This window comes from Schistocerca americana, chromosome 3 (assembly GCF_021461395.2).
Source record: "Schistocerca americana isolate TAMUIC-IGC-003095 chromosome 3, iqSchAmer2.1, whole genome shotgun sequence".
Lineage (NCBI taxonomy): Eukaryota > Metazoa > Arthropoda > Insecta > Orthoptera > Acrididae > Schistocerca > Schistocerca americana.
The window spans coordinates 55,418,963-55,490,464 of NC_060121.1; positions in this window are offsets into that span (position 1 = coordinate 55,418,963).

The window sequence follows — 71,502 nt, forward strand, 5'->3', positions numbered from 1 at the left end:
GTGAGTGTTGGTAATGGTGCTTTATGAGGCTCCTTACATTTCTTGTTCATCAGGGGTAGAAAGTAAGGGAGACATGGTCAGATGTGCGCTAACTGTGTCTACAGATAGTGAATGTTGGAAATGGTGCTGTCTGAGGCTCCTGAAAGTTCTTGTTCATCAAGGGTAGATAGTAAGGGAGACATGGTCAGATGTGCGCTAACTGTGTTTACAGATGGTGAATGTTGGAAATGGTGCTTTCTGAGGCTCCTTACAGTTCTTGTTCATCAAGGGTAGAAAGTAAGGGAGACATGGTCAGATGTGCGCTAACTATGTCTACAGATGGTGAATGTTGGAAATGGTGCCTTCTGAGCTCCTTACTGTTCTCCTTCACCTAGGGTAGTGAGTAAGGTAGACGTGTACAGCTGTACGCTAACTATGTCTACAGATGGTGAATGTTGGAAATGGTGCTTTCTGAGGCTCCTTACAGTTCTTGTTCATCAAGGGTAGAAAGTAAGGGAGACATGGTCAGATGTGCGCTAACTGTGTCTACAGATGGTGAATGTTGGAAATGGTGCCTTCTGAGCTCCTTACTGTTCTCCTTCACCTAGGGTAGTGAGTAAGGTAGACGTGTACAGCTGTACGCTATGTCTACAGATGGTGAATGTTGGAAATGGTGCTCTCTGAGGCTCCTTACAGTTCTTGTTCATCAAGGGTAGAAAGTAAGGGAGACATGGTCAGATGTGCGCGAACTGTGTCTACAGATAGTGAATGTTGGAAATGGTGCTTTCTGAGGCTCCTTACAGTTCTTGTTCATCAAAGGTAGAAAGTAAGGGAGACATGGTCAGATGTGCGCTAACTGTGTCTACAGATGGTGAATGTTGGAAATGGTGCTTTCTGAGGCTCCTTACAGTTCTTGTTCATCAAGGGTAGAAAGTAAGGGAGACATGGTCAGATGTGCGCTAACTGTGTCTACAGATGGTGAATGTTGGAAATGGTGCTTTCTGAGGCTTTTTACAGTTCTTGTTCATCAAGGGTAGAAAGTAAGGGAGACATGGTCAGATGTGCGCTAACTGTGTCTACAGATAGTGAATATTGGAAATGGTGCTCTCTGAGGCTCCTTACAGTTCTTGTTCATCAAGGGTAGAAAGTAAGGGAGTCATGGTCAGATGTGCGCTAACTGTGTCTACAGATGGTGAATGTTGGAAATGGTGCCTTCTGAGATCCTTACTGTTCTCCTTCACCTAGGGTAGTGAGTAAGGTAGACGTGTACAGCTGTACGCTAACTATGTCTACAGATGGTGAATGTTGGAAATGGTGCTTTCTAAGGCTCCTTACAGTTATTGTTCATCAAGGGTAGAAAGTAAGGGAGACATGGTCAGATGTGCGCTAACTGTGTCTACAGATGGTGAATGTTGGAAAAGGTGCTTTCTGAGGCTCCTTACAGTTCTTGTTCATCAAGGGTAGAAAGTAAGGGAGACATGGTCAGATGTGCGCTAACAGTGTCTACAGATGGTGAATGTTGGAAATGGTGCTTCCTGAGGCTCATTACAGTTCTTGTTCATCAAGGGTAGAAAGTAAGGGAGACATGGTCAGATGTGCGCTAACTGTGTCTACAGATGGTGAATGTTGGAAATGGTGCCTTCTGAGCTCCTTACTGTTCTCCCTCACCTAGGGTAGTGAGTAAGGTAGACGTGTACAGCTGTACGCTAACTATGTCTACAGATGGTGAATGTTGGAAATGGTGCTTTCTGAGGCTCCTTACAGTTCCTGTTCATCAAGGGTAGAAAGTAAGGGAGACATGGTCAGATGTGCGCTAACTGTGTCTACAGATGGTGAATGTTGGAAATGGTGCTTTCTGAGGCTCCTTACAGTTCTTGTTCATCAAGGGTAGAAAGTAAGGGAGACATGGTCAGATGTGCGCTAACTGTGTCTACAGATGGTGAATGTTGGAAATGGTGCTTTCTGAGGCTCATTACAGTTTTTGTTCATCAAGGGTAGAAAGTAAGGGAGACATGGTCAGATGTGCGCTAACTGTGTCTACAGATGGTGAATGTTGGAAATGGTGCCTTCTGAGCTCCTTACTGTTCTCCTTCACCTAGGGTAGTGAGTAAGGTAGACGTGTACAGCTGTACGCAAACTATGTCTACAGATGGTGAATGTTGGAAATGGTGCTTTCTGAGGCTCCTTACAGTTCTTGTTCATCAAGGGTAGAAAGTAAGGGAGACATGGTCAGATGTGCGCTAACTGTGTCTACAGATATTGAATGTTGGAAATGGTGCTTTCTGAGGCTCCTTACAGTTCTTGTTCATCAAGGGTAGAAAGTAAGGGAGTCATGGTCAGATGTGCGCTAACTGTGTCTACAGATGGTGAATGTTGGAAATGGTGCTTTCTGAGGCTCCTTACAGTTCTTGTTCATCAAGGGTAGAAAGTAAGGGACACATGGTCAGATGTGAGCGAACTGTGTCTACAGATGGTGAATGTTGGAAATGGTGCCTTCTGAGCTCCTTACTGTTGTCCTTCACCTAGGGTAGTGAGTAAGGTAGACGTGTACAGCTGTACGCTAACTATGTCTACAGATGGTGAATGTTGGAAATGGTGCTTTCTGAGGCTCCTTACAGTTCTTGTTCATCAAGGGTAGACAGTAAGCGAGACATGGTCAGATGTGCGCTAACTGTGTCTACAGATGGTGAATGTTGGAAATGGTGCTTTCTGAGGCTCCTTACAGTTCTTGTTCATCAAGGGCAGAAAGTAAGGGAGACATAGTCAGATGTGCGCTAACTGCGTCTACAGATGGTGAATGTTGGAAATGGTGCTTTCTGACGCTCCTTACAGTTCTTGTTCATCAAGGGTAGAAAGTAAGGGAGACATGGTCAGATGTGCGCTAACTGTGTCTACAGATGGTGAATGTTGGAAATGGTGCTTTCTGAGGCTCCTTACAGTTCTTGTTCATCAAGGGTAGAAAGTAAGGTAGACATGGCCAGATGTGCGCTAACTGTGTCTACACATGGTGAATGTTGGAAATGGTGCTTTCTGAGGCTCCTTACAGTTCTTGTTCATCAAGGGTAGAAAGTAAGGGAGACATGGTCAGATGTGTGCTAACTGTGTCTACAGATGGTGAATGTTGGAAATGGTGCTTTCTGAGGCTCCTTACAGTTCTTGTTCATCAAGGGTAGAAAGTAAGGGAGACATGGTCAGATGTGCGCTAACTGTGTCTACAGATGGTGAATGTCTGAAATGGTGCTTTCTGAGGCTCCTTACAGTTTTTGTTCATCAAGGGTAGAAAGTAAGGGGTGACATGGTCAGATGTGCGCTAACTGTGTCTACAGATGGTGAATGTTGGAAACGGTGCTTTCTGAGGCTCCTTACAGTTCTTGTTCATCAAGGGTAGAAAGTAAGGGAGACATGGTCAGATGTGCGCTAACTGTGTCTACAGATGGTGAATGTTGGAAATAGTGCCTTCTGAGCTCCTCACTGTTCTCCTTCACCTAGGGTAGTGAGTAAGGTAGACGTGTACTGCTGTACGCTAACTATGTCTACAGATGGTGAATGTTGGAAATGGTGCTTTCTGAGGCTCCTTACAGTTCTTGTTCATCAAGGGTAGAAAGTAAGGGAGACGTGGTCAGATGTGCGCTAACTGTGTCTACAGATAGTGAATGTTGGAAATGGTGCTTTCTGAGGCTCCTTACAGTTCTTGTTCATCAAGGGTAGAAAGTAAGGGACACATGGTCAGATGTGTGCTAACTGTGTCTACAGATGGTGAATGTTGGAAATGGTGCTTTCTGAGGCTCCTTACAGTTCTTTTTCATCAAAGGTAGAAAGTAAGGGAGACATGGTCAGATGTGCGCTAACTGTGTCTACAGATGGTGAATGTTGGAAATGGTGCTTTCTGAGGCTCCTTACAGTTCTTGTTCATCAAGGGTAGAAAGTAAGGGAGACATGGTCAGATGTGCGCTAACTGTGTCTACAGATGGTGAATGTTGGAAATGGTACTTTCTGAGGCTCCATACAGTTCTTGTTCATCAAGGGTAGAAAGTAAGGGAGACATGGTCAGATGTGCGCTAACTGTGTCTACATATGGTGAATGTTGGAAATGGTGTCTTCTGAGCTCCTTACTGTTCTCCTTCACCTAGGGTAGTGAGTAAGGTAGACGTGTACAGCTGTACGCTAACTATGTCTACAGATGGTGAATGTTGGAAATGGTGCTTTCTGAGGCTCCTTACAGTTCTTGTTCATCAAGGGTAGAAAGTAAGGGAGACATGGTCAGATGTGCGCTAACTGTGTCTACAGATAGTGAATGTTGGAAATGGTGCTTTCTGAGGCTCCTTACAGTTCTTGTTCATCAAGGGTAGAAAGTAAGGGAGACATGGTCAGAGATGCGCTAACTGTGTCTACAGATGGTGAATGTTGGAAATGGTGCCTTCTGAGCTCCTTACTGTTGTACTTCACCTAGGGTAGTGAGTAAGGTAGACGTGTACAGCTGTACGCTAACTATGTCTACAGATGGTGAATGTTGGTAATGGTGCTTTATGAGGCTCCTTACAGTTCTTGTTCATCAAGGGTAGAAAGTAAGGGAGACATGGTCAGATGTGCGCTAACTGTGTCTACAGATAGTGAATGTTGGAAATGGTGCTGTCTGAGGCTCCTGAAAGTTCTTGTTCATCAAGGGTAGATAGTAAGGGAGACATGGTCAGATGTGCGCTAACTGTGTTTACAGATGGTGAATGTTGGAAATGGTGCTTTCTGAGGCTCCTTACAGTTCTTGTTCATCAAGGGTAGAAAGTAAGGGAGACATGGTCAGATGTGCGCTAACTATGTCTACAGATGGTGAATGTTGGAAATGGTGCCTTCTGAGCTCCTTACTGTTCTCCTTCACCTAGGGTAGTGATTAAGGTAGACGTGTACAGCTGTACGCTAACTATGTCTACAGATGGTGAATGTTGGAAATGGTGCTTTCTGAGGCTCCTTACAGTTCTTGTTCATCAAGGGTAGAAAGTAAGGGAGACATGGTCAGATGTGCGCTAACTGTGTCTACAGATGGTGAATGTTGGAAATGGTGCCTTCTGAGCTCCTTACTGTTCTCCTTCACCTAGGGTAGTGAGTAAGGTAGACGTGTACAGCTGTACGCTAACTATGTCTACAGATGGTGAATGTTGGAAATGGTGCTTTCTGAGGCTCCTTACAGTTCTTGTTCATCAAGGGTAGAAAGTAAGGGAGACATGGTCAGATGTGCGCTAACTGTGTCTACAGATGGTGAATGTTGGAAATGGTGCTTTCTGAGGCTCCTTACAGTTCTTGTTCATCAAAGGTAGAAAGTAAGGGAGACATGGTCAGATGTGCGCTAACTGTGTCTACAGATGGTGAATGTTGGAAATGGTGCTTTCTGAGGCTCCTTACAGTTCTTGTTCATCAAGGGTAGAAAGTAAGGGAGGCATGGTCAGATGTGCGCTAACTGTGTCTACAGATGGTGAATGTTGGAAATGGTGCTTTCTGTGGCTCCTTACAGTTCTTGTTCATCAAGGGTAGAAAGTAAGGGAGACATGGTCAGATGTGCGCTAACTGTGTCTACAGATGGTGAATGTTGGAAATGGTTCCTTCTGAGCTCCTTACTGTTCTCCTTCACCTAGGGTATTGAGTGAGGTAGCTATGTACAGCTGTACACTAACTATGTCTACAGATGGTGAATGTTGGAAATGGTGCTTTCTGAGGCTCCTTACAGTTCTTGTTCATCAAGGGTAGAAAGTAAGGGAGACATGGTCAGATGTGCGCTAACTGTGTCTACAGATAGTGAATGTTGGAAATGGTGCTTTCTGAGGCTCCTTACAGTTCTTGTTCATCAAGGGTAGAAAGTAAGGGAGACATGGTCAGATGTGCGCTAACTGTGTCTACAGATGGTGAATGTTGGAAATGGTGCTTTATGAGGCTCCTTACAGATCTTGTTCATCAAGGGTAGAAAGTAAGGGAGACATGGTCAGATGTGCGCTAACTGTGTCTACAGATGGTGAATGTTGGAAATTGTGCTTTCTGAGGCTCCTTACAGTTCTTGTTCATCAAGGGTAGAAAGTAAGGGAGACATGGTCAGATGTGCGCTAACTGTGTCTACAGATGGTGAATGTTGTAAATGGTAATTTTTTATGCTCCTTGCAGTTCTTGTTCATCAAGCGTAGAAAGTAAGGGAGACATGGTCAGATGTGCGCTAACTGTGTCTACAGATGGTGAATGTTGGAAATGGTGCCTTCTGAGCTCCTTACTGTTCTCCTTCACCTAGGGTAGTGAGTAAGGTAGACGTGTACAGCTGTACGCTAACTATGTCTACAGATGGTGAATGTTGGAAATGGTGCTTTCTAAGGCTCCTTACAGTTCTTGTTCATCAAGGGTAGAAAGTAAGGGAGACATGGTCAGATGTGCGCTAACTGTGTCTGCAGATAGTGAATGTTGGAAATGGTGCTTTCTGAGGCTCCTTACAGCTCTTGTTCATCAAGGGTAGAAAGTAAGGGAGACATGGTCAGATGTGCGCTAACTGTGTCTACAGATGGTGAATGTTGGAAATGGTGCCTTCTGAGCTCCTTACTGTTCTCCTTCACCTACGGTAGTGAGTAAGGTAGACGTGTACAGCTGTACGCTAACTATGGCTACAGATGGTGAATGTTGGAAATGGTGCTTTCTGAGGCTCCTTACAGTTCTTGTTCATCAAGGGTAGAAAGTAAGGGAGACATGGTCAGATGTGCGCTAACTGTGTCTACAGATGGTGGATGTTGGAAAGGGTGCTTTCTGAGGCTCCTTACAGTTCTTGTTCATCAAAGGTAGAAAGTAAGGGAGACATGGTCAGATGTGCGCTAACTGTGTCTTTAGATGGTGAATGTTGGAAATGGTGCTTTCTGAGGCTCCTTACAGTTCTTGTTCATCAAGGGTAGAAAGTAAGGGAGACATGGTCAGATGTGCGCTAACTGTGTCTACAGATGGTGAATGTTGGAAATGGTGCTTTCTGAGGCTCCTTACACTTCTTGTTCATCAAGGGTAGAAAGTAAGGTAGACATGGCCAGATGTGCGCTAACTGTGTCTACAGATGGTGAATGTTGGAAATGGTGCTTTCTGAGGCTCCTTACGGTTCCTGTTCATCAAGGGTAGAAAGTAAGGGAGACATGGTCAGATGTGTGCTAACTGTGTCTACAGATGGTGAATGTTGGAAATGGTGCTTTCTGAGGCTCCTTACAGTTCTTGTTCATCAAGGGTAGAAAGTAAGGGAGACATGGTCAGATGTGCGCTAACTGTGTCTACAGATGGTGAATGTCTGAAATGGTGCTTTCTGAGGCTCCTTACAGTTTTTGTTCATCAAGATTAGAAAGTAAGGGGTGACATGGTCAGATGGGCGCTAACTGTGTCTACAGATGGTGAATGTTGGAAACGGTGCTTTCTGAGGCTCCTTATAGTTCTTGTTCATCAAGGGTAGATAGTAAGGGAGACATGGTCAGATGTGCGCTAACTGTGTTTACAGATGGTGAATGTTGGAAATGGTGCTTTCTGAGGCTCCTTACAGTTCTTGATCATCAAGGGTAGAAAGTAAGGGAGACATGGTCAGATGTGCGCTAACTAGGTCTACAGATGGTGAATGGTGGAAATGGTGCCTTCTGAGCTCCTTACTGTTCTCCTTCACCTAGGGTAGTGAGTAAGGTAGACGTGTACAGCTGTACGCTAACTATGTCTACACATGGTGAATGTTGGAAATGGTGCTTTCTGAGGCTGCTTACAGTTCTTGTTCATCAAGTGTAGAAAGTAAGGGAGACATGGTCAGATGTGCGCTAACTGTGTCTACAGATGGTGAATGTTGGAAATGGTGCCTTCTGAGCTCCTTACTGTTCTCCTTCACCTAGGGTAGTGAGTAAGGTAGACGTGTACAGCTGTACGCTAACTATGTCTACAGATGGTGAATGTTGGAAATGGTGCTTTCTGAGGCTCCTTACAGTTCTTGTTCATCAAGGGTAGAAAGTAAGGGAGACATGGTCAGATGTGCACTAACTGTGTCTACAGATGGTGAATGTTGGAAATGGTGCTTTCTGAGGCTCCTTACAGCTCTTGTTCATCAAGGGTAGAAAGTAAGGGAGACATGGTCAGATGTGCGCTAACTGTGTCTACAGATGGTGAATGTTGGAAATGGTGCCTTCTGAGCTCCTTACTGTTCTCCTTCACCTACGGTAGTGAGTAAGGTAGACGTGTACAGCTGTACGCTAACTATGGCTACAGATAGTGAATGTTGGAAATGGTGCTTTCTGAGGCTCCTTACAGTTCTTGTTCATCAAGTGTAGAAAGTAAGGGAGACATGGTCAGATGTGCGCTAACTGTGTCTACAGATGGTGAATGTTGGAAATGATGCCTTCTGAGCTCCTTACTGTTCTCCTTCACCTAGGGTAGTGAGTAAGGTAGACGTGTACAGCTGTACGCTAACTATGTGTACAGATGGTGAATTTTGGAAATGGTGCTTTCTGAGGCTCCTTACAGTTCTTGTTCATCAAGGGTAGAAAGTAAGGGAGACATGGTCAGATGTGCGCTAACTGTGTCTACAAATGGTGAATGTTGGAAATGGTGCTTTCTGAGGCTCCTTACAGTTCTTGTTCATCAAGGGTGGAAAGTAAGGAAGACATGGTGAGATGTGCGCTAACTGTGTCTACAGATGGTGAATGTTGGAAATGGTGCCTTCTGAGCTCTTTACTGTTCTCCTTCACCTAGGGTAGTGAGTAAGGTAGACGTGTACAGCTGTACGCTAACTATGTCTACAGATGGTGAATGTTGGAAATGGTGCTTTCTGAGGCTCCTTACAGTTCTTGTTCATCAAGGGTAGAAAGTAAGGGAGACATGGTCAGATGTGCGCTAACTGTGTCTACAGATAGTGAATGTTGGAAATGGTGCTTTCTGAGGCTCCTTACAGTTCTTGTTCATCAAGGGTAGAAAGTAAGGGAGACATGGTCAGATGCTCGCTAACTGTGTCTACAGATGGTGAATGTTGGAAATGGTGCTTTCTGAGGCTCCTTGCAGTTCTTGTTCATCAAGGGTAGAAAGTAAGGGAGACATGGTCAGATGTGCGCTAACTGTGTCTACAGATGGTGAATGTTGGAAATGGTGCTTTCTGACTCCTTACAGCACTTGTTCATCAAAGGTAGAAAGTAAGGGAGACATGGTCAGATGAGCGCTAACTGTGTCTACAGATGGTGAATGTTGGTAATGGTGCCTTCTGAGCTCCTTACTGTTCTCCTTCATCTAGGGTAGTGAGTAAGGTAGACGTGTACAGCTGTACGCTAACTATGTCTACAGATGGTGAATGTTGGAAATGGTGCTTTCTGAGGCTCCTTACAGTTCTTGTTCATCAAGGGTAGAAACTAAGGGAGACATGGTCAGATGTGCGCTAACTGTGTCTACAGATAGTGAATGTTGGAAATGGTGCTTTCTGAGGCTCCTTACAGTTCTTGTTCATCAAGGGTAGAAAGTAAGGGAGACATGGTCAGATGTGCGCTAACTGTGTCTACAGATGGTGAATGTTGGAAATGGTGCCTTCTGAGCTCCTTACTGTTCTCCTTCACCTAGGGTAGTGAGTAAGGTAGACGTGTACAGCTGTACGCTAACTATGTCTACAGATGGTGAATGTTGGAAATGGTGCTTTCTGAGGCTCCTTACAGTTCTTGTTCATCAAGGGTAGAAAGTAAGGGACACATGGTCAGATGTGCGCTAACTGTGTCTACGGATGGTGAATGTTGGAAATGGTGCTTTCTGAGGCTCCTTACAGTTCTTTTTCATCAAGGGTAGAAAGTAAGGGAGACATGGTCAGATGTGCGCTAACTGTGTCTACAGATGGTGAATGTTGGAAATGGTGCCTTCTGAGCTCCTTACTGTTCTCCTTCACTTAGGGCAGTGAGTAAGGTAGACGTGTACAGCTGTACGCTAACTATGTCTACAGATGGTGAATGTTGGAAATGGTGCTTTCTGAGGCTCAATACAGTTCTTGTTCATCAAGGGTAGGAAGTAAGGGAGACATGGTCAGATGTGCGCTAACTGTGTCTACAAATGGTGAATGTTGGAGATTGTGCTTTCTGAGGCTCCTTACAGTTCTTGTTCATCAAGGGTAGAAAGTAAGAGAGACATGGTCAGATGTACGCTAACTGTGTCTACAGATGGTGAATGTTGGAAATGGTGCTTTCTGAGGCTCCTTACAGTTCTTGTTCATCAAGGGTAGAAAGAAAGGGAGACATGGTCAGATGTGCGCTAACTGTGTCTACAGTTGGTGAATGTTGGAAATGGTGCTTTCTGAGGCTCCTTACAGTTCTTGTTCATCAAGGGTACAAAGTAAGGGAGACATGGTCAGATGTGCGCTAACTGTGTCTACAGATGGTGAATGTTGGAAATGGTGCTTTCTGAGGCTCCTTACAGTTCTTGTTCATCAAGGGTAGAAAGTAAGGGAGACATGGTGAGATGTGCGCTAACTGTGTCTACAGATGGTGAATGTTGTAAATGGTGCCTTCTGAGCTCTTTACTGTTCTCCTTCACCTAGGGTAGTGAGTAAGGTAGACGTGTACAGCTGTACGCTAACTATGTCTACAGATGGTGAATGTTGGAAATGGTGCTTTCTGAGGCTCCTTACAGTTCTTGTTCATCAAGGGTAGAAAGTAAGGGAGACATGGTCAGATGTGCGCTAACTGTGTCTACAGATGGTGAATGTTGGAAATGGTGCTTTCTGAGGCTCCTTACAGTTCTTGTTCATCAAGGGTAGAAAGTAAGGGAGACATGGTCAGATGTGCGCTAGCTGTGTCTACAGATGGTGAATGTTTTAAATGGTGCCTTCTGAGCTCCTTACTGTTCTCCTTCACCTAGGGTAGTGAGTAAGGTAGACGTGTACGGCTGTACGCTAACTATGTCTACAGATGGTGAATGTTGGAAATGGTGCTTTCTGAGGCTCAATACAGTTCTTGTTCATCAAGGGTAGAAAGTAAGAGAGACATGGTGAGATGTGCGCCAACTGTGCCTACAGATGGTGAATGTTGGAAATGGTGCTTTCTGAGGCTCTTTACAGTTCTTGTTCATCAAGGGTAGAAAGTAAGGGAGACATGGTCAGATGTGCGCTAACTGTGTCTACAGATAGTGAATGTTGGAAATGGTGCTTTCTGAGGCTCCTTACAGTTCTTGTTCATCAAGGGTAGAAAGTAAGGGAGACATGGTCAGATGTGCGCTAACTGTGTCTACAGATGGTGGATGTTGGAAATGGTGCTTTCTGAGGCTCCTTACAGTTCTTGTTCATCAAGGGTAGAAAGTAAGGGAGACATGGTCAGATGTGCGCTAACTGTGTCTACAGATGGTGAATGTTGGAAATGGTGCTTTCTGAGGCTCCTTACAGTTCTTGTTCATCAAGGGTAGAAAGTAAGGGAGACATGGTCAGATGTGCACTAACTGTGTCTACAGATGGTGAATGTTGGAAATGGTGCCTTCTGAGCTCCTTACTGTTTTCCTTCACCTAGGGTAGTGAGTAAGGTAGACGTGTACAGCTGTACGCTAACTATGTCTACAGATGGTGAATGTTGGAAATGGTGCTTTCTGAGGCTCCTTACAGTTCTTGTTCATCAAGGGTAGAAAGTAAGGGAGACATCGTCAGATGTGCGCTAACTGTGTCTACAGATTGTGAATGTTGGAAATGGTGCTTTCTGAGGCTCCTTACAGTTCTTGTTTATCAAGGGTAGAAAGTAAGGGAGACATGGTTAGATGTGCGCTAACTGTGTCTACAGATGGTGAATGTTGGAAATGGTGCCTTCTGAGCTCCTTACTGTTCTCCTTCATCTAGGGTAGTGAGTAAGGTAGACGTGTACAGCTGTACGCTAACTATGTCTACAGATGGTGAATATTGGAAATGGTGCTTTCTGAGGCTCCTTACAGTTCTTGTTAATCAAGGGTACAAAGTAAGGGAGACATGGTCAGATGTGCGCTAACTGTGTCTACAGATGGTGAGTGTTGGAAATGGTGCTTTCTGAGGCTCCTTACAGTTCTTGTTCATCAAGGGTAGAAAGTAAGGGAGACATGGTGAGATGTGCGCTAACAGTGTCTACAGATGGTGAATGTTGGAAATGGTGCCTTCTGAGCTCCTTACTGTTCTCCTTCACCTAGGGTAGTGAGTAAGGTAGACGTGTACAGCTGTACGCTAACTATGTCTACAGATGGTGAATGTTTGAAATGGTGCTTTCTGAGGCTCCTTACAGTTCTTGTTCATCAAGGGTAGAAAGTAAGGGAGACATGGTCAGATGTGCGCTAACTGTGTCTACAGATGGTGGATGTTGGAAATGGTGCTTTCTGAGGCTCCTTACAGTTCTTGTTCATCAAAGGTAGAAAGTAAGGGAGACATGGTCAGATGTGCGCTAACTGTGTCTTCAGATGGTGAATGTTGGAAATGGTGCTTTCTGAGGCTCCTTACAGTTCTTGTTCATCAAGGGTAGAAAGTAAGGGAGACATGGTCAGATGTGCGCTAACTGTGTCTACAGATGGTGAATGTTGGAAATGGTGCTTTCTGAGGCTCCTTACAGTTCTTGTTCATCAAGGGTAGAAAGTAAGGTAGACATGGTCAGATGTGCGCTAACTGTGTCTACAGATGGTGAATGTTGGAAATGGTGCCTTCTAAGCTCCTTACTGTTCTCCTTCACCTAGGGTAGTGAGTAAAGTAGACGTGTACAGCTGTACGCCAACTATGTCCACAGATGGTGAATGTTGGAAATGGTGCTTTCTGAGGCTCCTTACAGTTCTTGTTCATCAAGGGTAGAAAGTAAGGGAGACATGGTCAGATGTGCGCTAACTGTGTCTACAGATGGTGAATGTTGGAAATGGTGCTTTCTGAGGCTCCTTACAGTTCTTGTTCATCAAGGGTAGAAAGTAAGTGAGACATGGTCAGATGTGCGCTAACTGTGTCTACAGACGGTGAATGTTGGAAATGGTGCCTTCTGAGCTCCTTACTGTTCTCCTTCACCTAGGGTAGTGAGTAGGGTAGACGTGTACAGCTGTACGCTAACTATGTCTACAGATGGTGAATCTTGGAAATGGTGCTTTCTGAGGCTCCTTACAGTTCTTGTTCATCAAGGGTAGAAAGTAAGGGAGACATGGTCAGATGTGCGCTAACTGTGTCTACAGATGGTGAATGTTGGAAATGGTGCTTTCTGAGGCTCCTAACAGTTCTTGTTCTTCAAGGGTAGAAAGTAAGGGAGACATGGTCAGATGTGCGCTAACTGTGTCTACAGATGGTGAATGTTGGAAATGGTGCTTTCTGAGGCTCCTTACAGTTCTTGTTCATCAAGGGTAGAAAGTAAGGGAGACATGGTCAGATGTGCGCTAACTGTGTCTACAGATAGTGAATTTTGGAAATCGTGCTTTCTGAGGCTCCTTACAGTTCTTGTTCATCAAGGGTAGAAAGTAAGGGAGACATGGTCAGATGTGCGCTAACTGTGTCTACAGATGGTGAATGTTGGAAATGGTGTTTTCTGAGGCTCCTTACGGTTCATGTTCATCAAGGGTAGAAAGTAAGGGAGACATGGTCAGATGTGCGCTAACTGTGTCTACAGATGGTGAATGTTGGAAATGGTGCCTTCTGAGCTCTTTACTGTTTTCCTTCACCTAGGGTAGTGAGTAAGGTAGACGTGTACAGCTGTACGCTAACTATGTCTACAGATGGTGAATGTTGGAAATGGTGCTTTCTGAGGCTCCTTACAGTTCTTGTTCATCAAGGGTAGAAAGTAAGGGAGACATGGTCAGATGTGCGCTAACTGTGTCTACAGATAGTGAATGTTGGAAATGGTGCTTTCTGAGGCTCCTTACAGTTCTTGTTCATCAAGGGTAGAAAGTAAGGGAGACATGGTGAGATGTGCGCTAACTGTGTCTACAGATGGTGAAAGTTGGAAATGGTGCCTTCTGAGCTCCTTACTGTTCTCCTTCACCTAGGGTAGTGAGTAAGGTAGACGTGTACAGCTGTACGCTAACTATGTCTACAGATGGTGAATGTTGGAAATGGTGCTTTCTGAGGCTCCTTACAGTTCTTGTTCATCAAGGGTAGAAAGTAAGGGAGACATGGTCAGATGTGCGCTAACTGTGTCTACAGATGGTGAATGTTGGAAATGGTGCTTTCTGAGGCTCCTAACAGTTCTTGTTCATCAAGGGTAGAAAGTAAGGGAGACATGGTCAGATGTGCGCTAACTGTGTCTACAGATGGTGAATGTTGGAAATGGTGCTTTCTGAGGCTCCTTACAGTTCTTGTTCATCAAGGGTAGAAAGTAAGGGAGACATGGTGAGATGTGCGCTAACTGTGTCTGCAGATGGTGAATGTTGGAAATGGTGCTTTCTGAGGCTCCTTACAGTTCTTGTTCATCAAGGGTAGAAAGTAAGGGAGACATGGTCAGATGTGCGCTAACTGTGTCTACAGATGGTGAATGTTGGAAATGGTGCCTTCTGAGCTCCTTACTGTTCTCCTTCACCTAAGGTAGACGTGTACAGCTGTACGCTAACTATGTCTACAGATGGTGAATGTTGGAAATGGTGCTTTCTGAGGCTCCTTACAGTTCTTGTTCATCAAGGGTAGAAAGTAAGGGAGACATGTTCAGATGCGCGCTAACTGTGTCTACAGATGGTGAATGTCGGAAATGGTGCTTTCTGAGGCTCCATACAGTTCTTGTCCATCAAGGGTAGAAAGTAAGGGAGACCTGGTCAGATGTGCGCTAACTGTGTCTACAGATGGTGAATGTTGGAAATGGTGCTTTCTGAGGCTCCTTACAGTTCTTGTTCATCAAGGGTAGAAAGTAAGTGAGACATGGTCAGATGTGCGCTAACTGTGTCTACAGACGGTGAATGTTGGAAATGGTGCCTTCTGAGCTCCTTACTGTTCTCCTTCACCTAGGGTAGTGAGTAGGGTAGACGTGTACAGCTGTACGCTAACTATGTCTACAGATGGTGAATGTTGGAAATGGTGCTTTCTGAGGCTCCTAACAGTTCTTGTTCTTCAAGGGTAGAAAGTAAGGGAGACATGGTCAGATGTGCGCTAACTGTGTCTACAGATGGTGAATGTTGGAAATGGTGCTTTCTGAGGCTCCTTACAGTTCTTGTTCATCAAGGGTAGAAAGTAAGGGAGACATGGTCAGATGTGCGCTAACTGTGTCTACAGATAGTGAATTTTGGAAATCGTGCTTTCTGAGGCTCCTTACAGTTCTTGTTCATCAAGGGTAGAAAGTAAGGGAGACATGGTCAGATGTGCGCTAACTGTGTCTACAGATGGTGAATGTTGGAAATGGTGCTTTCTGAGGCTCCTTACGGTTCATGTTCATCAAGGGTAGAAAGTAAGGGAGACATGGTCAGATGAGCGCTAACTGTGTCTACAGATGGTGAATGTTGGAAATGGTGCCTTCTGAGCTCCTTACTGTTCTCCTTCACCTAGGGTAGTGAGTAAGGTAGACGTGTACAGCTGTACGCTAACTATGTCTACAGATGGTGAATGTTGGAAATGGTGCTTTCTGAGGCTCCTTACAGTTCTTGTTCATCAAGGGTAGAAAGTAAGGGAGACATGGTCAGATGTGCGCTAACTGTGTCTACAGATGGTGAATGTTGTATATGGTGCCTTCTGAGCTCCTTACTGTTCTCCTTCACCTAGGGTAGTGAGTAAGGTAGACGTGTACAGCTGTACGCTAACTATGTCTAAAAATGGTGAATGTTGGAAATGGTGCTTTCTGAGGCTCCTTACAGTTCTTGTTCATCAAGGGTAGAAAGTAAGGGAGACGTGGTCAGATGTGCGCTAACTGTGTCTACAGATGGTGAATGTTGGAAATGGTGCTTTCTGAGGCTCCTTACAGTTCTTGTTCATCAAGGGTAGAAAGTAAGGGTGACATGGTCAGATGTGCGCTAACTGTGTCTACAGTTGGTGAATGTTGGAAATGGTGCTTTTTGAGGCTCCTTACAGTTCTTGTTCATCAAGGGTACAAAGTAAGGGAGACATGGTCAGATGTGCGCTAACTGTGTCTACAGATGGTGAATGTTGGATACGGTGCTTTCTGAGGCTCCTTACAGTTCTTGTTCATCAAGGGTAGAAAGTAAGGGAGACATGGTGAGATGTGCGCTAACTGTGTCTACAGATGGTAAATGTTATAAATGGTGCCTTCTGAGCTCTTTACTGTTTTCCTTCACCTAGGGTAGTGAGTAAGGTAGACGTGTACAGCTGTACGCTAACTATGTCTACAGATGGTGAATGTTGGAAATGGTGCTTTCTGAGGCTCCTTACAGTTATTGTTCATCAAGGGTAGAAAGTAAGGGAGACATGGTCAGATGTGCGCTAACTGTGTCTACAGATAGTGAATGTTGGAAATGGTGCTTTCTGAGGCTCCTTACAGTTCTTGTTCATCAAGGGTAGAAAGTAAGGGAGACATGGTCAGATGTGCGCTAACTGTGTCTACAGATGGTGAATGTTGGAAATGGTGCCTTCTGAGCTCCTTACTGTTCTTCTTCACCTAGGGTAGTGAGTAAGGTAGACGTGTACAGCTGTACGCTAACTATGTCTACAGATGGTGAATGTTGGAGATGGTGCTTTCTGAGGCTCCTTACAGTTCTTGTTCATCAAGGGTACAAAGTAAGGGAGACACGGTCAGATGTGCGCTAACTGTGTCTACAGATGGTGAATGTTGGAAATGGTGCTTTCTGAGGCTCCTTACAGTTCTTGTTCATCAAGGGTAGAAAGTAAGGGAGACATGGTGAGATGTGCGCTAACTGTGTCTACAGATGGTGAATGTTGGAAATGGTGCTTTCTGAGGCTCCTTACAGTTCTTGTTCATCAAGGGTAGAAAGTAAGGGAGACATGGTCAGATGTGCGCTAACTGTGTCTACAGATGGTGAATGTTGGAAATGGTGCCTTCTGAGCTCCTTACTGTTCTCCTTCACCTAAGGTAGACGTGTACAGCTGTACGCTAACTATGTCTACAGATGGTGAATGTTGGAAATGGTGCTTTCTGAGGCTCCTTACAGTTCTTGTTCATCAAGGGTAGAAAGTAAGGGAGACATGGTCAGATGCGCGCTAACTGTGTCTACAGATGGTGAAGGTTGGAAATGGTGCTTTCTGAGGCTCCATACAGTTCTTGTTCATCAAAGGTAGAAAGTAAGGGAGACATGGTCAGGTGTGCGCTAACTGTGTCTACAGATGGTGAATGTTGGTAATGGTGCCTTCTGAGCTCCTTACTGTTCTCCTTCACCTAGGGTAGTGAGTAAGGTAGACGTGTACAGCTGTACGCCAACTATGTCTACAGATGGTGAATGTTGGAAATGCTGCTTTCTGAGGCTCCTTACAGTTCTTGTTCATCAAGGGTAGAAAGTAAGGGAGACATGGTCAGATGTGCGCTAACTGTGTCTACAGATAGTGAATGTTGGAAATGGTGCCTTCTGAGCTCCTTACTGTTCTCCTTCACCTAAGGTAGACGTGTACAGCTGTACGCTAACTATGTCTCCAGATGGTGAATGTTGGAAATGGTGCTTTCTGAGGCTCCTTACAGTTCTTGTTCATCAAGGGTAGAAAGTAAGGGAGACATGGTCAGATGCGCGCTAACTGTGTCTACAGATGGTGAATGTTGGAAATGGTGCTTTCTGAGCCTCCTTGCAGTCCTTGTTCATCAAGGGTAGAAAGTAAGGGAGACATGGTCAGATGTGCGCTAACTGTGTCTACAGATGGTGAATGTAGGAAATGGTGCTTTCTGAGGTTCCTTACAGTTCTTGTTCATCAAAGGTAGAAAGTAAGGGAGACATGGTCTGATGTGCGCTAACTGTGTCTACAGATGGTGAATGTTGGTAATGGTGCCTTCTGAGCTCCGTACTGTTCTCCTTCACCTAGGGTAGTGAGTAAGGTAGACGTGTACAGCTGTACGCTAACTATGTCTACAGATGGTGAATGTTGGAAATGCTGCTTTCTGAGGCTCCTTACAGATCTTGTATATCAAGGGTAGAAAGTAAGGGAGACATGTTCAGATGTGCGCTAACAGTGTCTACAGATGGTGAATGTTGGAAATGGTGCCTTCTGAGCTCCTTACTGTTCTCCTTCACCTAGGGTAGTGAGTAAGGTAGACGTGTACAGCTGTACGCTAACTATGTCTACAGATGGTGAATGTTGGAAATGGTGCTTTCTGAGGCTCCTTACAGTTCTTGTTCATCAAGGGTAGAAAGTAAGGGAGACATGGTCAGATGTGCCCTAACTGTGTCTACAGATGGTGAATGGTGGAAATGGTGCTTTCTGAGGCTGCTTACAGTTCTTGTTCATCAAGGGTAGAAAGTAAGGGAGACATGGTCAGATGTGCGCTAATTGTGTCTACAGATGGTGAATGTTGGAAATGGTGCCTTCTGAGCTCCTTACTGTTCTCCTTCACCTAGGGTAGTGAGTAAGGTAGACGTGTACAGCTGTACGCTAACTATGTCTACAGATGGTGAATGTTGGAAATGGTGCTTTCTGAGGCTCCTTACAGTTCTTGTTCATCAAGGGTAGAAAGTAAGGGAGACATGGTCAGATGCACGCTAACTGTGTCTACAGATGGTGAATGTTGGAAATGGTGCTTTCTGAGGCTCCTTACAGTTCTTGTTCATCAAAGGTAGAAAGTAAGGGAGACATGGTCAGATGTGCGCTAACTGTGTCTACAGATGGTGAATGTTGGTAATGGTGCCTTCTGAGCTCCTTACTGTTCTCCTTCACCTAGGGTAGTGAGTAAGGTAGACGTGTACAGCTGTACGCTAACTATGTCTACAGATGGTGAATGTTGGAAATGCTGCTTTCTGAGGCTCCTTACAGTTCTTGTTCATCAAGGGTAGAAAGTAAGGGAGACATGGTCAGATGTGCGCTAAGTGTGTCTACAGATAGTGAATGTTGGAAACGGTGCCTTCTGAGCTCCTTACTGTTCTCCTTCACCTAGGGTAGTGAGTAAGGTAGACGTGTACAGCTGTACGCTAACTATGTCTAAAAATGGTGAATGTTGGAAATGGTGCTTTCTGAGGCTCCTTACAGTTCTTGTTCATCAAGGGTAGAAAGTAAGGGAGACATGGTCAGATATGCGCTAACTGTGTCTACAGATGGTAAATGTTGGAAATGGTGCTCTCTGAGGCTCCTTACTGTTCTTGTTCATCAAGGGTAGAAAGTGAGGGAGACATGGTCAGATGTGCGCTAACTGTGTCTACAGATGGTGAATGTTGGAAATGGTGCCTTCTGAGCTCCTTACTGTTCTCCTTCACCTAGGGTAGTGAGTAAGGTAGGCGCGTACAGCTGTACGCTAACTATGTCTACAGATGGTGAATGTTGGAAATGGTGCTTTCTGAGGCTCAATACAGTTCTTGTTCATCAAGGATAGAAAGTAAGGGAGACATGGTCAGATGTGCGCTAACTGTGTCTACAAATGGTGAATGTTGGAAATGGTGCTTTCTGAGGCTCCTTACAGTTCTTGTTCATCAAGGGTACAAAGTAAGGGAGACATGGTCAGATGTGCGCTAACTGTGTCTACAGATGGTGAATGTTGGAAACGGTGCTTTCTTAGGCTCCTTACAGTTCTTGTTCATCAAGGGTAGAAAGTGAGGGAGACATGGTGAGAAGTGCGCTAACTGTGTCTACAGATGGTGAATGTTGTAAATGGTGCCTTCTGAGCTCTTTACTGTTTTCCTTCACCTAGGGTAGTGAGTAAGGTAGACGTGTACTGCTGTACGCTAACTATGTCTACAGATGGTGAATGTTGGAAATGGTGCTTTCTGAGGCTCCATACAGTTCTTGTTCATCAAGGTGTAGGGAGTGCCTATATTGTTGGCGACACCCCAAATCACTTTCGGCTTCACGACCAGTGTTCGGTTTATACTGCAGAGCTTTACGCTGTTCTCCAGGCTGTCCACTACATCCGCCGCCATCAGCGGATACAGTACGTAATCTGCTCAGATTCTCTCAGCTCTCTCCTAAGTCTCCAAGCTCTTTACCCTGTGCACCCTCTGGTCCACCGGATTCAGGACTGTCTGCGCTTGCTCCACCTGGGGGGCGTCTCGGTGGCGTTCCTCTGGCTCCCGGGACACGCTGGTATCTGTGGAAATGAAGCGGCCGATATAGCGGCCAAGGCTGCAGTCTCTCTTCCTCGGCCAGCTCTTCAGTCTCTTCCGTTTACCGATCTACGGAGCGGTTTATGTCGCCAAGTTACTCATTTATGGCATGCGCATTGGTCAACACTTCCCCACAATAAATTGCGGGAAGTAAAAGCCGTTCCTTGCGCTTGGACCTCTTCCTCCCGAACGCGTCGTCGGGAGGAGGTAATTTTAGCTCGACTCCGGATAGGGCACTGTCTTTTTAGTCATCGACATCTTTTAAGCGGTGATCCTCCCCCACTCTGTCCCCACTGCTCTCAGCTGTGGACGGTCAGACACCTTTTAATTGAATGCCCCTATTTTAATCCGTTACGCTCCCGTCTACAGCTATCGCCTGATCTATCGTCGATTTTAGCAGATGACACGCGCTCAGCTGACCGCGTTCTACAGTTTATTAGAGACAGTGAAATGACGTCAGTCATTTGAAGTTTTTTTTTGGGGACAACCAACCCCTTTCTATAGTGGACTTTTAAGCATTCCTTCTGCCTTTAGTTTCTCAAATTTTCTGACTTTGTTTCCATTGCTGCTGATTTTAAATTTCGTTTTTTTCCTGTTTTCTACGTCACGGGCTGGGCGCTAATGACCATAGAAGTTTTGCGCCCTAAAACCACAAAAAAAACAAAAAAAATTGTTCATCAAGGGTAGAAAGTAAGGGAGACATATTGAGATGTGCGCTAACTGTGTCTACAGATGGTGAATGTTGGAAATAGTGCTTTCTGAGGCTCCTTACAGTTCTTGTTCATCAAGGGTAGAAAGTAAGGGAGACATGGTCAGATGTGCGCTAACTGTGTCTACAGATGGTAAATGTTTTAAATGGTGCTTTCTGAAGCTCCCTACAGTTCTTGTTCATCAAGGGTAGAAAGTAAGGGAGACATGGTCAGATGTGCGCTAACTGTGTCTACAGATGGTGAATGTTGGAAATGATGCTTTCTGAGGCTCCCTACAGTTGTTGTTCATCAAGGGTAGAAAGTAAAGGGGACATGGTCAGATGTGCGCTAACTGTGTCTACAGATGGTGAATGTTGGAAATGGTGCTTTCTGAGGCTCCTTACAGTTCTTGTTCATCAATGGTAGAAAGTAAGGGAGACATGGTCAGATGTGCGCTAACTGTGTCTACAGATGGTGAATGTTGGAAATGGTGCTTTCTGAGGCTCCTTACAGTTCTTGTTCATCAAGGGTAGAAAGTAAGGGAGACATGGTCAGATGTGCGCTAACTGTGTCTACAGATAGTGAATGTTGGAAATGGTGCTTTCTGAGGCTCCTTACAGTTCTTGTTCATCAAGGGTAGAAAGTAAGGGAGACATGGTCAGATGTGCGCTAACTGTGTCTACAGATGGTAAATGTTTTAAATGGTGCTTTCTGAAGCTCCTTACAGTTCTTGTTCATCAAGGGTAGAAAGTAAGGGAGACATGGTGAGATGTGCGCTAACTGTGTCTACAGATGGTGAATGTTGGAAATGGTGCCTTCTGAGCTCCTTACTGTTCTCCTTCACCTAGGGTAGTGAGTAAGGTAGACGTGTACAGCTGTACGCTAACTATGTCTACAGATGGTGAATGTTGGAAATGGTGCTTTCTGAGGCTCCTAACAGTTCTTGTTCATCAAGGGTAGAAAGTAAGGGAGACATGGTCAGATGTGCGCTAACTGTGTCTACAGATGGGCAATGTTGGAAATGGTGCCTTCTGAGCTCCTTACTGTTCTCCTTCACCTAGGGTAGTGAGTAACGTAGACGTGTACAGCTGTACGCTAACTATGTCTACAGATGGTGAATGTTGGAAATGGTGCTTTCTGAGGCTCAATACAGTTCTTGTCCATCAAGGGTAGAAAGTAAGGGAGACATGGTCAGATGTGCGCTAACTGTGTCTACAGATGGTGAATGTTGGAAATGATGCTTTCTGTGGCTCCTTACAGTTCTTGTTCATCAAGGGTAGAAAGTAAGGGAGACATGGTCAGATGTGCGCTAACTGTGTCTACAGATGGTGAATGTTGGAAATGGTGCTTTCTGAGGCTCCTTACAGTTCTTGTTCATCAAGGGTAGAAAGTAAGGGAGACATGGTCAGATGTGCGCTAACTGTGTCTACAGATAGTAAATGTTGGAAATGGTGCTTTCTGAGGCTCATTACAGTTCTTGTTCATCAAGGGTAGAAAGTAAGGGAGACATGGTCAGATGTACGCTAACTGTGTCTACAGATGGTAAATGTTTTAAATGGTGCTTTCTGAAGCTCCTTACAGTTCTTGTTCATCAAGGGTAGAAAGTAAGGGAGACATGGTCAGATGTGCGCTAACTGTGTCTACAGATGGTGAATGTTGGAAATGATGTTTTCTGATGCTCCTTACAGTTGTTGTTCATCAAGGGTAGAAAGTAAGGGGGACATGGTCAGATGTGCGCTAACTGTGTCTACAGATGGTGAATGTTGGAAATGGTGCTTTCTGAGGCTCCTTACAGTTCTTGTTCATCAATGGTAGAAAGTAAGGGAGACATGGTCAGATGTGCGCTAACTGTGTCTACAGATGGTGAACGTTGAAAATGGTGCCTTCTGAGCTCCTAACTGTTCTCCTTCATCTAGGGTAGTGAGTAAGGTAGACGTGTACAGCTGTACGCTAACTATGCCTACAGATGGTGAATGTTGGAAATGGTGCTTTCTGAGGCTCCTTACAGTTCTTGTTCATCAAGGGTAGAAAGTAAGGGAGACATGGTCAGATGTGCGCTAACTGTGTCTACAGATAGTGAATGTTGGAAATGGTGCTTTCTGAGGCTCCTTACAGTTCTTGTTCATCAAGGATAGAAAGTAAGGGAGACATGGTCAGATGTGCGCTAACTGTGTCTACAGATGGTGAATGTTGGAAATGGTGCCTTCTGAGCTCCTTACTGTTCTCCTTCACCTAGGGTAGTGAGTAAGGTAGACGTGTACAGCTGTACGCTAACTATGTCTACAGATGGTGAAGGTTGGAAATGGTGCTTTCTGAGGCTCCTTACAGTTCTTGTTCATCAAGGGTAGAAAGTAAGGGAGACATGGTCAGATGTGCGCTAACTGTGTCTACAGATGGTGAATGTTGGAAATGGAGCTTTCTGAGGCTCCTTACAGTTCTTGTTCATCAAGGGTAGAAAGTAAGGGAGACATGGTGAGATGTGCGCTAACTGTGTCTACAGATGGTGAATGTTGGAAATGGTGCCTTCTGAGCTGCTTACTGTTCTCCTTCACCTAGGGTAGTGAGTAAGGTAGACGTGTACAGCTGTACGCTAACTATGTCTACAGATGGTGAATGTTGGAAATGGTGCTTTCTGAGGCTCTTTACAGTTCTTGTTCATCAAGGGTAGAAAGTAAGGGAGACATGGTCAGATGTGCGCTAACTGTGTCTACAGATGGTGAATGTTGGAAATGGTGCTTTCTGAGGCTCCTAACAGTTCTTGTTCAACAAGGGTAGAAAGTAAGGGAGACATGGTCAGATGTGCGCTAACTGTGTCTACAGATGGTGAATGTTGGAAATGGTGCTTTCTGAGGCTACTTACAGTTCTTGTTCATCAAGGGTAGAAACTAAGGGAGACATGGTCAGATGTGCGCTAACTGTGTCTACAGATAGTGAATGTTGGAAATGGTGCTTTCTGAGGCTCCTTACAGTTCTTGTTCATCAAGGGTAGAAAGTATGGGAGACATGGTCAGATGTGCGCTAACTGTGTCTACAGATGGTAAATGTTTTAAATGGTGCTTTCTGAAGCTCCTTACAGTTCTTGTTCATCAAGGGTAGAAAGTAAGGGAGACATGGTCAGATGTGCGCTAACTGTGTCTACAGATGGTGAATGTTGGAAATGATGCTTTCTGAGGCTCCTTACAGTTGTTGTTCATCAAGGGTAGAAAGTAAGGGAGACATGGTCAGATGTGCGCTAACTGTGTCTACAGATGGTGAATGTTGGAAATGGTGCTTTCTGAGGCTCCTTGAAGTTCTTGTTCATCAATGGTAGAAAGTAAGGGAGACATGGTCAGATGTGCGCTAACTGTGTCTACAGATGGTGAATGTTGGAAATGGTGCCTTCTGAGGCTTCTTACAGTTCTTGTTCATCAAGGGTAGAAAGTAAGGGAGAAATGGTGAGATGTGCGCTAACTGTGTCTACAGATGGTGAATGTTGGAAATGGTGCTTTCTGAGGCTCCTTACAGTTCTTGTTCATCAAGGGTAGAAAAAAAGGGAGACATGGTCAGATGTGCGCTAACTGTGTCTACAGATGGTAAATGTTTTAAATGGTGCTTTCTGAAGCTCCTTACAGTTCTTGTTCATCAAGGGTAGAAAGTAAGGGAGACATGGTCAGATGTGCGCTAACTGTGTCTACAGATGGTGAATGTTGGAAATGATGCTTTCTGAGGCTCCTTACAGTTGTTGTTCATCAAGGGTAGAAAGTAAGGGAGACATGGTCAGATGTGCGCTAACTGTGTCTACAGATGGTGAATGTTGGAAATGGTGCTTTCTGAGGCTCCTTGAAGTTCTTGTTCATCAATGGTAGAAAGTAAGGGAGACATGGTCAGATGTGCGCTAACTGTGTCTACAGATGGTGAATGTTGGAAATGGTGCTTTCTGAGGCTCCTTACAGTTCTTGTTCATCAAGGGTAGAAAGTAAGGGAGACATGGTGAGATGTGCGCTAACTGTGTCTACAGATGGTGAATGTTGGAAATGGTGCCTTCTGAGCTCCTTACTGTTCTCCTTCACCTAGGGTAGTGAGTAAGGTAGACGTGTACAGCTGTACGCTAACTATGTCTACAGATGGTGAATGTTGGAAATGGTGCTTTCTGAGGCTCTTTACAGTTCTTGTTCATCAAGGGTAGAAAGTAAGGGAGACATGGTCAGATGTGCGCTAACTGTGTCTACAGATGGTGAATGTTGGAAATGGTGCTTTCTGAGGCTCCTAACAGTTCTTGTTCATCAAGGGTAGAAAGTAAGGGAGACATGGTCAGATGTGCGCTAACTGTGTCTACAGATGGTGAATGTTGGAAATGGTGCTTTCTGAGGCTCCTTACAGTTCTTGTTCATCAAGGGTAGAAACTAAGGGAGACATGGTCAGATGTGCGCTAACTGTGTCTACAGATAGTGAATGTTGGAAATGGTGCTTTCTGAGGCTCCTTACAGTTCTTGTTCATCAAGGGTAGAAAGTATGGGAGACATGGTCAGATGTGCGCTAACTGTGTCTACAGATGGTAAATGTTTTAAATGGTGCTTTCTGAAGCTCCTTACAGTTCTTGTTCATCAAGGGTAGAAAGTAAGGGAGACATGGTCAGATGTGCGCTAACTGTGTCTACAGATGGTGAATGTTGGAAATGATGCTTTCTGAGGCTCCTTACAGTTGTTGTTCATCAAGGGTAGAAAGTAAGAGAGACATGGTCAGATGTGCGCTAACTGTGTCTACAGATGGTGAATGTTGGAAATGGTGCTTTCTGAGGCTCCTTGAAGTTCTTGTTCATCAATGGTAGAAAGTAAGGGAGACATGGTCAGATGTGCGCTAACTGTATCTACAGATGGTGAATGTTGGAAATGGTGCCTTCTGAGGCTTCTTACAGTTCTTGTTCATCAAGGGTAGAAAGTAAGGGAGAAATGGTGAGATGTGCGCTAACTGTGTCTACAGATGGTGAATGTTGGAAATGGTGCTTTCTGAGGCTCCTTGAAGTTCTTGTTCATCAATGGTAGAAAGTAAGGGAGACATGGTCAGATGTGCGCTAACTGTGTCTACAGATGGTGAGTGTTGGAAATGGTGCCTTCTGAGCTCCTTACTGTTCTCCTTCACCTAGGGTAGTGAGTAAGGTAGACGTGTACAGCTGTACGCTAACTATGTCTACAGATGGTGAATGTTGAAAATGGTGCTTTCTGAGGCTCAATACAGTTCTTGTTCATCAAGGGTAGAAAGTAAGGGAGACATGGTCAGATGTGCGCTAACTGTGTCTACAGATGGTGAATGTTGGAAATGATGCTTTCTGAGGCTCCTTACAGTTCTTGTTCATAAAGGGTAGAAAGTAAGGGAGACATGGTGAGATGTGCGCTAACTGTGTCTACAGATGGTGAATGTTGGAAATGGTGCTTTCTGAGGCTCCTTACAGTTCCTGTTCATCAAGGGTAGAAAGTAAGGGAGACATGGTCAGATGTGCGCTAACTGTGTCTACAGATAGCGAATGTTGGAAATGGTGCTTTCTGAGGCTCCTTACAGTTCTTGTTCATCAAGGGTAGAAAGTAAGGGAGACATGGTCAGATGTGCGCTAACTATGTCTACAGATGGTAAATGTTTTAAATGGTGCTTTCTGAGGCTCCTTACAGTTCTTGTTCATCAAGGGTAGAAAGTAAGGGAGCCATGGTCAGATGTGCGCTAACTGTGTCTACAGATGGTGAATGTTGGAAATGGTGCCTTCTGAGCTCCTTACTGTTTTCCTTCACCTAGGGTAGTGAGTAAGGTAGACGTGTACAGCTGTACGCTAACTATGTCTACAGATGGTGAATGTTGGAAATGGTGCTTTCTGAGGCTCCTTACAGTTCTTGTTCATCAAGGGTAGAAAGTAAGGGAGACATGGTCAGATGTGCGCTAACTGTGTCTACAGATAGTGAATGTTGGAAATGGTGCTTTCTGAGGCTTCTTACAGTTCTTGTTCATCAAGGGTAGAAAGTAAGGGAGAAATGGTGAGATGTGCGCTAACTGTGTCTACAGATGGTGAATGTTGGAAATGGTGCTTTCTGAGGCTCATTACAGTTCTTGTTCATCAAGGGTAGAAAGTAAGGGAGACATGGTCAGATGGGCGCTAACTGTGTCTACAGATGGTGAATGTTGGAAATGGTGCTTTCTGAGGATCCTTACAGTTTTTGTTCAGCAAGGGTAGAAAGTAAGGGAGACATGGTCAGATGTGCGCTAACTGTGTCTACAGATGGTTAATGTTGGAAATGGTGCCTTCTGAGCTCCTTACTGTTCTCCTTCACCTAGGGTAGTGAGTAAGGTAGACGTGTACAGCTGTACGCTAACTGTGTCTACAGATAGTGAATGTTGGAAATGGTGCTTTCTGAGTCTCCTTACAGTTCTTGTTCATCAAGGGTAGAAAGTAACGGAGACATGGTCAGATGTGCGCTAACTGTGTCTACAGATAGTGAATGTTGGAAATGGTGCTTTCTGAGGCTCCTTACAGTTCTTGTTCATCAAGGGTAGAAAGTAAGGGAGACATGGTCAGATGTGCGCTAACTGTGTCTACAGATGGTGAGTGTTGGAAATGGTGCTTTCTGAGGCTCCTTACAGTTCTTGTTCATCAAGGGTAGAACGTAAGGGAGACATGGTCAGATGTGCGCTAACTGTGTCTACAGATGGTGAATGTTGGAAATGGTGCCTTCTGAGCTCCTTACTGTTCTCCTTCACCTAGGGTAGTGAGTAAGGTAGACGTGTACAGCTGTACGCTAACTATGTCTGCAGATGGTGAATGTTGGAAATGGTGCTTTCTGAGGCTCCTTACAGTTCTTGTTCATCAAGGGTAGAAAGTAAGGGAGACATGGTCAGATGTGCGCTAACTGTGTCTACAGATGGTGAATGTTGGAAATGGTGCTTTCTGAGGCTCCTTACAGTTCTTGTTCATCAAGGGTAGAAAGTAAGGGAGACATGGTCAGATGTGCGCTAACTGTGTCTACAGATAGCGAATGTTGGAAATGGTGCTTTCTGAGGCTCCTTACAGTTCTTGTTCATCAAGGGTAGAAAGTAAGGGAGACATGGTCAGATGTGCGCTAACTATGTCTACAGATGGTAAATGTTTTAAATGGTGCTTTCTGAGGCTCCTTACAGTTCTTGTTCATCAAGGGTAGAAAGTAAGGGAGCCATGGTCAGATGTGCGCTAACTGTGTCTACAGATGGTGAATGTTGGAAATGGTGCCTTCTGAGCTCCTTACTGTTTTCCTTCACCTAGGGTAGTGAGTAAGGTAGACGTGTACAGCTGTACGCTAACTATGTCTACAGATGGTGAATGTTGGAAATGGTGCTTTCTGAGGCTCCTTACAGTTCTTGTTCATCAAGGGTAGAAAGTAAGGGAGACATGGTCAGATGTGCGCTAACTGTGTCTACAGATAGTGAATGTTGGAAATGGTGCTTTCTGAGGCTTCTTACAGTTCTTGTTCATCAAGGGTAGAAAGTAAGGGAGAAATGGTGAGATGTGCGCTAACTGTGTCTACAGATGGTGAATGTTGGAAATGGTGCTTTCTGAGGCTCATTACAGTTCTTGTTCATCAAGGGTAGAAAGTAAGGGAGACATGGTCAGATGGGCGCTAACTGTGTCTACAGATGGTGAATGTTGGAAATGGTGCTTTCTGAGGATCCTTACAGTTTTTGTTCAGCAAGGGTAGAAAGTAAGGGAGACATGGTCAGATGTGCGCTAACTGTGTCTACAGATGGTTAATGTTGGAAATGGTGCCTTCTGAGCTCCTTACTGTTCTCCTTCACCTAGGGTAGTGAGTAAGGTAGACGTGTACAGCTGTACGCTAACTGTGTCTACAGATAGTGAATGTTGGAAATGGTGCTTTCTGAGTCTCCTTACAGTTCTTGTTCATCAAGGGTAGAAAGTAACGGAGACATGGTCAGATGTGCGCTAACTGTGTCTACAGATAGTGAATGTTGGAAATGGTGCTTTCTGAGGCTCCTTACAGTTCTTGTTCATCAAGGGTAGAAAGTAAGGGAGACATGGTCAGATGTGCGCTAACTGTGTCTACAGATGGTGAGTGTTGGAAATGGTGCTTTCTGAGGCTCCTTACAGTTCTTGTTCATCAAGGGTAGAACGTAAGGGAGACATGGTCAGATGTGCGCTAACTGTGTCTACAGATGGTGAATGTTGGAAATGGTGCCTTCTGAGCTCCTTACTGTTCTCCTTCACCTAGGGTAGTGAGTAAGGTAGACGTGTACAGCTGTACGCTAACTATGTCTGCAGATGGTGAATGTTGGAAATGGTGCTTTCTGAGGCTCCTTACAGTTCTTGTTCATCAAGGGTAGAAAGTAAGGGAGACATGGTCAGATGTGCGCTAACTGTGTCTACAGATGGTGAATGTTGGAAATGGTGCTTTCTGAGGCTCCTTACAGTTCTTGTTCATCAAGGGTAGAAAGTAAGGGAGACATGGTCAGACGTGCGCTAACTGTGTCTACAGATAGTGAATGTTGGAAATGGTGCTTTCTGAGGCTCCTTACAGTTCATTTTCATCAAGGGTAGAAAGTAAGGGAGACATGGTCAGATGTGCGCTAACTGTGACTACAGATGGTGAATGTTGGAAATGGTGCTTTCTGAGGCTCCTTACAGTTCTTGTTCATAAAGTGTAGAAAGTAAGGGAGACATGGTCAGATGTGCGCTAACTGCGTCTACAGATGGTGAATGTTGGAAATGGTGCCTTCTGAGCACCTTACTGTTCTCCTTCACCTAGGGTAGTGAGTAAGGTAGACGTGTACAGCTGTACGCTAACTATGTCTACACATGGTGAATGTTGGAAATGGTGCTTTCTGAGGCTCCTTACAGTTCTTGTTCTTCAAGAGTAGAAAGTAAGGGAGACATGGTCAGATGTGCGCTAACTGTGTCTACAGATAGTGAATGTTGGAAATGGTGCTTTCTGAGGCTCCTTACAGTTCTTGTTCATCAAGGGTAGAAAGTAAGGGAGACATGGTCAGATGTGCGCTAACTGTGTCTACAGATAGTGAATGTTGGAAATGGTGCTTTCTGAGGCTCCTTACAGTTCTTGTTCATCAAGGGTAGAAAGTATGGGAGACATGGTCAGATGTGCGCTAACTGTGTCTACAGATGGTAAATGTTTTAAATGGTGCTTTCTGAAGCTCCTTACAGTTCTTGTTCATCAATGGTAGAAAGTAAGGGAGACATGGTCAGATGTGCGCTAACTGTGTCTACAGATGGTGAATGTTGGAAATGGTGCCTTCTGAGGCTTCTTACAGTTCTTGTCCAACAAGGGTAGAAAGTAAGGGAGAAATGGTGAGATGTGCACTAACTGTGTCTACAGATGGTGAATGTTGGAAATGGTGCTTTCTGAGGCTCCTTACAGTTCTTGTTCATCAAGGGTAGAAAGTAAGGAAGACATGGTCAGATGTGCGCTAACTGTGTCTACAGATGGTGAATGTTGGAAATGGTGCCTTCTGAGCTCCTTACTGTTCTCCTTCACCTAGGGTAGTGTGTAAGGTAACGTGTACAGCTGTACGCTAACTATGTCTACAGATGGTGAATGTTGGAAATGGTGCTTTCTGAGGCTCCTTACAGTTCTTGTTCATCAAGGGTAGAAAGTATGGGAGACATGGTCAGATGTGCGCTAACTGTGTCTACAGATGGTGAATGTTGGAAATGGTGCTTTCTGAGGCTCCTTACAGTTCTTGTTCATCAAGGGTAGAAAGTAAGGGAGACATGGTCAGATGTGCGCTAACTGTGTCTATAGATGGTGAATGTTGGAAATGGTGCTTTTTGAGGCTCCTTACAGTTCTTGTTCATCAAGGGTAGAAAGTAAGGGAGACATGGTCAGATGTGCGCTAACTGTGTCTACAGATGGTGAATGTTGGAAATGGTGCTTTCTGAGGCTCCTTACAGTTCTTGTTCCTCAAGGGTAGAAAGTAAGGGAGACATGGTCAGATGTGCGCTAACTGTGTCTACAGATGGTGAATGTTGGAAATGGTGCCTTCTGAGGCTTCTTACAGTTCTTGTTCATCAAGGGTAGAAAGTAAGGGAGAAATGGTGAGATGTGCGCTAACTGTGACTACAGATGGTGAATGTTGGAAATAATGCTTTCTGAGGCTCCTTACAGTTCTTGTTCATCAAGGGTAGAAAGTAAGGGAGACATGGTCAGATATGCGCTAACTGTGTCTACAGATAGTGAATGTTGGAAATGGTGCTTTCTGAGGCTCCTTACAGTTATTGTTCATCAAGGGTAGAAAGTAAGGGAGACGTGGTCAGATGTGCGCTAACTGTGTCTACAGATGGTGAATGTCGGAAATGGTGCTTTCTGAGGCTCCTTACAGTTCTTGTTCATCAATGGTAGAAAGTAAGGGAGACATGGTCAGATGTGCGCTAACTGTGTCTACAGATGGTGAACGTTGAAAATGGTGCCTTCTGAGCTCTCTACTGTTCTCCTTCACCTAGGGTAGTGAGTAAGGTAGACGTGTACAGCTGTACGCTAACTATGGATACAGATGGTGAATGTTGGAAATGGTGCTTTCTGAGGCTCCTTACAGTTCTTGTTCATCAAGGGTAGAAAGTAAGGGGTACATGGTCAGATGTGCGCTAACTGTGTCTACAGATGGTGAATGTTGGAAATGGTGCTTTCTGAGGCTCCTTACAGTTATTGTTCATCAAGGGTAGAAAGTAAGGGAGACATGGTCAGATGTGCGCTAACTGTGTCTACAGATGGTGAATGTTGGAAATGGTGCTTTCTGAGGCTCCTTACAGTTCTTGTTCATCAATGGTAGAAAGTAAGGGAGACATGGTCAGATGTGCGCTAACTGTGTATACAGATGGTGAACGTTGAAAATGGTGCCTTCTGAGCTCCTTACTGTTCTCCTTCACCTAGGGTAGTGAGTAAGGTAGACGTGTACAGCTGTACGCTAACTATGTCTACAGATGATGAATGTTGGAAATGGTGCTTTCTGAGGCTCCTTACAGTTCTTGTTCATCAAGGGTAGAAAGTATGGGATACATGGTCAGATGTGCGCTAACTGTGTCTACAGATGGTGAATGTTGGAAATGGTGCTTTCTGAGGCTCCTTACAGTTCTTGTGCATCAAGGGTAGAAAGTAAGGGAGATATGGTCAGATGTGCGCTAACTGTATCTACAGATGGTGAATGTTGGAAATGGTGCTTTCTGAGGCTCCTTACAGTTCTTGTTCATCAAGGGTAGAAAGTAAGGGAGACATGGTCAGATGTGCGCTAACTGTGTCTACAGATGGTGAATGTTGGAAATGGTGCTTTCTGAGGCTCCTTACAGTTCTTGTTCATCAAGGGTAGAAAGTAAGGGAGACATGATCAGATGTGCGCTAACTGTGTCTACAGATAGTGAATGTTGGAAATGGTGCCATCTCAGCTCCTTACTGTTCTCCTTCACCTAGGGTAGTGAGTAAGGTAGACGTGTACAGCTGTACGCTAACTATGTATACAGATGGTGAATGTTGGAAATGTTGCTTTCTGAGGCTCCTTACAGTTCTTGTTCATCAAGGGTAGAAAGTAAGGGAGACATGGTGAGATGTGCGCTAACTGTGTTTACAGATGGTGAATGTTGGAAATGGTGCTTTCTGAGGCTCCTTACAGTTCTTGTTCATCAAGGGTAGAAAGTAAGGGAGACATGGTCAGATGTGCGCTAACTGTGTCTACAGATGGTGAATGTTGGAAATGGTGCTTTCTGATTCTCCTTCCAGTTCTTGTTCATCAAGGGTAGAAAGTAGGGGAGACATGGTCAGATGTGCGCTAACTGTGTCTACAGATGGTGAATGTTGGAAATGGTGCTTTCTGAGGCTCCTTACAGTTCTTGTTCATCAAGGGTAGAAAGTAAGGGAGACATTGTCAGATGTGCGCTAACTGTGTCTACAGATAGTGAATGTTGGAAATGGTGCTTTCTGAGGCTCCCTACAGTTCTTGTTCATCAAGGGTACAAAGTAAGGGAGACATGGTCAGATGTGCGCTAACTGTGTCTACAGATGGTGAATGTTGGAAATGGTGCTTTCTGAGGCTCCTTACAGTTCTTGTTCAGCAAGGGTAGAAAGTAAGGGAGACATGGTCAGATGTGCGCTAACTGTGTCTACAGATGGTTATTGTTGGAAATCGTGCCTTCTGAGCTCCTTACTGTTCTCCTTCACCTAGGGTAGTGAGTAAGGTAGACGTGTACAGCTGTACTCTAACTATGTCTACAGATGGTGAATGTTGGAAATGGTGCTTTCTGAGTCTCCTTACAGTTCTTGTTCATCAAGGGTAGAAAGTAAGGGAGACATTGTCAGATGTGCGCTAACTGTGTCTACAGATAGTGAATGTTGGAAATGGTGCTTTCTGAGGCTCCCTACAGTTCTTGTTCATCAAGGGTACAAAGTAAGGGAGACATGGTCAGATGTGCGCTAACTGTGTCTACAGATGGTGAATGTTGGAAATGGTGCTTTCTGAGGCTCCTTACAGTTCTTGTTCATCAAGGGTAGAACGTAAGGGAGACATGGTCAGATGTGCGCTAACTGTGTCTACAGATGGTGAATGTTGGAAATGGTGCCTTCTGAGCTCCTTACTGTTCTCCTTCACCTAGGGTAATGAGTAAGGTAGACGTGTACAGCTGTACGCTAACTATGTCTACAGATGGTGAATGTTGGAAATGGTGCTTTCTGAGGCTCCTTACAGTTCTTGTTCATCAAGGGCAGAAAGTAAGGGAGACATGGTCAGATGTGCGCTAACTGTGTCTACAGATGGTGAATGTTGGAAAAGGTGCTTTCTGAGGCTCCCTACAGTTCTTGTTCATAAAGTGTAGAAAGTAAGGGAGACATGGTCAGATGTGCGCTAACTGTGTCTACAGATGGTGAATGTTGGAAATGGTGCCTTCTGAGCACCTTACTGTTCTCCTTCACCTAGGGTAGTGAGTAAGGTAGACGTGTACAGCTGTACGCTAACTATGTCTACAGATGGTGAATGTTGGAAATGGTGCTTTCTGAAGCTCCTTACAGTTCTTGTTCTTCAAGAGTAGAAAGTAACTGAGACATGGTCAGATGTGCGCTAACTGTGTCTACAGATAGTGATTGTTGGAAATGGTGCTTTCTGAGGCTCCTTACAGTTCTTGTTCATCAAGGGTAGAAAGTAAGAGAGACATGGTCAGATGTGCGCTAACTGTGTCTACAGATGGTGAATGTTGGAAATGGTGCTTTCTGAGGCTCCTTACAGTTCTTGTTCATCAAGGGTAGAAAGTAAGGGAGACATGGTGAGATGTGCGCTAACTGTGTATACAGATGGTGAATGTTGGAAATGGTGCTTTCTGAGGCTCCTTACAGTTCTTCTTCATCAAGGGTAGAAAGTAAGGGAGACATGGTCAGATGTGCGCTAACTGTGTCTACAGATAGTGAATGTTGGAAATGGTGCTTTCTGAGGCTCCTTACAGTTCTTGTTCATCAAGGGTAGAAAGTAAGGGAGACATGGTCAGATGTGCGCTAACTGTGTCTACAGATGGTGAATGTTGGAAATGGTGCTTTCATAGGCTCCTTACAGTTCTTGTTCATCAAGGGTAGAAAGTAAGGAAGACATGGTCAGATGTGCGCTAACTGTGTCTACAGATGGTGAATGTGGGAAATGGTGCCTTCTGAGCTCCTTACTGTTCTCCTTCACCTAGGGTAGTGAGTAAGGTAACGTGTACAGCTGTACGCTAACTATGTCTACAGATGGTGAATGTTGGAAATGGTGCTTTCTGAGGCTCCTTACAGTTCTTGTTCATCAAGGGTAGAAAGTATGGGAGACATGGTCAGATGTGTGCTAACTGTGTCTACAGATGGTGAATGTTGGAAATGGTGCTTTCTGAGGCTCCTTACAGTTCTTGTTCATCAAGGGTAGAAAGTAAGGGAGACATGGTCAGATGTGCGCTAACTGTGTCTACAGATGGTGAATGTTGGTAATGGTGCCTTCTGAGCTCCTTACTGTTCTCCTTCACCTAGGGTAGTGAGTAAGGTAGACGTGTACAGCTGTACGCTAACTATGTCTACAGATGGTGAATGTTGGAAATGGTGCTTTCTGAGGCTCCTTACAGTTCTTGTTCTTCCAGGGTAGAAAGTAAGGGAGACATGGTCAAATGTGTGCTAACTGTGTCTACAGATGGTGAATGTTGGAAATGGTGCTTTCTGAGGCTCCTTACAGTTCTTGTTCATCAAGGGTAGAAAGTAAGGGAGACATGGTCAGATGTGCGCTAACTGTGTCTACAGATGGTGAATGTTGGAAATGGTGCTTTCTGAGGCTCCTTACAGTTCTTGTTCATCAAGGGTAGAAAGTAAGGGAGACATGGTCAGATGTGCGCTAACTGTGTCTACAGATGGTGAATGTTAGAAATGGTGCCTTCTGAGCTCCTTACTGTTCTCCTTCACCTAGGGTAGTGAGTAAGGTAGACGTGTGCAGCTGTACGCTAACTATGTCTACAGATGGTGAATGTTGGAAATGGTGCTTTCTGAGGCTCCTAACAGTTCTTGTTCATCAAGGGTAGAAAGTAAGGGAGACATGGTCAGATGTGCGCTAACTGTGTCTACAGATGGTGAATGTTGGAAATGGTGCTTTCTGAGGCTCCTTACAGTTCTTGTTCATCAAGGGTAGAAAGTAAGGGAGACATGATCAGATGTGCGCTAACTGTGTCTACAGATAGTGAATGTTGGAAATGGTGCCATCTCAGCTCCTTACTGTTCTCCTTCACCTAGGGTAGTGAGTAAGGTAGACGTGTACAGCTGTACGCTAACTATGTCTACAGATGGTGAATGTTGGAAATGTTGCTTTCTGAGGCTCCTTACAGTTCTTGTTCATCAAGGGTAGAAAGTATGGGATACATGGTCAGATGTGCGCTAACTGTGTCTACAGATGGTGAATGTTGGAAATGGTGCTTTCTGAGGCTCCTTACAGTTCTTGTGCATCAAGGGTAGAAAGTAAGGGAGATATGGTCAGATGTGCGCTAACTGTATCTACAGATGGTGAATGTTGGAAATGGTGCTTTCTGAGGCTCCTTACAGTTCTTGTTCATCAAGGGTAGAAAGTAAGGGAGACATGGTCAGATGTGCGCTAACTGTGTCTACAGATGGTGAATGTTGGAAATGGTGCTTTCTGAGGCTCCTTACAGTTCTTGTTCATCAAGGGTAGAAAGTAAGGGAGACATGATCAGATGTGCGTTAACTGTGTCTACAGATAGTGAATGTTGGAAATGGTGCCATCTCAGCTCCTTACTGTTCTCCTTCACCTAGGGTAGTGAGTAAGGTAGACGTGTACAGCTGTACGCTAACTATGTCTACAGATGGTGAATGTTGGAAATGTTGCTTTCTGAGGCTCCTTACAGTTCTTGTTCATCAAGGGTAGAAAGTAAGGGAGACATGGTGAGATGTGCGCTAACTGTGTTTACAGATGGTGAATGTTGGAAATGGTGCTTTCTGAGGCTCCTTACAGTTCTTGTTCATCAAGGGTAGAAAGTAAGGGAGACATGGTCAGATGTGCGCTAACTGTGTCTACAGATGGTGAATGTTGGAAATGGTGCTTTCTGAGGCTCCTTACAGTTCTTGTTCATCAAGGGTAGAAAGTAAGGGAGACATGGTCAGATGTGCGCTAACTGTGTCTACAGATGGTGAATGTTGGAATGGGTGCTTTCTGAGGCTCCTTACAGTTCTTGTTCATCAAGGGTAGAAAGTAAGGGAGACATGGTCAGATGTGCGCTAACTGTGTCTACAGATGGTGAATGTTGGAAATGGTGCTTTCTGAGTCTCCTTACAGTTCTTGTTCATCAAGGGTAGAAAGTAAGGGAGACATTGTCAGATGTGCGCTAACTGTGTCTACAGATAGTGAATGTTGGAAATGGTGCTTTCTGAGGCTCCTTACAGTTCTTGTTCATCAAGGGTACAAAGTAAGGGAGACATGGTCAGATGTGCGCTAACTGTGTCTACAGATGGTGAATGTTGGAAATGGTGCTTTCTGAGGCTCCTTACAGTTCTTGTTCATCAAGGGTAGAACGTAAGGGAGACATGGTCAGATGTGCGCTAACTGTGTCTACAGATGGTGAATGTTGGAAATGGTGCCTTCTGAGCTCCTTACTGTTCTCCTTCACCTAGGGTAGTGAGTAAGGTAGACGTGTACAGCTGTACGCTAACTATGTCTACAGATGGTGAATGTTGGAAATGGTGCTTTCTGAGGCTCCTTACAGTTCTTGTTCATCAAGGGTAGAAAGTAAGGGAGACATGGTCAGATGTGCGCTAACTGTGTCTACAGATGGTGAATGTTGGAAATGGTGCTTTCTGAGGCTCCTTACAGTTCTTGTTCATAAAGTGTAGAAAGTAAGGGAGACATGGTCAGATGTGCGCTAACTGTGTCTACAGATGGTGAATGTTGGAAATGGTGCCTTCTGAGCACCTTACTGTTCTCCTTCCCCTAGGGTAGTGAGTAAGGTAGACGTGTACAGCTGTACGCTGACTATGTCTACAGATGGTGAATGTTGGAAATGGTGCTTTCTGAAGCTCCTTACAGTTCTTGTTCTTCAAGAGTAGAAAGTAACTGAGACATGGTCAGATGTGCGCTAACTGTGTCTACAGATGGTGAATGTTGGAAATGGTGCTTTCTGAGGCTCCTTACAGTTCTTGTTCATCAAGGGTAGAACGTAAGGGAGACATGGTCAGATGTGCGCTAACTGTGTCTACAGATGGTGAATGTTGGAAATGGTGCCTTCTGAGCTCCTTACTGTTCTCCTTCACCTAGGGTAGTGAGTAAGGTAGACGTGTACAGCTGTACGCTAACTATGTCTACAGATGGTGAATGTTGGAAATGGTGCTTTCTGAGGCTCCTTACAGTTCTTGTTCATCAAGGGTAGAAAGTAAGGGAGACATGGTCAGATGTGCGCTAACTGTGTCTACAGATGGTGAATGTTGGAAATGGTGCTTTCTGAGGCTCCTTACAGTTCTTGTTCATAAAGTGTAGAAAGTAAGGGAGACATGGTCAGATGTGCGCTAACTGTGTCTACAGATGGTGAATGTTGGAAATGGTGCCTTCTGAGCACCTTACTGTTCTCCTTCCCCTAGGGTAGTGAGTAAGGTAGACGTGTACAGCTGTACGCTGACTATGTCTACAGATGGTGAATGTTGGAAATGGTGCCTTCTGAGCTCCTTACTGTTCTCCTTCACCTAGGGTAGTGAGTAAGGTAGACGTGTACAGCTGTACGCTAACTATGTCTACAGATGGTGAATGTTGGAAATGGTGCTTTCTGAGGCTCCTTACAGTTCTTGTTCATCAAGGGTAGAAAGTAAGGGAGACATGGTCAGATGTGCGCTAACTGTGTCTACAGATGGTGAATGTTGGAAATGGTGCTTTCTGAGGCTCCTTACAGTTCTTGTTCATAAAGTGTAGAAAGTAAGGGAGACATGGTGAGATGTGCGCTAACTGTGTCTACAGATGGTGAATGTTGGAAATGGTGCTTTCTGAGGCTCCTTACAGTTCTTGTTCATCAAGGGTAGAAAGTAAGGGAGACATGGTCAGATGTGCGCTAACTGTGTCTACAGATAGTGAATGTTGGAAATGGTGCTTTCTGAGGCTCCTTACAGTTCTTGTTCATCAAGGGTAGAAAGTAAGGGAGACATGGTCAGATGTGCGCTAACTGTGTCTACAGATGGTGAATGTTGGAAATGGTGCTTTCATAGGCTCCTTACAGTTCTTGTTCATCAAGGGTAGAAAGTAAGGAAGACATGGTCAGATGTGCGCTAACTGTGTCTACAGATGGTGAATGTGGGAAATGGTGCCTTCTGAGCTCCTTACTGTTCTCCTTCACCTAGGGTAGTGAGTAAGGTAACGTGTACAGCTGTACGCTAACTATGTCTACAGATGGTGAATGTTGGAAATGGTGCTTTCTGAGGCTCCTTACAGTTCTTGTTCATCAAGGGTAGAAAGTATGGGAGACATGGTCAGATGTGTGCTAACTGTGTCTACAGATGGTGAATGTTGGAAATGGTGCTTTCTGAGGCTCCTTACAGTTCTTGTTCATCAAGGGTAGAAAGTAAGGGAGACATGGTCAGATGTGCGCTAACTGTGTCTACAGATGGTGAATGTTGGTAATGGTGCCTTCTGAGCTCCTTACTGTTCTCCTTCACCTAGGGTAGTGAGTAAGGTAGACGTGTACAGCTGTACGCTAACTATGTCTACAGATGGTGAATGTTGGAAATGGTGCTTTCTGAGGCTCCTTACAGTTCTTGTTCATCCAGGGTAGAAAGTAAGGGAGACATGGTCAAATGTGTGCTAACTGTGTCTACAGATGGTGAATGTTGGAAATGGTGCTTTCTGAGGCTCCTTACAGTTCTTGTTCATCAAGGGTAGAAAGTAAGGGAGACATGGTCAGATGTGCGCTAACTGTGTCTACAGATGGTGAATGTTGGAAATGGTGCTTTCTGAGGCTCCTTACAGTTCTTGTTCATCAAGGGTAGAAAGTAAGGGAGACATGGTCAGATGTGCGCTAACTGTGTCTACAGATGGTGAATGTTAGAAATGGTGCCTTCTGAGCTCCTTACTGTTCTCCTTCACCTAGGGTAGTGAGTAAGGTAGACGTGTGCAGCTGTACGCTAACTATGTCTACAGATGGTGAATGTTGGAAATGGTGCTTTCTGAGGCTCCTAACAGTTCTTGTTCATCAAGGGTAGAAAGTAAGGGAGACATGGTCAGATGTGCGATAACTGTGTCTACAGATGGTGAATGTTGGAAATGGTGCCTTCTGAGCTCCTTACTGTTCTCCATCACCTAGGGTAGTAAGTAAGGTAGACGTGTACAGCTGTACGCTAACTATGTCTACAGATGGTGAATGTTGGAAACGGTGCTTTCTGAGGCTCCTTACAGTTCTTGTTCATCAAGGGTAGAAAGTAAGGGAGACATGGTCAGATGTGCGCTAACTGTGTCTACAGATAGTGAATGTTGGAAATGGTGCTTTCTGAGGCTCCTTACAGTTCTTGTTCATCAAGGGTAGAAAGTAAGGGAGACATGGTCAGATGTGCGCTAACTGTGTCTACAGATAGTGAATGTTGGAAATGTTGCTTTCTGAGGCTCCTTACAGTTCTTGTTCATCAAGGGTAGAAAGTAAGGGAGACGTGGTCAGATGTGCGCTAACTGTGTCTACAGATGGTGAATGTTGGAAATGGTGCTTTCTGAGGCTCCTTACAGTTCTTGTTCATCAAGGGTAGAAAGTAAGGGAGACATGGTCAGATGTGCGCTAACTGTGTCTACAGATGGTGAATGTTGGAAATGGTGCCTTCTGAGCTCCTTACTGTTCTCCTTCACCTAGGGTAGTGAGTAAGGTAGACGTGTACAGCTGTACGCTAACTATGTCTACAGATGGTGAATGTTGGAAAGGGTGCTTTCTGAGGCTCCTTACAGTTCTTGTTCATCAAGGGTAGAAAGTAAGGGAGACATGGTCAGATGTGCGCTAACTGTGTCTACAGATTGTGATTGTTGGAAATGGTGCTTTCTGATTCTCCTTACAGTTCTTGTTCATCAAGGGTAGAAAAAAAGGGAGACATGGTCAGGTGTGCGCTAACTGTGTCTACAGATGGTGAATGTTGGAAATGGTGCCTTCTGAGCTCCTTACTGTTCTCCTTCACCTAGGGTAGTGAGTAATGTAGACGTGTACAGCTGTTCGCTATCTATGTCTACAGATGGTGAATGTTGGAAATGTTGCTTTCTGAGGCTCCTTACAGTTCATGTTCATCAAGGGTAGAAAGTAAGGGAGACATGGTCAGATGTGCGCTAACTGTGTCTACAGATGGTAATTGTTGGAAATGTCGCTTTCTGAGGCTCCTTAAAGTTCTTGTTCATCAAGGGTAGAAAGTAAGGGAGACATGGTCAGATGTGCGCTAACTGTGTCTACAGATAGTGAATGTTGGAAATGGTGCTTTCTGAGGCTCCTTACAGTTCTTGTTCATCAAGGGTAGAAAGTAAGGGAGACATGGTCAGAAGTGCGCTAACTGTGTCTACAGATGGTAAATGTTGGAAATGGTGCTTACTGAGGCTCCTTACAGTTCTTGTTCATCAAAGGTAGAACGTAAGGGAGACATGGTCAGATGTGCGCTAACTGTGTCTACAGATGGTGAATGTTGGAAACGGTGCTTTCTGAGGCTCCTTACAGTTCTTGTTCATCAAGGGTAGAAAGTAAGGGAGACATGGTCAGATGTGCGCTAACTGTGTCTACAGATGGTGAATGTTGGAAATGGTGCTTTCTGAGGCTCCTTACAGTTCTTGTTCATCAAGGGTAGAAAGTAAGGGAGACATGGTCAGATGTGCGCTAACTGTGTCTACAGATGGTGAATGTTGGAAATGGTGCCTTCTGAGCTTCTTACTGTTCTCCTTCACCTAGGGTAGTGACTAAGGTAGACGTGTACAGCTGTACGCTAACTATGTCAACAGATGGTGAATGTTGGAAATGGTGCTTTCTGAGGCTCCTTACAGTTCTTGTTCATCTAGGGTAGAAAGTAAGGGAGACATTGTCAGATGTGCGCTAACTTTGTCTACACATGGTGAATGTTGGAAATGGTGCTCTCTGAGGCTCCTTACAGTTCTTGTTCATCAAGGGTAGAAAGTAAGGGAGACATGGTCAGATGTGCGCTAACTGTGTCTACAGATGGTGAATGGCTGAAATGGTGCCTTCTGAGCTCCTTACTGTTCTCCTTCACGTAGGGTAGTGAGTAGGGTAGACGTGTACAACTGTACGCTAACTATGTCTACAGATGGTGAATGTTGGAAATGGTGCTTTCTGAGGCTCCTTACAGTTCTTGTTCATCAAGGGTAGAAAGTAAGGGAGACATGGTCAGATGTGCGCTAACTGTGTCTACAGATGGTGAATGTTGGAAATGGTGCTTTCTGAGGCTCCTTACAGTTCTTGTTCATCAAGGGTAGAAAGTAAGGGAGACATGGTCAGATGTGCGCTAACTGTGTCTACAGATGGTGAATGTTGGAAATGGTGCCTTCTGAGCTCCTTACTGTTCTCCTTCACCTAGGGTAGTGAGTAAGGTAGACGTGTACAGCTGTACGCTAACTATGTCTACAGATGGTGAATGTTGGAAATGGTGCTTTCTGAGGCTCCTTACAGTTCTTGTTCATCAAGGGTAGAAAGTAAGGGAGACATGGTCAGATGTGCGCTAACTGTGTCTACAGATGGTGAATGTTGGAAATGGTGCTTTCTGAGGCTCCTTACAGTTCTTGATCATCAAGGGTAGAAAGTAAGGGAGACATGGTCGGATGTGCGCTAACTGTGTCTACAGATGGTGAATGTTGGAAATGGTGCTTTCTGAGGCTCCTTACAGTTCTTGATCATCAAGGGTAGAAAGTAAGGGAGACATGGTGAGATGTGCGCGAACTGTGTCTACAGATGAAGAATGTTGGAAATGGTGCTTTCTGAGGCTCCTTACAGTTCTTGTTCATCAAGGGTAGAAAGTAAGGGAGACATGGTCAGATGTGCGCTAACTGTGTCTACAGATGGTGAATGTTGGAAATGGTGCTTTCTGAGGCTCCTTACAGTTCTTGTTCATCAAGGGTAGAAAGTAAGGGAGACATGGTCAGATGTGCGCTAACTGTGTCTACAGATAGTGAATGTTGGAAATGGTGCTTTCTGAGCCTCCTTACAGTTCTTGTTCTTCAAGGGTAGAAAGTAAGGGAGACATGGTCAGATGTGCGCTAACTGTGTCTACAGATGGTGAATGTTGGAAATAGTGCTTTCTGAGGCTCCTTACAGTTCTTGTTCATCAAGGGTAGAAAGTAAGGGAGACATGGTCAGATGTGCGCTAACTGTGTCTACAGATGGTGAATGTTGGAAATGGTGCCTTCTGAGCTCCTTACTGTTCTCCTTCACCTAGGGTAGTGAGTAAGGTAGACGTGTACAGCTGTACGCTAACTATGTCTACAGATGGTGAATGTTGGAAGTGGTGCTTTCTGAGGCTCCTTACAGTTCTTGTTCATCAAGGGTAGAAAGTAAGGGAGACATGGTCAGATGTGCGCTAACTGTGTCTACAGATGGTGAATGTTGGAAATGGTGCTTTCTGAGGCTCCTTACAGTTCTTGTTCATCAAGGGTAGAAAGTAAGGGAGACATGGTCAGATGTGCGCTAACTGTGTCTACAGATGGTGAATGTTGGAAATAGTGCTTTCTGAGGCTCCTTACAGTTCTTGTTCATCAAGGGTAGAAAGTAAGGGAGACATGGTCAGATGTGCGCTAACTGTGTCTACAGATGGTGAATGTTGGAAATAGTGCTTTCTGAGGCTCCTTACAGTTCTTGTTCATCAAGGGTAGAAAGTAAGGGAGACATGGTGAGATGTGCGCGAACTGTGTCTACAGATGAAGAATGTTGGAAATGGTGCTTTCTGAGGCTCCTTACAGTTCTTGTTCATCAAGGGTAGAAAGTAAGGGAGACATGGTCAGATGTGCGCTAACTGTGTCTACAGATGGTGAATGTTGGAAATGGTGCTTTCTGAGGCTCCTTACAGCTCTTGTTCATCAAGGGTAGAAAGTAAGGGAGACATGGTCAGATGTGCGCTAACTGTGTCTACAGATAGTGAATGTTGGAAATGGTGCTTTCTGAGCCTCCTTACAGTTCTTGTTCTTCAAGGGTAGAAAGTAAGGGAGACATGGTCAGATGTGCGCTAACTGTGTCTACAGATGGTGAATGTTGGAAATAGTGCTTTCTGAGGCTCCTTACTGTTCTTGTTCATCAAGGGTAGAAAGTAAGGGAGACATGGTCAGATGTGCGCTAACTGTGTCTACAGATGGTGAATGTTGGAAATGGTGCCTTCTGAGCTCCTTACTGTTCTCCTTCACCTAGGGTAGTGAGTAAGGTAGACGTGTACAGCTGTACGCTAACTATGTCTACAGATGGTGAATGTTGGAAGTGGTGCTTTCTGAGGCTCCTTACAGTTCTTGTTCATCAAGGGTAGAAAGTAAGGGAGACATGGTCAGATGTGCGCTAACTGTGTCTACAGATGGTGAATGTTGGAAATGGTGCTTTCTGAGGCTCCTTACAGTTCTTGTTCATCAAGGGTAGAAAGTAAGGGAGACATGGTCAGATGTGCGCTAACTGTGTCTACAGATGGTGAATGTTGGAAATAGTGCTTTCTGAGGCTCCTTACAGTTCTTGTTCATCAAGGGTAGAAAGTAAGGGAGACATGGTCAGATGTGCGCTAACTGTGTCTACAGATGGTGAATGTTGGAAATGGTGCTTTCTGAGTCTCCTTACAGTTCTTGTTCATCAAGGGTAGAAAGTAAGGGAGACATGGTCAGATGTGCGCTAACTGTGTCTACAGATAGTGAATGTTGGGAATGGTGCTTTCTGAGGCTCCTTACAGTTCTTGTTCATCAAGGGTAGAAAGTAAGGGAGACATGGTCAGATGTGCGCTAACTGTGTCTACAGATGGTGAATGTTGGAAATGGTGCTTTCTGAGGCTCCTTACAGTTCTTGTTCATCAAGGGTAGAAAGTAAGGGAGACATGGTCAGATGTGCTCTAACTGTGTCTACAGATGGTGAATGTTGGAAATGGTGCTTTCTGAGGCTCCTTACAGTTCTTGTTCATCAAGGGTAGAGAGTAAGGGAGACATGGTCAGATGTGCACTAACTGTGTCTTCAGATGGTGAATGTTGGAAATGGTGCTTTCTGAGGCTCCTTACAGTTCTTGTTCATCAAGGGTAGAAAGTAAGGGAGACATGAACAGATGTGTGCTAACTGTGTCTACAGATGGTGAATGTTGGAAATGGTGCTTTCTGAGGCTCCTTACAGTTCTTGTTCATCAAGGGTAGAAAGTAAGGGAGACATGGTCAGATGTGCGCTAACTGTGTCTACAGATGGTGAATGTTGGAAATGGTGCCTTCTGAGCTTCTTACTGTTCTCCTTCACCTAGGGTAGTAAGTAAGGTAGACGTGTACAGCTGTACGCTAATTATGTCTACAGATGGTGAATGTTGGAAATGGTGCTTTCTGAGGCTCCTTACAGTTCTTGTTCATCAAGGGTAGAAAGTAAGGGAGACATGGTCAGATGTGCGCTAACTGTGTCTACAGATGGTGAATGTTGGAAATGGTGCTTTCTGAGGCTCCTTACAGTTCTTGTTCATCAAGGGTAGAAAGTAAGGGAGACATGGTCAGATGTGCGCTAACTGTGTCTACAGATGCTGAATGTTGGAAATGGTGCTTTCTGAGGCTCCTTACAGTTCTTGTTCATCAAGGGTAGAAAGTAAGGGAGACATGGTCAGATGTGCGCTAACTGTGTCTACAGTAGGTGAATGTTGGAAATGGTGCTTTCTGAGGCTCCTTACAGTTCTTGTTCATCAAGGGTAGAAAGTAAGGGAGACATGGTCAGATGTGCGCTAACTGTGTCTACAGATGGTGAATGTTGGAAATAGTGCTTTCTGAGGCTCCTTACAGTTCTTGTTCATCAAGGGTAGAAAGTAAGGGAGACATGGTCAGATGTGCGCTAACTGTGTCTACAGATGGTGAATGTTGGAAATGGTGCCTTCTGAGCTCCTTACTGTTCTCCTTCACCTAGGGTAGTGAGTAATGTAGACGTGTACAGCTGTACGCTAACTATGTCTACAGATGGTGAATGTTGGAAATGGTGCTTTCTGAGGATCCTTACAGTTCTTGTTCATCAAGGGTAGAAAGTAAGGGAGACATGGTCAGATGTGCGCTAACTGTGTCTACAGATGGTAAATGTTGGAAATGGTGCTTTCTGAGTCTCCTTACAGTTCTTGTTCATCAAGGGTAGAAAGTAAGGGAGACATGGTGAGATGTGCGCTAACTGTGTCTACAGATGGTGAATGTTGGAAATGGTGCTTTCTGAGGCTCCTTACAGTTGTTGTTCATCAAGGGTAGAAAGTAAGGGAGACGCGGTCAGATGTGCGCTAACTGTGTCTACAGATGGTGAATGTTGGAAATGGTGCTTTCTGTGGCTCCTTACAGTTCTTGTTCATCAAGGGTAGAAAGTAAGGGAGACATGGTCAGATGTGCGCTAACTGTGTCTACAGATGGTGAATGTTGGAAATGGTGCTTTCTGAGGCTCCTTACAGTTCTTGTTCATCAAGTGTAGATAGTAAGGGAGACATGGTTTGATGTGCACTAACTGTGTCTACAGATAGTGAATGTTGGAAATGGTGCCTTCTGAGCTCTTTACTGTTCCCTTTCACCTAGGGTAGTGAGTAAGGTAGACGTGTACAGCTGTACGCTAACTATGTCTACAGATGGTGAATGTTGGAAATGGTGCTTTCTGAGGCTCCTTACAGATCTTGTTCATCTAGGGTAGAAAGTAAGGGAGACATGGTCAGATGTGCGCTAACTGTGTCTACAGATGGTGAATGTTGGAAATGGTGCTTTCTGAGGCCCCTTACAGTTCTTGTTCATCAAGGGTAGAAAGTAAGGGAGACATGGTCAGATGTGCGCTAACTGTGTCTACAGATAGTGAATGTTGGAAATGGTGCTTTCTGAGGCTCCTTACAGTTCTTGTTCATCAAGGGTAGAAAGTAAGGGAGACATGGTCAGATGTGCGCTAACTGTGTCTACATATGGTGAATGTTGGAAATGGTGCCTTCTGAGCTCCTTACTGTTCTCCTTCACCTAGGGTAGTGAGTAAGGTAGACGTGTACAGCTGTACGCTAACTATGTCTACAGATGGTGAATGTTGGAAATGGTGCTTTCTGAGGCTTCTTACAGTTCTTGTTCATCAAGGGTAGAAAGTAAGGGAGACATGGTCAGATGTGCGCTAACTGTGTCTACAGATGGTGAATGTTGGAAATGGTGCTTTCTGAGGCCCCTTACAGTTCTTGTTCATCAAGGGTAGAAAGTAAGGGAGACATGGTCAGATGTGCGCTAACTGTGTCTACAGATAGTGAATGTTGGGAATGGTGCTTTCTGAGGCTCCTTACAGTTCTTGTTCATCAAGGGTAGAAAGTAAGGGAGACATGGTCAGATGTGCGCTAACTGTGTCTACAGATGGTGAATGTTGGAAATGGTGCTTTCTGAGGCTCCTTACAGTTCTTGTTCATCAAGGGTAGAAAGTAAGGGAGACATGGTCAGATGTGCGCTAACTGTGTCTACAGATGGTGAATGTTGGAAATGGTGCTTTCTGAGGCACCTTACAGTTCTTGTTCATCAAGGGTAGAGAGTAAGGGAGACATGGTCAGATGTGCACTAACTGTGTCTTCAGATGGTGAATGTTGGAAATGGTGCTTTCTGAGGCTCCTTACAGTTCTTGTTCATCAAGGGTAGAAAGTAAGGGAGACATGAACAGATGTGTGCTAACTGTGTCTACAGATGGTGAATGTTGGAAATGGTGCTTTCTGAGGCTCCTTACAGTTCTTGTTCATCAAGGGTAGAAAGTAAGGGAGACATGGTCAGATGTGCGCTAACTGTGTCTACAGATGGTGAATGTTGGAAATGGTGCCTTCTGAGCTTCTTACTGTTCTCCTTCACCTAGGGTAGTGAGTAAGGTAGACGTGTACAGCTGTACGCTAATTATGTCTACAGATGGTGAATGTTGGAAATGGTGCTTTCTGAGGCTCCTTACAGTTCTTGTTCATCAAGGGTAGAAAGTAAGGGAGACATGGTCAGATGTGCGCTAACTGTGTCTACAGATGGTGAATGTTGGAAATGGTGCTTTCTGAGGCTCCTTACAGTTCTTGTTCATCAAGGGTAGAAAGTAAGGGAGACATGGTCAGATGTGCGCTAACTGTGTCTACAGATGGTGAATGTTGGAAATGGTGCCTTCTGAGCTCCTTACTGTTCTCCTTCACCTAGGGTAGTGAGTAAGGTAGACGTGTACAGCTGTACGCTAACTATGTCTACAGATGGTGAATGTTGGAAATGGTGCTTTCTGAGGCTCCTTACAGATCTTGTTCATCAAGGGTAGAAAGTAAGGGAGACATGGTCAGATGTGCGCTAACTGTGTCTACAGATGGTGAATGTTGGAAATGGTGCTTTCTGAGGCTCCTTACAGTTCTTGTTCATCAAGGGTAGAAAGTAAGGGAGACATGGTCGGATGTGCGCTAACTGTGTCTACAGATGGTGAATGTTGGAAATGGTGCCTTCTGAGCTCCTTACTGTTCTCCTTCACCTAGGGTACTGAGTAGGATAGACGTGTACAGCTGTACGCTAACTATGTCTACAGATGGTGAATGTAGGAAATGGTGCTTTCTGAGGCTCCTTACAGTTCTTGTTCAACAAGGGTAGGAAGTAAGGGAGACATGGTCAGATGTGCGCTAACTGTGTCTACAGATGGTGAATGTTTGAAATGGTGCCTTCTGAGCTCCTTACTGTTCTTCTTCACCTAGGGTAGTGAGGAAGGTAGACGTGTACAGCTGTACGCTAACTATGTCTACAGATGGTGAATGTTGGAAATGGTGCTTTCTGAGGCTCCTTACTGTTCTTGTTCATCAAGGGTAGAAAGTAAGGGAGACATGGTCAGATGTGCGCTAACTTTGTCTACAGATGGTGAATGTTGGAAATGGTGCTTTCTGAGGCTCCTTACAGTTCTTGTTCATCAAGGGTAGAAAGTAAGGGAGACATGGTCAGATGTGTGCTAACTGTGTCTACAGATAGTGAATGTTGGAAATGGTGCTTTCTGAGGCTCCTTACAGTTCTTGTTCATCAAGGGTAGAAAGTAAGGGAGACATGGTGAGATGTGCGTGAACTGTGTCTACAGATGGTGAATGTTGGAAATGGTGCTTTCTGAGACTCCTTACAGTTCTTGTTCATCAAGGGTAGAAAGTAAGGGAGACATGGTCAGATTTGCGCTAACTGTGTCTACAGATAGTGAATGTTGGAAATGGTGCTTTCTGAGGCTCCTTACAGTTCTTGTTCATCAAGGGTAGAAAGTAAAGGGGACATGGTCAGATGTGCGCTAACTGTGTCTACAGATGGTGAATGTTGGAAATGGTGCTTTCTGAGGCTCCTTACAGTTCTTGTTCATCAAGGGTAGAAAGTAAGGGAGACATGGTCAGATGTGCGCTAACTGTGTCTACAGATGGTGAATGTTGGAAATGGTGCCTTCTGAGCTCCTTACTGTTCTCCTTCACCTAGGGTAGTGAGTAAGGTAGACGTGTACAGCTGTACGCTAACTATGTCTACAGATGGTGAATGTTGGAAATGGTGCTTTCTGGGGCTCCTTACTGTTCTTGTTCATCAAGGGTAGAAAGTAAGGGAGACATGGTCAGATGTGCGCTAACTGTGTCTACAGTAGGTGAATGTTGGAAATGGTGCTTTCTGAGGCTCCTTACAGTTCTTGTTCATCAAGGGTAGAAAGTAAGGGAGACATGGTCAGATGTGCGCTAACTGTGTCTACAGATGCTGAATGTTGGAAATGGTGCTTTCTGAGGCTCCTTACAGTTCTTGTTCATCAAGGGTAGAAAGTAAGGGAGACATGGTCAGATGTGCGCTAACTGTGTCTACAGTAGGTGAATGTTGCAAATGGTGCTTTCTGAGGCTCCTTACAGTTCTTGTTCATCAAGGGTAGAAAGTAAGGGAGACATGGTCAGATGTGCGCTAACTGTGTCTACAGATGGTGAATGTTGGAAATAGTGCTTTCTGAGGCTCCTTACAGTTCTTGTTCATCAAGGGTAGAAAGTAAGGGAGACATGGTCAGATGTGCGCTAACTGTGTCTACAGATGGTGAATGTTGGAAATGGTGCCTTCTGAGCTCCTTACTGTTCTCCTTCACCTAGGGTAGTGAGTAATGTAGACGTGTACAGCTGTACGCTAACTATGTCTACAGATGGTGAATGTTGGAAATGGTGCTTTCTGAGGATCCTTACAGTTCTTGTTCATCAAGGGTAGAAAGTAAGGGAGACATGGTCAGATGTGCGCTAACTGTGTCTACAGATGGTAAATGTTGGAAATGGTGCTTTCTGAGTCTCCTTACAGTTCTTGTTCATCAAGGGTAGAAAGTAAGGGAGACATGGTCAGATGTGCGCTAACTGTGTCTACAGATAGTGAATGTTGGAAATGGTGCTTTCTGAGGCTCCTTACAGTTGTTGTTCATCAAGGGTAGAAAGTAAGGAAGACGTGGTCAGATGTGCGCTAACTGTGTCTACAGATGGTGAATGTTGGAAATGGTGCTTTCTGTGGCTCCTTACAGTTCTTGTTCATCAAGGGTAGAAAGTAAGGGAGACATGGTCAGATGTGCGCTAACTGTGTCTACAGATGGTGAATGTTGGAAATGGTGCTTTCTGAGGCTCCTTACAGTTCTTGTTCATCAAGTGTAGATAGTAAGGGAGACATGGTTTGATGTGCACTAACTGTGTCTACAGATGGTGAATGTTGGAAATGGTGCCTTCTGAGCTCTTTACTGTTCCCTTTCACCTAGGGTAGTGAGTAAGGTAGACGTGTACAGCTGTACGCTAACTATGTCTACAGATGGTGAATGTTGGAAATGGTGCTTTCTGAGGCTCCTTACAGATCTTGTTCATCTAGGGTAGAAAGTAAGGGAGACATGGTCAGATGTGCGCTAACTGTGTCTACAGATGGTGAATGTTGGAAATGGTGCTTTCTGAGGCCCCTTACAGTTCTTGTTCATCAAGGGTAGAAAGTAAGGGAGACATGGTCAGATGTGCGCTAACTGTGTCTACAGATAGTGAATGTTGGAAATGGTGCTTTCTGAGGCTCCTTACAGTTCTTGTTCATCAAGGGTAGAAAGTAAGGGAGACATGGTCAGATGTGCGCTAACTGTGTCTACATATGGTGAATGTTGGAAATGGTGCCTTCTGAGCTCCTTACTGTTCTCCTTCACCTAGGGTAGTGAGTAAGGTAGACGTGTACAGCTGTACGCTAACTATGTCTACAGATGGTGAATGTTGGAAATGGTGCTTTCTGAGGCTTCTTACAGTTCTTGTTCATCAAGGGTAGAAAGTAAGGGAGACATGGTCAGATGTGCGCTAACTGTGTCTACAGATGGTGAATGTTGGAAATGGTGCTTTCTGAGGCTCCTTACAGTTCTTGTTCATCAAGGGTAGAAAGTAAGGGAGACATGGTCGGATGTGCGCTAACTGTGTCTACAGATGGTGAATGTTGGAAATGGTGCCTTCTGAGCTCCTTACTGTTCTCCTTCACCTAGGGTAGTGAGTAAGGTAGACGTGTACAGCTGTACGCTAACTATGTCTACAGATGGTGAATGTAGGAAATGGTGCTTTCTGAGGCTCCTTACAGGTCTTGTTCAACAAGGGTAGAAAGTAAGGGAGACATGGTCAGATGTGCGCTAACTGTGTCTACAGATGGTGAATGTTGGAAATGGTGCTTTCTGAGGCTCCTTACAGTTCTTGTTCAACAAGGGTAGAAAGTAAGGGAGACATGGTCAGATGTGCGCTAACTGTGTCTACAGATGGTGAATGTTGGAAATGGTGCTTTCTGAGGCTCCTTACAGATCTTGTTCATCTAGGGTAGAAAGTAAGGGAGACATGGTCAGATGTGCGCTAACTGTGTCTACAGATGGTGAATGTTGGAAATGGTGCCTTCTGAGCTCCTTACTGTTCTCCTTCACCTAGGGTAGTGAGTAAGGTAGACGTGTACAGCTGTACGCTAACTATGTCTACAGATGGTGAATGTTGGAAATGGTGCTTTCTGGGGCTCCTTACTGTTCTTGTTCATCAAGGGTAGAAAGTAAGGGAGACATGGTCAGATGTGCGCTAACTGTGTCTACAGTAGGTGAATGTTGGAAATGGTGCTTTCTGAGGCTCCTTACAGTTCTTGTTCATCAAGGGTAGAAAGTAAGGGAGACATGGTCAGATGTGCGCTAACTGTGTCTACAGATGCTGAATGTTGGAAATGGTGCTTTCTGAGGCTCCTTACAGTTCTTGTTCATCAAGGGTAGAAAGTAAGGGAGACATGGTCAGATGTGCGCTAACTGTGTCTACAGTAGGTGAATGTTGCAAATGGTGCTTTCTGAGGCTCCTTACAGTTCTTGTTCATCAAGGGTAGAAAGTAAGGGAGACATGGTCAGATGTGCGCTAACTGTGTCTACAGATGGTGAATGTTGGAAATAGTGCTTTCTGAGGCTCCTTACAGTTCTTGTTCATCAAGGGTAGAAAGTAAGGGAGACATGGTCAGATGTGCGCTAACTGTGTCTACAGATGGTGAATGTTGGAAATGGTGCCTTCTGAGCTCTTTACTGTTCTCCTTCACCTAGGGTAGTGAGTAATGTAGACGTGTACAGCTGTACGCTAACTATGTCTACAGATGGTGAATGTTGGAAATGGTGCTTTCTGAGGATCCTTACAGTTCTTGTTCATCAAGGGTAGAAAGTAAGGGAGACATGGTCAGATGTGCGCTAACTGTGTCTACAGATGGTAAATGTTGGAAATGGTGCTTTCTGAGTCTCCTTACAGTTCTTGTTCATCAAGGGTAGAAAGTAAGGGAGACATGGTCAGATGTGCGCTAACTGTGTCTACAGATAGTGAATGTTGGAAATGGTGCTTTCTGAGGCTCCTTACAGTTGTTGTTCATCAAGGGTAGAAAGTAAGGGAGACGTGGTCAGATGTGCGCTAACTGTGTCTACAGATGGTGAATGTTGGAAATGGTGCTTTCTGTGGCTCCTTACAGTTCTTGTTCATCAAGGGTAGAAAGTAAGGGAGACATGGTCAGATGTGCGCTAACTGTGTCTACAGATGGTGAATGTTGGAAATGGTGCTATCTGAGGCTCCTTACAGTTCTTGTTCATCAAGTGTAGATAGTAAGGGAGACATGGTTTGATGTGCACTAACTGTGTCTACAGATGGTGAATGTTGGAAATGGTGCCTTCTGAGCTCTTTACTGTTCCCTTTCACCTAGGGTAGTGAGTAAGGTAGACGTGTACAGCTGTACGCTAACTATGTCTACAGATGGTGAATGTTGGAAATGGTGCTTTCTGAGGCTCCTTACAGATCTTGTTCATCTAGGGTAGAAAGTAAGGGAGACATGGTCAGATGTGCGCTAACTGTGTCTACAGATGGTGAATGTTGGAAATGGTGCTTTCTGAGGCCCCTTACAGTTCTTGTTCATCAAGGGTAGAAAGTAAGGGAGACATGGTCAGATGTGCGCTAACTGTGTCTACAGATAGTGAATGTTGGAAATGGTGCTTTCTGAGGCTCCTTACAGTTCTTGTTCATCAAGGGTAGAAAGTAAGGGAGACATGGTCAGATGTGCGCTAACTGTGTCTACATATGGTGAATGTTGGAAATGGTGCCTTCTGAGCTCCTTACTGTTCTCCTTCACCTAGGGTAGTGAGTAAGGTAGACGTGTACAGCTGTACGCTAACTATGTCTACAGATGGTGAATGTTGGAAATGGTGCTTTCTGAGGCTTCTTACAGTTCTTGTTCATCAAGGGTAGAAAGTAAGGGAGACATGGTCAGATGTGCGCTAACTGTGTCTACAGATGGTGAATGTTGGAAATGGTGCTTTCTGAGGCTCCTTACAGTTCTTGTTCATCAAGGGTAGAAAGTAAGGGAGACATGGTCGGATGTGCGCTAACTGTGTCTACAGATGGTGAATGTTGGAAATGGTGCCTTCTGAGCTCCTTACTGTTCTCCTTCACCTAGGGTAGTGAGTAAGGTAGACGTGTACAGCTGTACGCTAACTATGTCTACAGATGGTGAATGTAGGAAATGGTGCTTTCTGAGGCTCCTTACAGGTCTTGTTCAACAAGGGTAGAAAGTAAGGGAGACATGGTCAGATGTGCGCTAACTGTGTCTACAGATGGTGAATGTTGGAAATGGTGCTTTCTGAGGCTCCTTACAGTTCTTGTTCAACAAGGGTAGAAAGTAAGGGAGACATGGTCAGATGTGCGCTAACTGTGTCTACAGATGGTGAATGTTGGAAATGGTGCTTTCTGAGGCTCCTTACAGTTCTTGTTCATCAAGGGTAGAAAGTAAGGGAGACATGGTCAGATGTGCGCTAACTGTGTCTACAGATGTTGAATGTTGGAAATGGTGCCTTCTGAGCTCCTTACTGTTCTCCTTCACCTAGGGTAGTGAGTAAGGTAGACGTGTACAGCTGTACGCTAACTATGTCTACAGATGGTGAATGTTGGAAATGGTGCTATCTGAGGCTCCTTACAGTTCTTGTTCATCAAGGGTAGAAAGTAAGGGAGACATGGTCAGATGTGCGCTAACTGTGTCTACAGATGGTGAATGTTGGAAATGGTGCTTTCTGAGGCTCCTTAGAGTTCTTGTTCATCAAGGGTAGAAAGTAAGGGAGACATGGTCGGATGTGCGCTAACTGTGTCTACAGATGGTGAATGTTGGAAATGGTGCCTTCTGAGCTTCTTACTGTTCTCCTTCACCTAGGGTAGTGAGTAAGGTAGACGTGTACAGCTGTACGCTAATTATGTCTACAGATGGTGAATGTTGGAAATGGTGCTTTCTGAGGCTCCTTACAGTTCTTGTTCATCAAGGGTAGAAAGTAAGGGAGACATGGTCAGATGTGCGCTAACTGTGTCTACAGATGGTGAATGTTGGAAATGGTGCTTTCTGAGGCTCCTTACAGTTCTTGTTCATCAAGGGTAGAAAGTAAGGGAGACATGGTCAGATGTGCGCTAACTGTGTCTACAGATGGTGAATGTTGGAAATGGTGCCTTCTGAGCTCCTTACTGTTCTCCTTCACCTAGGGTAGTGAGTAAGGTAGACGTGTACAGCTGTACGCTAACTATGTCTACAGATGGTGAATGTTGGAAATGGTGCTTTCTGAGGCTCCTTACAGATCTTGTTCATCAAGGGTAGAAAGTAAGGGAGACATGGTCAGATGTGCGCTAACTGTGTCTACAGATGGTGAATGTTGGAAATGGTGCTTTCTGAGGCTCCTTACAGTTCTTGTTCATCAAGGGTAGAAAGTAAGGGAGACATGGTCGGATGTGCGCTAACTGTGTCTACAGATGGTGAATGTTGGAAATGGTGCCTTCTGAGCTCCTTACTGTTCTCCTTCACCTAGGGTAGTGAGGAAGGTAGACGTGTACAGCTGTACGCTAACTATGTCTACAGATGGTGAATGTTTAAAATGGTGCTTTCTGAGGCTCCTTACAGTTCTTGTTCATCAAGGGTAGAAAGTAAGGGAGACATGGTCAGATGTGCGCTAACTGTGTCTACAGATGCTGAATGTTGGAAATGGTGCTTTCTGAGGCTCCTTACAGTTCTTGTTCATCAAGGGTAGAAAGTAAGGGAGACATGGTCAGATGTGCGCTAACTGTGTCTACAGATGGTGAATGTTGGAAATAGTGCTTTCTGAGGCTCCTTACAGTTCTTGTTCATCAAGGGTAGAAAGTAAGGGAGACATGGTCAGATGTGCGCTAACTGTGTCTACAGATGGTGAATGTTGGAAATGGTGCCTTCTGAGCTCCTTACTGTTCTCCTTCACCTAGGGTAGTGAGTAATGTAGACGTGTACAGCTGTACGCTAACTATGTCTACAGATTGTGAATGTTGGAAATGGTGCTTTCTGAGGCTCCTTACAGTTCTTGTTCATCAAGGGTAGAAAGTAAGGGAGACATGGTCAGATGTGCGCTAACTGTGTCTACAGTAGGTGAATGTTGGAAATGGTGCTTTCTGAGGCTCCTTACAGTTCTTGTTCATCAAGGGTAGAAAGTAACGGAGACATGGTCAGATGTGCGCTAACTGTGTCTACAGATGCTGAATGTTGGAAATGGTGCTTTCTGAGGCTCCTTACAGTTCTTGTTCATCAAGGGTAGAAAGTAAGGGAGACATGGTCAGATGTGCGCTAACTGTGTCTACAGTAGGTGAATGTTGGAAATGGTGCTTTCTGAGGCTCCTTACAGTTCTTGTTCATCAAGGGTAGAAAGTAAGGGAGACATGGTCAGATGTGCGCTAACTGTGTCTACAGATGGTGAATGTTGGAAATAGTGCTTTCTGAGGCTCCTTACAGTTCTTGTTCATCAAGGGTAGAAAGTAAGGGAGACATGGTCAGATGTGCGCTAACTGTGTCTACAGATGGTGAATGTTGGAAATGGTGCCTTCTGAGCTCCTTACTGTTCTCCTTCACCTAGGGTAGTGAGTAATGTAGACGTGTACAGCTGTACGCTAACTATGTCTACAGATTGTGAATGTTGGAAATGGTGCTTTCTGAGGATCCTTACAGTTCTTGTTCATCAAGGGTAGAAAGTAAGGGAGACATGGTCAGATGTGCGCTAACTGTGTCTACAGATGGTAAATGTTGGAAATGGTGCTTTCTGATTCTCCTTACAGTTCTTGTTCATCAAGGGTAGAAAGTAAGGGAGACATGGTCAGATGTGCGCTAACTGTGTCTACAGATAGTGAATGTTGGAAATGGTGCTTTCTGAGGCTCCTTACAGTTGTTGTTCATCAAGGGTAGAAAGTAAGGGAGACGTGGTCAGATGTGCGCTAACTGTGTCTACAGATGGTGAATGTTGGAAATGGTGCTTTCTGTGGCTCCTTACAGTTCTTGTTCATCAAGGGTAGAAAGTAAGGGAGACATGGTCAGATGTGCGCTAACTGTGTCTACAGATAGTGAATGTTGGAAATGTTGCTTTCTGAGGCTCCTTACAGTTCTTGTTTATCAAGGGTAGAAAGTAAGGGAGACATGGTCAGATGTGCGCTAACTGTGTCTACATATGGTGAATGTTGGAAATGGTGCCTTCTGAGCTCCTTACTGTTCTCCTTCACCTAGGGTAGTGAGTAAGGTAGACGTGTACAGCTGTACGCTAACTATGTCTACAGATGGTGAATGTTGGAAATGGTGCTTTCTGAGGCTTCTTACAGTTCTTGTTCATCAAGGGTAGAAAGTAAGGGAGACATGGTCAGATGTGCGCTAACTGTGTCTACAGATGGTGAATGTTGGAAATGGTGCTTTCTGAGGCTCCTTACAGTTCTTGTTCATCAAGGGTAGAAAGTAAGGGAGACATGGTCGGATGTGCGCTAACTGTGTCTACAGATGGTGAATGTTGGAAATGGTGCCTTCTGAGCTCCTTACTGTTCTCCTTCACCTAGGGTAGTGAGTAAGGTAGACGTGTACAGCTGTACGCTAACTATGTCTACAGATGGTGAATGTTGGAAATGGTGCTTTCTGAGGCTCCTTACAGTTCTTGTTCATCAAGGGTAGAAAGTAAGGGAGACATGGTCAGATGTGCGCTAACTGTGTCTACAGATGGTGAATGTTGGAAATGGTGCTTTCTGAGGCTCCTTACAGTTCTTGTTCATCAAGGGTAGAAAGTAAGGGAGACATGGTCGGATGTGCGCTAACTGTGTCTACAGATGGTGAATGTTGGAAATGGTGCCTTCTGAGCTCCTTACTGTTCTCCTTCACCTAGGGTAGTGAGTAAGGTAGACGTGTACAGCTGTACGCTAACTATGTCTACAGATGGTGAATGTAGGAAATGGTGCTTTCTGAGGCTCCTTACAGTTCTTGTTCAACAAGGGTAGAAAGTAAGGGAGACATGGTCAGATGTGCGCTAACTGTGTCTACAGATGGTGAATGTTGGAAATTGTGCCTTCTGAGCTCCTTACTGTTCTCCTTCACCTAGGGTAGTGAGTAAGGTAGACGTGTACAGCTGTACGCTAACTATGTCTACAGATGGTGAATGTTGGAAATGGTGCTTTCTGAGGCTCCTTACAGTTCTTGTTCATCAAGGGTAGAATGTAAGGGAGACATGGTCAGATGTGCGCTAACTTTGTCTACAGATGGTGAATGTTGGAAATGGTGCTTTCTGAGGCTCCTTACAGTTCTTGTTCATCAAGGGTAGAAAGTGAGGGAGACATGGTCAGATGTGTGCTAACTGTGTCTACAGATGGTGAATGTTGGAAATGGTGCTTTCTGAGGCTCCTTACAGTTCTTGTTCATCAAGGGTAGAAAGTAAGGGAGACATGGTGAGATGTGCGTGAACTGTGTCTACAGATGGTGAATGTTGGAAATGGTGCTTTCTGAGGCTCCTTACAGTTCTTGTTCATCAAGGGTAGGAAGTAAGGGAGACATGGTCAGATTTGCGCTAACTGTGTCTACAGATAGTGAATGTTGGAAATGGTGCTTTCTGAAGCTCCTTACAGTTCTTGTTCATCAAGGGTAGAAAGTAAGGGAGACATGGTCAGATGTGCGCTAACTGTGTCTACAGATGGTGAATGTTGGAAATGGTGCTTTCTGAGGCTCCTTACAGTTCTTGTTCATCAAGGGTAGAAAGTAAGGGAGACATGGTCAGATGTGCGCTAACTGTGTCTACAGATGGTGAATGTTGGAAATGGTGCCTTCTGAGCTCCTTACTGTTCTCCTTCACCTAGGGTAGTGAGTAAGGTAGACGTGTACAGCTGTACGCTAACTATGTCTACAGATGGTGAATGTTGGAAATGGTGCTTTCTGGGGCTCCTTACTGTTCTTGTTCATCAAGGGTAGAAAGTAAGGGAGACATGGTCAGATGTGCGCTAACTGTGTCTACAGTAGGTGAATGTTGGAAATGGTGCTTTCTGAGGCTCCTTACAGTTCTTGTTCATCAAGGGTAGAAAGTAAGGGAGACATGGTCAGATGTGCGCTAACTGTGTCTACAGATGCTGAATGTTGGACATGGTGCTTTCTGAGGCTCCTTACAGTTCTCGTTCATCAAGTGTAGAAAGTAAGGGAGACATGGTCAGATGTGCGCTAACTGTGTCTACAGTAGGTTAATGTTGGAAATGGTGCTTTCTGAGGCTCCTTACAGTTCTTGTTCATCAAGGGTAGAAAGTAAGGGAGACATGGTCAGATGTGCGCTAACTGTGTCTACAGATGGTGAATGTTGGAAATAGTGCTTTCTGAGGCTCCTTACAGTTCTCCTTCACCTAGGGTAGTGAGTAAGGTAGACGTGTACAGCTGTACGCTAACTATGTCTACAGATGGTGAATGTTGGAAATGGTGCTTTCTGGGGCTCCTTACTGTTCTTGTTCATCAAGGGTAGAAAGTAAGGGAGACATGGTCAGATGTGCGCTAACTGTGTCTACAGTAGGTGAATGTTGGAAATGGTGCTTTCTGAGGCTCCTTACAGTTCTTGTTCATCAAGGGTAGAAAGTAAGGGAGACATGGTCAGATGTGCGCTAACTGTGTCTACAGATGCTGAATGTTGGAAATGGTGCTTTCTGAGGCTCCTTACAGTTCTTGTTCATCAAGGGTAGAAAGTAAGGGAGACATGGTCAGATGTGCGCTAACTGTGTCTACAGTAGGTGAATGTTGGAAATGGTGCTTTCTGAGGCTCCTTACAGTTCTTGTTCATCAAGGGTAGAAAGTAAGGGAGACATGGTCAGATGTGCGCTAACTGTGTCTACAGATGGTGAATGTTGGAAATGGTGCCTTCTGAGCTCCTTACTGTTCTCCTTCACCTAGGGTAGTGAGTAATGTAGACGTGTACAGCTGTACGCTAACTATGTCTACAGATGGTGAATGTTGGAAATGGTGCTTTCTGAGGATCCTTACAGTTCTTGTTCATCAAGGGTAGAAAGTAAGGGAGACATGGTCAGATGTGCGCTAACTGTGTCTACAGATGGTAAATGTTGGAAATGGTGCTTTCTGAGTCTCCTTACAGTTCTTGTTCATCAAGGGTAGAAAGTAAGGGAGACATGGTCAGATGTGCGCTAACTGTGTCTACAGATAGTGAATGTTGGAAATGGTGCTTTCTGAGGCTCCTTACAGTTGTTGTTCATCAAGGGTAGAAAGTAAGGGAGACATGGTCAGATGTGCGCTAACTGTGTCTACAGATGGTGAATGTTGGAAATGGTGCTTTCTGTGGCTCCTTACAGTTCTTGTTCATCAAGGGTAGAAAGTAAGGGAGACATGGTCAGATGTGCGCTAACTGTGTCTACAGATGGTGAATGTTGGAAATGGTGCTTTCTGAGGCTCCTTACAGTTCTTGTTCATCAAGTGTAGATAGTAAGGGAGACATGGTTTGATGTGCACTAACTGTGTCTACAGATGGTGAATGTTGGAAATGGTGCCTTCTGAGCTCCTTACTGTTCCCTTTCACCTAGGGTAGTGAGTAAGGTAGACGTGTACAGCTGTACGCTAACTATGTCTACAGATGGTGAATGTTGGAAATGGTGCTTTCTGAGGCTCCTTACAGTTCTTGTTCATCAAGGGTAGAAAGTAAGGGAGACATGGTCAGATGTGCGCTAACTGTGTCTACAGATGGTGAATGTTGGAAATGGTGCTTTCTGAGGCTCCTTACAGTTCTTGTTCATCAAGGGTAGAAAGTAAGGGAGACATGGTCGGATGTGCGCTAACTGTGTCTACAGATGGTGAATGTTGGAAATGGTGCCTTCTGAGCTCCTTACTGTTCTCCTTCACCTAGGGTAGTGAGTAAGGTAGACGTGTACAGCTGTACGCTAACTATGTCTACAGATGGTGAATGTAGGAAATGGTGCTTTCTGAGGCTCCTTACAGTTCTTGTTCAACAAGGGTAGAAAGTAAGGGAGACATGGTCAGATGTGCGCTAACTGTGTCTACAGATGGTGAATGTTGGAAATGGTGCTTTCTGAGGCTCCTTACAGTTCTTGTTCATCAAGGGTAGAAAGTAAGGGAGACATGGTCAGATGTGCGCTAACTGTGTCTACAGATGGTGAATGTTGGAAATGGTGCTTTCTGAGGCTCCTTACAGTTCTTGTTCATCAAGGGTAGAAAGTAAGGGAGACATGGTCAGATGTGCGCTAACTGTGTCTACAGATGGTGAATGTTGGAAATGGTGCCTTCTGAGCTCCTTACTGTTCTCCTTCACCTAGGGTAGTGAGTAAGGTAGACGTGTGCAGCTGTACGCTAACTATGTCTACAGATGGTGAATGTTGGAAATGGTGCTTTCTGAGGCCCTACAGTTCTTGTTCATCAAGGGTAGAAAGTAAGGGAGACATGGTCAGATGTGCGCTAACTGTGTCTACAGATGGTAAATGTTGGAAATGGTGCTTTCTGAGTCTCCTTACAGTTCTTGTTCATCAAGGGTAGAAAGTAAGGGAGACATGGTCAGATGTGCGCTAACTGTGTCTACAGATAGTGAATGTTGGAAATGGTGCTTTCTGAGGCTCCTTACAGTTGTTGTTCATCAAGGGTAGAAAGTAAGGGAGACATGGTCAGATGTGCGCTAACTGTGTCTACAGATGGTGAATGTTGGAAATGGTGCTTTCTGTGGCTCCTTACAGTTCTTGTTCATCAAGGGTAGAAAGTAAGGGAGACATGGTCAGATGTGCGCTAACTGTGTCTACAGATGGTGAATGTTGGAAATGGTGCTTTCTGAGGCTCCTTACAGTTCTTGTTCATCAAGTGTAGATAGTAAGGGAGACATGGTTTGATGTGCACTAACTGTGTCTACAGATGGTGAATGTTGGAAATGGTGCCTTCTGAGCTCCTTACTGTTCCCTTTCACCTAGGGTAGTGAGTAAGGTAGACGTGTACAGCTGTACGCTAACTATGTCTACAGATGGTGAATGTTGGAAATGGTGCTTTCTGAGGCTCCTTACAGTTCTTGTTCATCAAGGGTAGAAAGTAAGGGAGACATGGTCAGATGTGCGCTAACTGTGTCTACAGATGGTGAATGTCGGAAATGGTGCTTTCTGAGGCTCCTTACAGTTCTTGTTCATCAAGGGTAGAAAGTAAGGGAGACATGGTCGGATGTGCGCTAACTGTGTCTACAGATGGTGAATGTTGGAAATGGTGCCTTCTGAGCTCCTTACTGTTCTCCTTCACCTAGGGTAGTGAGTAAGGTAGACGTGTACAGCTGTACGCTAACTATGTCTACAGATGGTGAATGTAGGAAATGGTGCTTTCTGAGGCTCCTTACAGTTCTTGTTCAACAAGGGTAGAAAGTAAGGGAGACATGGTCAGATGTGCGCTAACTGTGTCTACAGATGGTGAATGTTGGAAATGGTGCTTTCTGAGGCTCCTTACAGTTCTTGTTCATCAAGGGTAGAAAGTAAGGGAGACATGGTCAGATGTGCGCTAACTGTGTCTACAGATGGTGAATGTTGGAAATGGTGCTTTCTGAGGCTCCTTACAGTTCTTGTTCATCAAGGGTAGAAAGTAAGGGAGACATGGTCAGATGTGCGCTAACTGTGTCCACAGATGGTGAATGTTGGAAATGGTGCCTTCTGAGCTCCTTACTGTTCTCCTTCACCTAGGGTAGTGAGTAAGGTAGACGTGTGCAGCTGTACGCTAACTATGTCTACAGATGGTGAATGTTGGAAATGGTGCTTTCTGAGGCCCTACAGTTCTTGTTCATCAAGGGTAGAAAGTAAGGGAGACATGGTCAGATGTGCGCTAACTGTGTCTACAGATGGTGAATGTTGGAAATGGTGCTTTCTGAGGCTCCTTACAGTTCTTGTTCATCAAGGGTAGAAAGTAAGGGAGACATGGTCAGATGTGCGCTAACTGTGTCTACAGATGGTGAATGTTGGAAATGGTGCTTTCTGAGGCTCCTTACAGTTCTTGTTCATCAAGGGTAGAAAGTAAGGGAGACATGGTCAGATGTGCGCTAACTGTGTCTACAGATAGTGAATGTTAAAAATGGTGCTTTCTGAGGCTCCTTACAGTTCTTGTTCATCAAGGGTAGAAAGTTAAGGAGACGTGGTCAGATGTGCGCTAACTGTGTCTACAGATGGTGAATGTTGGAAATGGTGCTTTCTGAGGCTCCTTACAGTTCTTGTTCATCAAGGGTAGAAAGTAAGGGAGACATGGTCAGATGTGCGCTAACTGTGTGTACAGATGGTGAATGTTGGAAATGGTGCTTTCTGAGGCTCCTTACAGTTCTTGTTCATCAAGGGTAGAAAGTAAGGGAGACATGGTCAGATGTGCGCTAACTGTGTCTACAGATGGTGAATGTTGGAAATCGTGCTTTCTGAGGCTCCTTACAGTTCTTGTTCATCAAGGGTAGAAAGTAAGAGAGACATGGTCAGATGTGCGCTAACTGTGTCTACAGATGGTGAATGTTGGAAATGGTGCTTTCTGAGGCTTCTTACAGTTCTTGTTCATCAAGGGTAGAAAGTAAGGGAGACATGGTGAGATGTGCGCTAACTGTGTCTACAGATGGTGAATGTTGGAAATGGTGCTTTCTGAGGCTCCTTACAGTTCTTGTTCGTCAAGGGTAGAAAGTAAGGGAGACATGGTCAGATGTGCGCTAACTGTGTCTACAGATAGTGAATGTTGGAAATGGTGCTTTCTGAGGCTCCTTACAGTTCTTGTTCATCAAGGGTAGGAAGTAAGGGATACATGGTCAGATGTGCGCTAACTGTGTCTACAGATAGTGAATGTTGGAAATGGTGCTTTCTGACGCTCCTTACAGTTCTTGTTCATCAAGGGTAGAAAGTAAGGGAGACATGGTCAGATGTGCGCTAACTGTGTCTAGAGATGGTGAATGTTGGAAATGGTGCCTTCTGAGCTCCTTACTGTTCTCCTTCACCTAGGGTAGTGGGTAAGGTAGACGTGTACAGCTGTACGCTAACTATGTCTACAGATGGTGAATGTTGGAAATGGTGCTTTCTGAGGCTCCTTACAGTTCTTGTTCATCAAGGGTAGAAAGTAACTGAGACATGGTCAGATGTGCGCTAACTGTGTCTACAGATGGTGAATGTTGGAGATGGTGCTTTCTGAGGCTCCTTACAGTTCTTGTTCATCAAGGGTAGAAAGTAAGGGAGACATGGTCAGATGTGCGCTAACTGTGTCTACAGATGGTGAATGTTGGAAATGGTGCCTTCTGAGCTCCTTACTGCTCTCCTTCACCTAGTGTAGTGAGTAAGGTAGACGTGTACAGTTGTACGCTAACTATGTCTACAGATGGTGAATGTTGGAAATGGTGTTTTCTGAGGCTCCTTACAGTTCTTGTTCATCAAGGGTAGAAAGTAAGGGAGACATGGTCAGATGTGCGCTAACTGTTTCTACAGATGGTGAATGTTGGAAATGGTGCTTTCTGAGGCTCCTTACAGTTCTTGTTCATCAAGGGTAGAAAGTAAGGGAGACATGGTCAGATGTGAGCTAACTGTGTCTACAGATGGTGAATGTTGGAAATGGTGCCTTCTGAGCTCCTTACTGTTCTCCTTCACCTAGGGTAGTGAGTAAGGTAGACGTGTACAGCTGTACGCTAACTATGCCTACAGATGGTGAATGTTGGAAATGGTGCTTTCTGAGGCTCCTTACAGTTCTTGTTTATCAAGGGTAGAAAGTAAGGGAGACATGGTCAGATGTGCGCTAACTATGTCTACAGATGGTGGATGTTGGAAATGGTGCTTTCTGAGGCTCCTTACAGTTCTTGTTCATCAAGGGTAGAAAGTAAGGGAGACATGGTCAGATGTGCGCTAACTGTGTCTACAGATGGTGAATGTTGGAAATGGTGCCTTCTGAGCTCCTTACTGTTCTCCTTCACCTAGGGTAGTGAGTAAGGTAGACGTGTACAGTTGTACGCTAACTATGTCTACAGATGGTGAATGTTGGAAATGGTGCTTTCTGAGGCTCCTTACAGTTCTTGTTCATCAAGGGAAGAAAGTAAGGGAGACATGGTCAGATGTGCGCTAACTATGTCTACAGATGGTGAATGTTGGAAATGGTGCCTTCTGAGCTCCTTACTGTTCTCCTTCACCTAGGGTAGTGAGTAAGGTAGACGTGTACAGCTGTACGCTAACTATGTCTACAGATGGTGAATGTTGGAAATGGTGCTTTCTGAGGCTCCTAACAGTTCTTGTTCATCAAGGGTAGAAAGTAAGGGAGACATGGTCAGATGTGCGCTAACTGTGTCTACAGATGGTGAATGCTGGAAATGGTGCTTTCTGAGGCTCCATACAGTTCTTGTTCATCAAGGGTAGAAAGTAAGGGAGACATGGTCAGATGTGCGCTAACTGTGTCTACAGATGGTGAATGTTGGAAATGGTGCTTTCTGAGGCTCCTTACAGTTCTTGTTCATCAAGGGTAGAAAGTAAGGGAGACATGGTCAGATGTGCGCTAACTGTGTCTACAGATGGTGAATGTTGGAAATAGTGCTTTCTGAGGCTCCTAACAGTTCTTGTTCATCAACGGTAGAAAGTAAGGGAGACATGGTCAGATGTGCGCTAACTGTGTCTACAGATGGTGAATGTTGGAAATGGTGCCTTCTGAGCTCCTTACTGTTCTCCTTCACCTAGGGTAGTGAGTAATGTAGACGTTTACAGCTGTACGCTAACTATGTCTACAGATGGTGAATGTTGGAAATGGTGCTTTCTGAGGCTCCTTACAGTTCTTGTTCATCAAGGGTAGAAAGTAAGGGAGACATGGTCAGATGTGTGCTAACTGTGTCTACAGATGGTGAATGTTGGAAATGGTGCTTTCTGAGGCTCCTTACAGTTCTTGTTCATCAAGGGTAGAAAGTAAGGGAGACATGGTGAGATGTGCGTGAACTGTGTCTACAGATGGTGAATGTTGGAAATGGTGCTTTCTGAGGCTCCTTACAGTTCTTGTTCATCAAGGGTAGAAAGTAAGGGAGACATGGTCAGATTTGCGCTAACTGTGTCTACAGATAGTGAATGTTGGAAATGGTGCTTTCTGAGGCTCCTTACAGTTCTTGTTCATCAAGGGCAGAAAGTAAGGAGACATGGTCAGATGTGCGCTAACTGTGTCTACAGATGGTGAATGTTGGAAATGGTGCTTTCTGAGGCTCCTTACAGTTCTTGTTCATCAAGGGTAGAAAGTAAGGGAGACATGGTCAGATGTGCGCTAACTGTGTCTACAGATGGTGAATGTTGGAAATGGTGCCTTCTGAGCTCCTTACTGTTCTCCTTCACCTAGGGTAGTGAGTAAGGTAGACGTGTACAGCTGTACGCTAACTATGTCTACAGATGGTGAATGTTGGAAATGGTGCTTTCTGGGGCTCCTTACTGTTCTTGTTCATCAAGGGTAGAAAGTAAGGGAGACATGGTCAGATTTGCGCTAACTGTGTCTACAGTAGGTGAATGTTGGAAATGGTGATTTCTGAGGCTCCTTACAGTTCTTGTTCATCAAGGGTAGAAAGTAAGGGAGACATGGTCAGATGTGCGCTAACTGTGTCTACAGATGCTGAATGTTGGAAATGGTGCTTTCTGAGGCTCCTTACAGTTCTTGTTCATCAAGGGTAGAAAGTAAGGGAGACATGGTCAGATGTGCGCTAACTATGTCTACAGTAGGTGAATGTTGGAAATGGTGCTTTCTGAGGCTCCTTACAGTTCTTGTTCATCAAGGGTAGAAAGTAAGGGAGACATGGTCTTATGTGCGCTAACTGTGTCTACAGATGGTGAATGTTGGAAATGGTGCCTTCTGAGCTCCTTACTGTTCTCCTTCACCTAGGGTAGTGAGTAATGTAGACGTGTACAGCTGTACGCTAACTATGTCTACAGATGGTGAATGTTGGAAATGGTGCTTTCTGAGGATCCTTACAGTTCTTGTTCATCAAGGGTAGAAAGTAAGGGAGACATGGTCAGATGTGCGCTAACTGTGTCTACAGATGGTAAATGTTGGAAATGGTGCTTTCTGAGTCTCCTTACAGTTCTTGTTCATCAAGGGTAGAAAGTAAGGGAGACATGGTCAGATGTGCGCTAACTGTGTCTACAGATAGTGAATGTTGGAAATGGTGCTTTCTGAGGCTCCTTACAGTTGTTGTTCATCAAGGGTAGAAAGTAAGGGAGACATGGTCAGATGTGCGCTAACTGTGTCTACAGATGGTGAATGTTGGAAATGGTGCTTTCTGTGGCTCCTTACAGTTCTTGTTCATCAAGGGTAGAAAGTAAGGGAGACATGGTCAGATGTGCGCTAACTGTGTCTACAGATGGTGAATGTTGGAAATGGTGCTTTCTGAGGCTCCTTACAGTTCTTGTTCATCAAGTGTAGATAGTAAGGGAGACATGGTTTGATGTGCACTAACTGTGTCTACAGATGGTGAATGTTGGAAATGGTGCCTTCTGAGCTCCTTACTGTTCCCTTTCACCTAGGGTAGTGAGTAAGGTAGACGTGTACAGCTGTACGCTAACTATGTCTACAGATGGTGAATGTTGGAAATGGTGCTTTCTGAGGCTCCTTACAGTTCTTGTTCATCAAGGGTAGAAAGTAAGGGAGACATGGTCAGATGTGCGCTAACTGTGTCTACAGATGGTGAATGTTGGAAATGGTGCTTTCTGAGGCTCCTTACAGTTCTTGTTCATCAAGGGTAGAAAGTAAGGGAGACATGGTCGGATGTGCGCTAACTGTGTCTACAGATGGTGAATGTCGGAAATGGTGCCTTCTGAGCTCCTTACTGTTCTCCTTCACCTAGGGTAGTGAGTAAGGTAGACGTGTACAGCTGTACGCTAACTATGTCTACAGATGGTGAATGTAGGAAATGGTGCTTTCTGAGGCTCCTTACAGTTCTTGTTCAACAAGGGTAGAAAGTAAGGGAGACATGGTCAGATGTGCGCTAACTGTGTCTACAGATGGTGAATGTTGGAAATGGTGCTTTCTGAGGCTCCTTACAGTTCTTGTTCATCAAGGGTAGAAAGTAAGGGAGACATGGTCAGATGTGCGCTAACTGTGTCTACAGATGGTGAATGTTGGAAATGGTGCTTTCTGAGGCTCCTTACAGTTCATGTTCATCAAGGGTAGAAAGTAAGGGAGACATGGTCAGATGTGCGCTAACTGTGTCTACAGATGGTGAATGTTGGAAATGGTGCTTTCTGAGGCTCCTTACAGTTCTTGTTCATCAAGGGTAGAAAGTAAGGGAGACATGGTCAGATGTGCGCTAACTGTGTCTACAGTTGGTGAATGTTGGAAATGGTACTTTCTGAGGCCCCTTACAGTTCTTGTTCATCAAGAGTAGAAAGTAAGGGAGACATGGTCAGATGTGCGCTAACTGTGTCTACAGATGGTGAATGTTGGAAATGGTGCTTTCTGAGGCTCCTTACAGTTCTTGTTCATCAAGGGTAGAAAGTAAGGGAGACATGGTCAGATGTGCGCTAACTGTGTCTACAGATGGTGAATGTTGGAAATGGTGCCTTCTGAGCTCCTTACTGTTCTCCTTCACCTAGGGTAGTGAGTAAGGTAGACGTGTGCAGCTGTACGCTAACTATGTCTACAGATGGTGAATGTTGGAAATGGTGCTTTCTGAGGCCCTACAGTTCTTGTTCATCAAGGGTAGAAAGTAAGGGAGACATGGTCAGATGTGCGCTAACTGTGTCTACAGATGGTGAATGTTGGAAATGGTGCTTTCTGAGGCTCCTTACAGTTCTTGTTCATCAAGGGTAGAAAGTAAGGGAGACATGGTCAGATGTGCGCTAACTGTGTCTACAGATGGTGAATGTTGGAAATGGTGCTTTCTGAGGCTCCTTACAGTTCTTGTTCATCAAGGGTAGAAAGTAAGGGAGACATGGTCAGATGTGCGCTAACTGTGTCTACAGATAGTGAATGTTAAAAATGGTGCTTTCTGAGGCTCCTTACAGTTCTTGTTCATCAAGGGTAGAAAGTTAAGGAGACGTGGTCAGATGTGCGCTAACTGTGTCTACAGACGGTGAATGTTGGAAATGGTGCTTTCTGAGGCTCCTTACAGTTCTTGTTCATCAAGGGTAGAAAGTAAGGGAGACATGGTCAGATGTGCGCTAACTGTGTGTACAGATGGTGAATGTTGGAAATGGTGCTTTCTGAGGCTCCTTACAGTTCTTGTTCATCAAGGGTAGAAAGTAAGGGAGACATGGTCAGATGTGCGCTAACTGTGTCTACAGATGGTGAATGTTGGAAATCGTGCTTTCTGAGGCTCCTTACAGTTCTTGTTCATCAAGGGTAGAAAGTAAGAGAGACATGGTCAGATGTGCGCTAACTGTGTCTACAGATGGTGAATGTTGGAAATGGTGCTTTCTGAGGCTTCTTACAGTTCTTGTTCATCAAGGGTAGAAAGTAAGGGAGACATGGTGAGATGTGCGCTAACTGTGTCTACAGATGGTGAATGTTGGAAATGGTGCTTTCTGAGGCTCCTTACAGTTCTTGTTCGTCAAGGGTAGAAAGTAAGGGAGACATGGTCAGATGTGCGCTAACTGTGTCTACAGATAGTGATTGTTGGAAATGGTGCTTTCTGAGGCTCCTTACAGTTATTGTTCATCAAGGGTAGAAAGTAAGGGATACATGGTCAGATGTGCGCTAACTGTGTCTACAGATAGTGAATGTTGGAAATGGTGCTTTCTGACGCTCCATACAGTTCTTGTTCATCAAGGGTAGAAAGTAAGGGAGACATGGTCAGATGTGCGCTAACTGTGTCTAGAGATGGTGAATGTTGGAAATGGTGCCTTCTGAGCTCCTTACTGTTCTCCTTCACCTAGGGTAGTGAGTAAGGTAGACGTGTACAGCTGTACGCTAACTATGTCTACAGATGGTGAATGTTGGAAATGGTGCTTTCTGAGGCTCCTTACAGTTCTTGTTCATCAAGGGTAGAAAGTAAGGGAGACATGGTCAGATGTGCGCTAACTGTGTCTACAGATGGTGAATGTTGGAGATGGTGCTTTCTGAGGCTCCTTACAGTTCTTGTTCATCAAGGGTAGAAAGTAAGGGAGACATGGTCAGATGTGCGCTAACTGTGTCTACAGATGGTGAATGTTGGAAATGGTGCCTTCTGAGCTCCTTACTGTTCTCCTTCACCTAGTGTAGTGAGTAAGGTAGACGTGTACAGTTGAACGCTAACTATGTCTACAGATGGTGAATGTTGGAAATGGTGTTTTCTGAGGCTCCTTACAGTTCTTGTTCATCAAGGGTAGAAAGTAAGGGAGACATGGTCAGATGTGCGCTAACTGTTTCTACAGATGGTGAATGTTGGAAATGGTGCTTTCTGAGGCTCCTTACAGTTCTTGTTCATCAAGGGAAGAAAGTAAGGGAGACATGGTCAGATGTGCGCTAACTATGTCTACAGATGGTGAATGTTGGAAATGGTGCCTTCTGAGCTCCTTACTGTTCTCCTTCACCTAGGGTAGTGAGTAAGGTAGACGTGTACAGCTGTACGCTAACTATGTCTACAGATGGTGAATGTTGGAAATGGTGCTTTCTGAGGCTCCTAACAGTTCTTGTTCATCAAGGGTAGAAAGTAAGGGAGACATGGTCAGATGTGCGCTAACTGTGTCTACAGATGGTGAATGCTGGAAATGGTGCTTTCTGAGGCTCCTTACAGTTCTTGTTCATCAAGGGTAGAAAGTAAGGGAGACATGGTCAGATGTGCGCTAACTGTGTCTACAGATGGTGAATGTTGGAAATGGTGCTTTCTGAGGCTCCTTACAGTTCTTGTTCATCAAGGGTAGAAAGTAAGGGAGACATGGTCAGATGTGCGCTAACTGTGTCTACAGATGGTGAATGTTGGAAATGGTGCCTTCTGAGCTCCTTACTGTTCTCCTTCACCTAGGGTAGTGAGTAAGGTAGACGTGTACAGCTGTACGCTAACTATGTCTACAGATGGTGAATGTTGGAAATGGTGCTTTCTGAGGCTCCTTACAGTTCTTGTTCATCAAGGGTAGAAAGTAAGGGAGACATGGTCAGATGTGCGCTAACTGTGTCTACAGATGGTGAATGTTGGAAATGGTGCCTTCTGAGCTCCTTACTGTTCTCCTTCACCTATGGTAGTGAGTAAGGTAGACGTGTACAGCTGTACGCTAACGATGTCTACAGATGGTGAATGTTGGAAATGGTGCTTTCTGAGGCTCCTTACAGTTCTTGTTCATCAAGGGTAGAAAGTAAGGGAGACATGGTCAGATGTGCGCTAACTGTGTCTACAGATGGTGAATGTTGGAAATGGTGCCTTCTGAGCTCCTTACTGTTCTCCTTCACATAGGGTAGTGAATAAGGTAGAGGTGACAGCTGTACGCTAACTATGTCTACAGATGGTGAATGTTGGAAATGGTGCTTTCTGAGGCTCCTTACAGTTCTTGTTCATCAAGGGTAGAAAGTAACGGAGACATGATCAGATGTGCGCTAACTGTGTCTACAGATGGTGAATGTTGGAAATGGTGCTTTCTGAGGCTCCTTACAGTTCTTGTTCATCAAGGGTAGAAAGTAAGGGAGACATGGTCAGATGTGCGCTAACTCTGTCTACAGCAAGTGAATGTTGGAAATGGTGCTTTCTGAGGCTCCTTACAGTTCTTGTTCATCAAGGGTAGAAAGTAAGGGAGACATAGTCAGATGTGCGCTAACTGTGTCTACAGATGGTGAATGTTGGAAATGGTGCTTTCTGAGGCTCCTTACAGTTCTTGTTCATCAAGGGTAGAAAGTAAGGGAGACATGGTCAGATGTGCGCTAACTATGCCTACAGATAGTGAATGTTGGAAATGGTGCTTTCTGAGGCTCCTTACAGTTCTCGTTCATCAAGGGTAGAAAGTAAGGGAGACATGGTCAGATGTGCGCTAACTGTGTCTACAGATGGTGAATGTTGGAAATGGTGCTTTCTGAGGCTCCTTACAGTTATTGTTACTCAAGGGTAGAAAGTAAGGGAGACATGGTCAGATGTGCGCTAACTGTGTCTACAGATGGTGAATGTTGGAAATGGTGCCTTCTGAGCTCTTTACTGTTCTCCTTCACCTAGGGTAGTGAGTAAGGTAGTCGTGTACAGCTGTACGCTAACTATGTCTACAGATGGTGATTGTTGGAAATGGTGCTGTCTGAGGCTCCTTACAGTTCTTGTTCATCAAGGGTAGAAAGTAAGGGAGACATGGTCAGATGTGCGCTAACTGTGTCTACAGATAGTGAATGTTGGAAATGGTGCTTTCTGAGGCTCCTTACAGTTCTTGTTCATCAAGGGTAGAAAGTAAGGGACACATGGTCAGATGTGCGC